We start from the raw sequence: 71,242 nt of genomic DNA, 5'->3' as shown, positions 1-71,242 counted from the left end.
TTTTGAAATATGCAAAGAACCAAAATAGGCAATTCAATACAAGAAAAACAGATGACCAATATACATGTGAATAGATGCTCAGCCTTACAAAATTTTTAAAAATGAAAATCAGTATCATATTGAAATATCATATCAGATCGAAAAATATAAGGAAAACAATTAGCCTCCAGTACTGGTGGCAATTAACTTAGTATAGACATTTTAGAAAGTAATTTGACAGTAGCTATTAAGAACTGTGATGGTTCAAATCTTTTAATCCAACAATTTTATTTTTGGCACCTACCTACTGAAATTACAGCATGAGAACATATAGATGCATATCTATATGGATATTCATTGTTACATTGCTGCAAAAGCAAAATAAATTGTTACAACTTCTATATTCATCAATACAATAATAAATAACTCATGGTACATGCATTACAATGGAATGTTTTATTTTTATTAAAAATTTTAAAAAGCATTGACTATGGCATATAGTTAAGTTTTTAAAAAGCAAGTTGAAGCTTTAAATATATAAGATAATTATTTTTTTCTGCCTGTGTATCAGGACACTTTACATTATAACTAACAGAAAATCCAACTCCATATGGGCTTGAACCCAAAGAATGCTCTTTGCCCTGTAATTGAAAGATATGTTTTTAGTATTAGGTTTATCTAAAGATTCAAGACATTATCAGGAGCTCTATTTCTTTATAACTCTCTCAGCCTTCTAGGTATTGACTCTCCTAAAATCAGAACTAAGGTGAGATGAGTGAGGCACTTACCTTGGGTGCAAAATTTAAGTGGGTGCCAAAAAAACACAATAATCAAGATAAAGAATATTTTAATAAAGTTTTCTTTAAAATAAAAAGTAATGCCAAAAATTCATGATGAACAATATATCAAAATTTTAAATAAAGATAGAATCTGACAGTGGTATACTAAGCCATCATTTGAAGCCTGAGGTAAAGGGGAACAAAAGAGAGGCCCTGTATATGTTTTTATGTATTTTAATAACTAAATTTTTCAAAATTTTATTTTGAAAATATTATTGATGAGTTTCTTCCATTAAATCCAATAAAATTAAAATAAATTCCGATTTTAATACAAGTAAAATATTTAAACTTAATCTAATGTTGTAAATTTTAATATACCTACTCTTCAATATTTTTAAACTACTTTAATATTTAAGAAAAAAATTACCCCTAGTCCTAGCTCTGCATGGCAGAAACGTCTGCAACAGTTCAAAGTATCAAGATGTATACATTAGATTGTTTGTACTTACACTACACTACCCAGAGGACCTGAGAAAATCTTGCCTAAATCAACAGCTTATTGGATATATTCCAGGAAAAATCTAAAAGTTCAGGAACCAAACATTTATTCCCTCGCCCAGAAACTTACCCCAGTTAAAGAAGTTCTTCTCCAACATGAGAAAAAAAGTTGCCAGATGCACACTCTGGAGTGAAATGGGACGGTATTTGTATCTCATCCTCAGGAATCCTTTGGGTAAGGATACAGCTTCTACCCCATTATATCTTAGGAAGTGTCTAGTTTAATTAGACAGAAGCAGACCCACCAGAACTAGTCCCCAGGGACTCCAGGGATCAATGCCTCAAGAACCAGTGCAACTGGGTAATCTGTCCTTCCTGCAACACTCCATACATATTACATCTCCTAGTGACTCCATATCTCTAACATGTGAATACAGATTAGATTAGTTGCTGCTAATTAATACATAGAATATTAAAGCCCAGTTCATACCTGCTAGATCTCAATGTACATAGAAACATGTGGAGAGATAAAAGAAATAGTAGACCAGAAGGAGTCAGGTGATTAGGGAAGGGGTGTGTGTGTGTGTGTGTGTGTGTGTGTGTGTGTGTGTAAGTGATTTTCAGTTATAAAATTTGATAATATTTAATAATAAATGGTCCAAAGGTCAACCACTTCACTAACATTTCAATCCATAAATATACATATGGATACCCTGTGCTAGATATTGGAACTATAATGATAAGTAAGACATATTCTCTGCCCTCACAGAACTCAAGTTCTGGTAGTTTTATAAACATGTTACTATTCAGTTGAGACCATAACTGGCATTGCTGTGGACCCAAAGAATAAGGTGATTACCTCTGACTTGGGAGGATTGTGAAGACTTCAAAGAGGAATTAACATTAGAATTCTACCATTTGCCAGATGTGTGATCTTGACTACTTATTCTCTCTGAGCCTTGGTTATCCCTGTCTGTTAAATAGAGCACTATTCAATGAGGTTGTTTGAGGATTAAATGGGATGTTTCAGCAGAGCAGTTAACACGGTTTCTACAAAGAATAATCTCTTATTAAACATAAGTTGTTATTGTGATTTTTGTTATTATATTATGGTGTGTTTTGAGATAGTGATGGAAAAGTAATTTAGGGTCAGATTATTAAATTAATGCATATTTTTGAATTTACTCTGTAGTCCTTTAATTCCCAAACTTTTTCTAATGGAACACTAGATTATTCTAGAGATGTAAATTGGTATGCTATCAACCAAAATTATAGAGACAGGGATACAGATATCTATAATCACAGAAGTGTAGGAAATGCTGTAAACTCTAACCTTCTCTTGAACAGCCATAGCATGATTCACATGTCGGTATTTTCCACACTTATTTGACCACAGAACTTTTTAATAAAACAGACATTGATATCTGATAGCTACCTCTACAGAATATTCTGTGGAAAACTCTCTATAAGTAATAAAAAATCCTCCAAAGTATTTGACAGAAAGTAGGTTGACCAGTTCTGCCTTTTAGAATGTTTAACTTGGAGTCACTTTATAATTTAGGTGAAAACATAAAAGATTGAAAACATTGAAATCAGCTGAGAAATGAATGCAATATCTGATGTGAAAGATGAAAAAGGTCATATGATTGGTAAAGGCAGTGTCAAAAGGAAGACTAACAGTATTGATAACTCAATAACAATAAAATATTTCTCAAATTCTATTAACTAAGAATTATGTTAAGTGCTCTCTCTGGCACTATATATATATGGTTTATTTCATTTAATCTTCTCAACAACCCTGTGAAGGTAACCGATAAGGTACACATTTTATACATTTAAACGTTGAGCACTAAAAACGTTAAATGAACTGCAAAAGTTCACATGACTAGAAAACGATGGGGATAGGACTTGAATTCTGATATGACTCCAAATCTCATCCACATACCTATTTACAATCAATTTGAATATTAACCAATAACTTGCTAAGGAACAGGACTGAGAGGAAGAAGCTGAGAAAGATCCAGGGTTTCTAGTTCAGTGAAATTGTTGGGATCATCATAATCTAGCTTTCAGGAAAAGGAACACAGAAAGAAAAGTTGACTTGAGTGGGAGTTCTGTATCCTAGGAGGGATAACCTGTTAATAGGTGAGTTTGTGTCTAAAACTCAAAAGACAGTTATAGGAAGATAGATGTGGGACTTAATTAATATAGGTGGTGGGTAAAGAAATGAGCGTACATGACCTTTTCTGGAAAAGCATAGAAGAATGAAGGTCAACACTGTGAACCCCAAGAGCATACTTCAGTTTTGCTAACCTGGTCGTGAACAATGTGCTATAATTCCTAATTCTAGGACTGGTAAAAAGCCGGGTAAAAGAGAGAACTGAGGGTGCTCTGTTTCCTCCTACTTTGTCTATTGCCTGGTCTCTGAGGTACAGCAGTTATGAGATGTAAGAACTGCAGATAAGCAGTTGATTGGCCTCAATGATGCTAAACTGCCTTCATGAAGAGCTTGTTTACTAATCACTGGTTTCATGAACTAACTTAGCAGGTTGTTTCAGTGTATCAGAGGTGCATGCTCTGACTTCAGGGAGGCAATTGTGCTCCCATCCATTTTTAAACATTTACTATGTGCCAGGAGCTTTGTAATGAACTGGGGGGACAAATACAAATGATACACACTCTTAAGATTTAAAGTAGTTTACAGTCAATTTGGGGATACAAATAAATGAACAGCTAACTCATTACATTACAGTTCATCATGTACATTTGGAGATTTGTACAAGATGCACTGGACGTGCAAAGACAGGATCCTTGGCTTGCCTGAAGAAATTAGGAAAGACTTCTCAGGGAAGGTAGTTTTTTAACTGAAATGTGAAGAAGGAGGCGCTTTCCAGATGGTTGACGGACATACATGGCTGTTTTTCAAAAACTTGCTATTGTAGAAATGGGTAGAAAGCCACTCGATTCTGTACAAATAAACAGTGCACATTTGGGTTTTTAAAAAATTGAAACCCCATCAGATGTTGCATATAAAACTATTTGTATTCATTTATAATCTCATGCCATGTGGTGGTCAGCTCCCTATGCTTCTGAAGTACATCTAGTCTACTGAGGATATTAAAGGCTCATATAGGAAGTATGTGCACTTAGTTAACATTTCTGGGATGTAGGGAGGAATGTGCAAAGAGGGTAGAGAAAACAAAGAAACAGAAGAAGGGGGCAAGGAGGAAGAGCTATAAGAGAGGAAAAAAAGAAAAAGGCGGGGAAGCAGATGAAGTAGAAGAGGAAGAGAAAGAAAAGCCCTCTCAGTCCAGGAAAACGTTATTTCACATCTGGCTTCCTTGATGAAACTGGGTATAAAGATTCATGGGGATCCATCAGCCCAGAGGGGAGGCACAGCACCAAGTCTTCATGTCAAAGAACCGGTGGGCTACACCCTCTCGGATCTGCTTAGTCTTCACACCATAGACAATGGGGTTGAGCATTGGTGGCACCACTACATAAAGATTGGCCAGCAGGATGTGGACCTGCCGAGGAATGTTACGCCCAAAGCGGTGGGTCAATAAGGTAAAGAAGGATGGAACATAAAACATGAGGATGACACAGAGGTGGGAGCCACAAGTGCTGAGGGCCTTGTGCCGAGCATCTCGGGAGGGCAAACGAAACACTGCTTGGAGGATCAGCGAGTAAGACACAGCAATGAGGATCACATCCAAGATGACCATAACAATGGGCACCGAGAAGCCATACCAGATGTTAACAGTGATGTCAGCACAGGCTAAGCGAGCCACTCCAATATGCTCACAGTAGGAATGGGGGATGATGTTGGTTCGGCAGAAGGGCAGTCGCTTCAGCAAGAAGATCACTGGAAAGATGATGCAGAAGCTTCGGGTAACAATGGCAAGAGCAATCCTTCCCACAATAGGCCAAGTTAGCACTGCTGTATATCTCAGGGGGGCACAAATGGCCACAAAGCGGTCAAAGGCCATGGCTAACAGGATAGCTGACTCCCCTACAAACATCACATGGACAAAGAAGACTTGAGTGACACATGCATCAAAGGCAATGTCATGGGCATGGAACCAAAAGATGGCTAGGGCCTTGGGCACGGTAGTGGTGGATAGCAGGATGTCTGTGATGGCCAGCATAGAAAGGAAGAAATACATGGGTCCATGAAGGTTATGTTCTGTGACAATAACCACTATCAGGATACTGTTCCCCAGGACTGCAGTAATATACATGAGGCAAAAGGGAATTGACAGCCAAATGTGATAAGCCTCCAACCCAGGGATGCCTAGAAGGACAAAAACTGCAGGGTGGAAGATGGTAAGGTTAGTGTGAGTCATGGTGCACTTTATGGTCCTCTTGATAATGACTTAGAAGCTGGTGAGTCGGCTGAAAGTGATAGAAACAGAAAGCACTCCTGAGTATGTGCAGAGGTCACAAAAGAGCATGGATTGCTAAATTGCTGGACTCTCCAGGGAAAAGTTAACCCAGAAAATGCTCACGTGGGTGCAGGAATGGCTGCTGGCCCTTGGTGCTCCATTTGCATATAGATCTTCTGTGGCAATAATGCTTCAAGAACCAATAGAAGCTGCACCTGCCTCAAATCACCCTGACCCCAGAATTTGGCCCCCCTACCTTTCTGACCATACTCTTCCATTTCCATACAAGCAGCATCTGCCCCCTACTTGTGCTATACTTTTCCCTTCCCCCAAGATCTTGCTCTTTCTGTGTTTACTTGAGTTTCCCTCCCCTTCCATATCTGCTTACCCACATTTTAACCTTAAAATACCTCCTTAAGGGCCAGGTTCACTGGCTCAGCCTGTAATCCCAGCACTTTGGGAGGCCAAGGTGAGTGGATTGCCTGAGGTCGTGGGTTCGAGACCTGCCTGGGCAACTTGGCAAGACCTCATCTCTACAATAAATAAAAAATTAGCCAGGTGTGGTAGTGCACACCTGTAGTTCCAACTACTTGGAAGGCTGAGGTGGAAGGATCGCTGGAGCCCAGCAGGTCGAGGCTGCGGTAGCTGGGAGCATGCCACTGCACTCCAGTCTGGGCAACAGAGTGAGATTCCAATTCAAAAAATAAATAAATACCTCCTTAAGACACATCACTTTGTAATGACCTGTGTTCATAACAATATATCTCCTTCCTGAAAACCTGTTAGCTAAACTATGTTTTAACTTGATTATATGTAATCATATTAAACTTATCTGGCTATTGCCTTGAACATTTCATAGGACACTTGTACTTGTGGCTCTCTTCGCATGAAAGTACAGTGCCAAGTAGAAATCCAGAAGAAGACTAATGGATATATTTCTCCACTCTGATGCAGATTCACATTTTCCCTATAGGCAGTGAACAGTGGGACAGCCAATAAAACTGAGAGGGGCCATTTTCATCACCTGTTCCTCATAAACTTCTCATATCCCTTCCCAAACAGTTCCATATAGGACGTTCTTAACTGTGTCTTCATCTTCTTTATAGAAACTGTTCTGAGTCATGCACATCAATATATCCCACCCCCACGAACTCCAACAATACAGCCCCCCTTCCCACCCCATGGTCCCCTAACCCTCAGAAAATCTAGTTTCCCTGCTGATATAAAGGGTAAAGTATAGAGCACTCCTTGTCTTAGCTTATCACCATTCTGGTGATACTTGTTTCCTTCTGGAGTTCTGAACTATCTTTCAGCTATTAGGAATAAGGAATGAGTGATTAAGAACCCAGAAGAGGACATGAAGAAAAAGGACCTTGGAGACAGTAAGGAGAGAGAATTGAAAGTATAAAGGTACCAAATAAATACTAAACAGATCTTCTGATAATGGTATTCAGAGGCCCCAAAGAAGAAGATGTACAAAGGAGTGAAATTCTCGATTTATGAGAGTATCCCCTGCCTCTATGCAAATACACTTGCTCAAAGCATGATGGGATATGGGAGGGAGAACTGGGACCCCAGGTGAGTACAAAGGAGAGAACAGGGCCAGATTTAGGCAAGTGAAGGCCCCAGGCAAGCTAATAATTTGACATTCTCCAAGCCAGTTGTATACTTCAAATATTTGTTCAACTTCAACTTAGAGGAGAGGCTGAGTTTTGCTGAGATAAGCACAAAGAGGTGGAGGCATTGGTAGTATTGCTCTGCCTCTGTTTTAAAGTGTTGGCCTCAAATTCATATAAACAAAAGCCCCATCAGAAAACAAATTCATTTTCCCTAGAAGAAATTTTATTGGACATTTATTTTCTCACCATTTTCCCAACTCCTCCAGGTTTTAACATATCCCTTCTCAATAAAACAGTAAGACACCTAATATAAGCCCTCATAAAAACAATCCCTTCTCTCTGCTTACAATTCTGATGATGTTTTATCATCCCACGAGTGAAATGCCAAAGCAGCATGTGGAGATGGGCAGTGAGGCCTAATGGTTGTTGATGACATTCTGGAAAAGAGAAAAGAATGACTTTCATTTCATTCAGTGACTTCTGGGGGCTCCATCAAAGCCCTGCAGTTTTTTTGTCAAGCATCTTTGGAGAGGTTTAGACTTGTTCAGGAAGGAGTTAGGGGTGAGCAGAAAGAAAACTCATAGGGGCAATAAGGTACATCCAAAGTCTCACATAAAGTGCAAAAATACCTCCCAGAGGTCTAAGAGAATATCCAGCTGATTGGGGTGGGGGGAGCCAGAATGGTAGAGAAGGAGCAAGGAGCCATGCTTAATGAGAAAAAACAAAATGAAGAAGAGGAAGACATTAAATTCTGGAGCCAAACTTCCTGAGTTCATTTCCCACTTCTTCCCTGACTGACTAGATAATCTAGGCAAGTCACTTTACTTCTGCATGCCTCAGTTTTTCATTTGTAAGATGTGGATAACAACAAACTTCATGAGGTAATTGTGAGGATTAAATAAGTTAATCTATATAAAATGCTCAGATGTAGACTATTATTCTTCTTTTTATTGTCATTACTAATAATAAACCTGTTTGGCTGCCTTGCTATTATATTTTTTCCAACAGACAAAATGCCTTAATGAATATTTAGCAACATTAAAGTCTTATTCTTCATCCAAATAAGACCAAAGGAAACTCCTTTCCCAGAAAGAAAGAAGAAGAAAAGGGATAAATGAAGTGCCCAAAAAGAGGAAAATTCCCTGAGATCAGATATCTCAGATGGTCCTAGTGTCTCAAAACCCAGACCTGAGGGCTTTGATGATGCACTAGGCATGCCCAACAGTGATAGACTTAGCTTGGGTCAGAACTATCTGGTAGACTTCCTTCAAAATGCTCTGAAAAACACCCATGTCTCAACACAAAGAAATTATCTCCATCATTTCCAGAAGCTTCAGGGACAGGACAGAGTAATGAGAGTAAACTTCAGCTCTAGAATCAAGGAATGTTGGGGGAGTGGGAATCTTAGAGAAGATTTGGTCCAGGCTAAGAAGAAATGGAACCACTTCTTCCCTGCAGCATCTGGCCAGACTCTAATAAACTCTAATAACCTCATCCTGGCCACATGCACTTAAAGCCAGCATGCAAAATGTTTTTGTAATCTAAAGCCAGTGTTATCTGTGCTGCAGATGCACTGAGCTTCCCTGAAATCACTGGCAAACCCTTAATGGTGACTCTTTTTTAAAAATTAATTTTAACTGACAAAAAAGTATATATTTATGGTATACAACATGGTATTTGGATATTTGTATACATTGTGGAATGGCTAAATTAATCTAATAAACAAGCTCATTTCCTCACATTCTTACCATTTTTGTAGCTAAAACACTTAAAATCTACTCCCTTAGCAATTTTCAAGTATACAATATACTGTTATTAACTATAGTCACCATGATGTATATTCTCCTCACACTGTACTGTTATGCTGCAATCTCTCTCTCATCTTTTGTCTCATTGACTCCTTGTCTTTCTCCCACATACCTATTTCCACTCTCCCAACTTCAGAATTTGTCCTTTACAGATTCTCCTACAGACACACACACAAACACTCCTGTCAATCCCTCCCTCTGCCATCACGAATGCTCTTAAACTCACCTACTACATCACAACATCAGCTGAAGAACTAAGAAAATGGTAGGGAAGAGCTGAAAAAAAAAAAAACCACTTTGCTTGTTCTGAGAGAAAAGGAATGAGAAGAAAGGAGAAGGCTGGAGGTTGTTCATGTTAACATAAGGAGTTGTCACTATCCCTGCCCTGTATAGAACCCTTATATCTAGAGAGTGAGAAGCCATATGCTTCCTTCTTCTGGAGGGAGGTGTCAGAGTCACCCCTGGGATCATTGAGCATGAGGTCAACAATCCAAAGGAGAAATGAAAATACTTCCCCTAGTGACAAGAGGGAGCACTAGCTTTAGGGATAATTAGTAGCTCCAGGCAAAAAGCACATAAGATTTTTGAAAACATAGCATAGAGCAGCAACAAAAATCTCAGTAATAAACTAGCATAATAACAGCTAAACATTTGTTGAGCCCTTACTACATCCCTGTGGTAAGTTTTTAACATAAATTATCTCACTTAATTAACACAACTCAGTGAGAAATGGCACTATTATGATATCCATTTTGCAGCTGAGATAAGACTAAGTAGCTAATAAGGAGAGAAGACAAATCCCTCAGGTGAACGTGTCAAAGTGTTCAGACTCAGTCTAGAAACACTGGTTAATTCCTCAGAAACTATGAACTAATAATTTTGGAGAGATAATTTTAAAATGACCCTGCAGGGTCAATCACACAAGATAAGCTTAAGGAAAAAAAGGACAGAATAAGTGAATGATTGATTAAAATTTTGCACAATTAAAAGCAAAATTCATAAGCACATGAAAAGATGCTAAACATCACTAATTATCAGAGAAATTATTAAAAATGAAAAAAGGCTGGATATGGTGGCTAAAGCCTATAATCTCAGCACTTTGGAAGGCCGAAGTGAGAGGATTGCCTGAGCTCATGGGTTCAAGACAAGCCTGGGCAACTTGACGAGACCTCATTTCTACAATAAATAAAAAAAATTAACCGGGTGTGGTAGCATGTGCCTGTAGATCTGGCCACTTGAAAGGCTGAGGCAGAAGTATCGCCTGAGCCCAGTGGGTCGACGCTGGTGTGTCCGTGAGCATGCCACTGCACTCTAGCCTGGGTGACAGAGTGAGACTCCAACTCAAAAAAAAAAGAAGAAAGAAAAACAGAATTAACAAATTTTTCTCAAGATATTCAGAAACTGGAGCCCTGTGCATCATTAGTAGAATGTAAAATGATACAATCACTATGGAAAATAGTACGATGGTTCCTCAAAAAAATTAAAAGTAAAATTACCATATAATACAATAAGTCTATTTCTTGGTATATACCTAAAAGAAACGAAAGTCAAGTCTTGAAGAGATATTTGCACAACCATGTTCACAGCAATATTCACAATAGACAAAACATGAAGGCAACCTATGTCCATCAACAGATGAATATGTAAGCAAAATGTGGTGCATACAGAGAAATATTATTCAGTTTTCAAAAAGAAAAGAAATTGACATATGCTACAATATGGATAAAACTTGAGGACATTATGCTTAGTGAAATAAGCTGGTCACAAAAAGACAAATACTATGTGGTTCCATTTATATGAGCTAAGTAGTCAAAATAATTGAGACAGAAAGTAAAATGGTGGTTGCTAGGAGCTGAGGGGAGAGAGAATGGGGAGTTATTGTTTAATAAATATAGAGTTTTAGCTTTAGTTTTGTAAGATGAAAAGAGTTCTGGAGATAGATGTGGTAATAGTTGCACAATATGAATATACTAAGTATCGCTGAACTGTACAATTAAGATGATAAATTTTGTGATATGTATACTTTACCACAATTTTTGAAAACTGGAGGAGAAAGCAGAATTTATCTTATATGAATATCTAATTAAAGTACTCCAACATTGTTTGGAGGAGAATAATTTATCCCAATCACCTTGTAACTTTTGGAGCAAAGAAATTAGCCGGGCTCGGTGGCTCAGTCTGTAATTCGGCGCCTTTGGGAGGCTGAGGTGAGTGGATTGCCTGAACCCGCGGGTTTGAGACCCGCCTGGGCAGTGAGACCTCATCTCTACAAGAAATCAAAAAAATCAGCTGGGTGTGGTAAGCGCATGCCTGTAATTGCGGCTACTCGGAAGGCTGAGGCGGAAGGATCGCCGGAGCCCAGCAGGTCGAGGCTGCGGTGACCGGGAGCGGCCACTGCACTCCAGTCTGGGCGACAGAGTGAGACTCCAACTCAAAAAAAAGAAGAAATTTCTAGGAATCCAATAAGGAGGAAGGGAGTGGAAATACCCAAAAAACAGAACAACATAAGTCCACAAAAAGCCATGTACAAAAATGTTATAGTAGTTTTATTCATAGTAATCCAAAACTGGAAAATAAATATCCATCAACAGGAGAATGGATAAACCAATTATGATACATTCATATCACAGAATACTATTTAGTAATTAAAATGAACATACTATTAAAACATGCAACAAGACAGACTAAGCTCAAGATCCTTATTTCAAGTGAAAGAATTCAGACACAAACTTCAACATACTATACAATTGCACTTATATGAGGTCTGCAACAGACAAAAACTAGTATATGGTATAGAAATCAGAATAGTGATTGCCTCTGGGGGTGGGAGGAAGCATAGGACATTTATTTGATGAAAACATCTACCTATTGAGATAAATGTGAGTTACATGGGTGTCTGCATTTCTCAAAAGAGGATTTTTTGGAGGATTAGTAAGTAATAAACAGTAATGGAAGGCACAGAAATCCTTCTCATGAGTTTTTAAAATTATATGTAACAATTATATGCAATAATTAAATGTAAGTAATTGATTAATTAATCAAATGTAATAATTAAACCATAAATTTTAAAACCATCTGATACCCAAGACAATGATATTTAAAAGTAGGAAGAGTAAAGGAAACTAAATGGACATAAGGCTTCCACTAAAAGTGGTAAATTGGTACCAGCAGACTATGATGAGTCATATGTGTAAATTTTGATACACAAAGCAGCCACTAAGAAACTAGGTTGGGCATGGTGGCTCACTCCTGTAATCCCAGCACTTTGGGAGGCCAAGACAGGAGGATCACTTGAGGTAAGACATTCGAAACCAGCCGCGGCAACATAGCAAGATCCTGTCAATATATGTAAATAAATAAGAAAACTATACAAAGTAATAAACTCAAAGACACAATGAATAAATCAAGATGAAAACCTAAGAATGTTCAACTAACCCACAGAAGGCCAAGAAAATAGAAACAGAAGAATAAAACACAGAAGTAACAAAGAAAAAACAAAGAATAAAAAAGCAAACAAACATATTAATAATCACCCCAATGTGAATGGTCCAAATATACCAATTATAAGCCAGAGATTAATAAAATGGATTTTAAAGAAATATGACCCAACTATATACTATTAACAAGAAATTAACTTCAAATTCAATGGCATAGATTGAAAATAAAAGGATGGAAAAAATATATCATGCAGCCCTATCCCCAAAAAGAAAAGAGTGGCTATATTAATTTCAGATAAAGTGAACTTCAGAACAAAGAAAATTACTGGGGACAAAATGACACATTACAAATTGGTAAAGTAATCAATTCACCAGAAAGGCATACTGATCCCAAGTATAAGGGAAGAATCCCAAAAAACTGAATTATTTTTTGGAGGGTGGTGCCCTTGTAGCACAGGCTTCCTCTGCTAGATAAATGTTCTAGAAACCCATTAGCATCAGTGTAGCAGCTAGCTAGCATTGTTGTGAGAGGCTGCATTTGGCTTCAGTGATTTTATTTTAATTACTTCATTATGTATGCGCATTTCATGATGGATGATTTAGAGCACATCTACCCACACTGCACAGAGTGTTCAGTAGTTTTTAGCCAAAAATGGCAGTGACCCCCCTATACCCCACCCTCCCCATTCACCTGATCTTTCCCCAAGTGATTTTCTTTTGTTTCCCTGGATGAAAAATTATTCAAAGTAATGTTTTACTTATGTGGAAGAAGTGAAATCAAAAAAAACGGAAGAAGCACTAAAAGGCATCAAAATTGATGGTTTTGAAAACTGTTTTGAGCAGTGGAAAAGATGCCTCAAATTGAATTGCATCAAATGGAGAGTACTTTGAAAGTGACTAAAGTTTAAACATGTAAGAATACACAATTTTTTATAAATACATGTTTTTTGGGTCCTCTTCATATTTAAATACCAAACAACAGAACCTCAAAACACATGAAGTAAAAACTGAAAGAACTGAAAAGAAAAATAGGCAAATCAATAATTAAAACATGGGACTTCAACAGCCCCCTGGTGTTGAAGTTCTATCTTGGCAACTGATAGAAATACAAGACAGATTTCAACAAGGATATAGAAAAATTGGTCAACAAGATACAGAACACCCCAAAACAGCAGAATATACCTTTTTTTCCAAGCACACATGGACATTTATTGTGATAGACCTTATCCTGAGTCATGAAATCCTCAAAAAAAATTAAAAATTGAAATTACATGGATTATGTTCATGACCATATGGAATCAAACTGGAAAACAATAACAGAGAGAAAACAGGAAAATTTCTAAACACCTGGAAATTAAATAATACACTTCTAAAGAAATTATTGATCAAACAGAAAGTCATAAAATACATTTTTAAAAGTTGCAGAACTGAATGGAAATGAAAATATAACATAAAAATTTGAAAGATGTGGCTAAAGCAGTGCAGAGCTGCTTTGCAACACAACATGCCTACATTAGAAAAAAATAGAAGTTCTCAAATCAATATCATTCCTACCCCCAAGAAAATAGGGGAGAAAGAGAAAAATAAACTGCAAACAGAAGAAAGAAAATAAAGTTTAGAAATTAAGCAAACTGAAAATAGGAAAGATATTTTTAGAAATCAATGAAAGTTGTCTCTTCAAAAAATCATTAAAATTAATAAATCTCTAGCAACACTGACAAAGAGAAAATACAAATCATTAATATTAGGAATCAAATGGGGGAATCTGACTGTAGATTCTTTTATCATCACAGATAATACGGAAATACTATGAACAACTTTATGCTTATATATTTGACTATTTAGAAGAAATAGACTAATCCCTTGAAAATGTCAAACTTAAAAAAAAAAACTCAAGGAAAATAAAATAGATAATCTGAATAGTACTGTAATCATTTTTAAAATTGATTGTGTAATTTTAAAGCTTCTGAAAAATAAACCTCCAGGCACAAATTTTTTCAATGAACAATTCTACCAATCTTTAAAAAATTAACACCAATTTTTTTACACAATTCCTTCCAGAAAATGAAATACTAGGGGATACTTCCCAACTAATTTTAGAGGAATATATTGCCCTTAATCAAAACCAGATGAAGACCATACAAAAAAAAATCCTCAACAAAATATTAGCAAATTAAATCCAACAACATATCCAAAAATTATACAACACAACCAAATAGGATTTTTTTTCCAGCTATGCAAGTTTGATTCAATCAGTATAATTCACCACATCAATAAGAAGAAAAATTATAAAATCATATCAATTGAATCAGGGGAAAGACCTTTGTTAAAACCCAATATTGATTCATATCTAAAACTCTTAGCAATCTAGAAGTAGCAGGGAACTACCACAAAGAGTATTTACACAAAAGTTTTAAAACCTACAGCTATTAATAACATTATTTTAATGGTGAAAATGGAATGCTTTTTCTGTAAGATTAAGAACACAGCAAAGACATCTACTTTCACTGATCTTATTCAACATCATACTGGTATTTCTAGTCACTACAACAAGACAAGAAAGAGAAATAATAGGCATACAAATGGGAAGTTGTTGGTAAGAATGTAAATGGCATACCCTCTCAGAAAAGAGTTTGGCAGTGTCTTAGCTTGGACTGCTATGACAAAAATACCATAGACTGTGTGGTTTTGTGGTTTTAACAATAAACATTGATTTCTCATAGTTCCAGTGGTTGGGAAGCCCAAGATCAAGGCATCAGCAGATTCAGTGTCTTCGTGTTTCACATATGGCTGTCTTCCATATCTTCACATGGCGTAAGGGGTGAGGTTGCTCTCTGGGGACTCTTTTATAAGGGATCTATCCCCATTCTTGAAGACTCTGCTCTCATGACCTAGTCATCTCCCAAAGGCCCACTGTCAAATACTATCACACTGAAGATTAGGTTTCAACATATGAATTTTGGAGGGACATAAACATTCAGTTAATAGCAAGTAGTTTATTAAAAAACCAAACATCTAAATATGCAACCACCATGCAAATGCCCGGCAACTGTACTCTTAGGCATTTATTAATATTTCAGAGACATAAAAACTTGTGTTCCCACAAAAAATAAAACAGCCATACATAATTGTTCATTGAGGCTTTATTTGTATTAGCCAAAAACTGTAAATATCCCAGATGTTCTTCAACAGATGAATGGTAAAGCAAACTGTAGGAAGGCCCAAACTTTACCTGCATGATAATCACTTGTATACCTAATCCTGAACTGTACCCCATATCTTCAAAATGAAATTTTCAAACAAAAGATTTTTTAAAACTATGATACATTCATACCACCCAGTAGTAAAAATGAATAAACTATTCTCACACACACACACACACACACACACAACTTGGATGAATCTCAGTGGAATTGTGCTAAGTCAAAAAAAAAAATCCCAAAGGTTACATATTATATTATTCCACTTATATAACATCCCTGAGATGACAAAATTATAGAAATGAAAAAGATTAGTGGTTTCTAGAGGTCATCATTGGGGGTGTAGAAGAAAAGGACAGAGGTAGGTATGCAAAAGCACAAAAAGAGGGACCCTTGTGGTGATGAAATCATTCACTATACAGACTGTATCAATGTCAATATCCTGGTTGTGGATACTGTTCTATCGCTTTGCAAGGTGTTACTACGGGAGGAAATTAGACAAGTATTAATATTACACAGGATATCTCTGTATTGTTTATTAAAATTTCAAGTTAATATATAATTATCTCATAATCAGAAGTGTGTGTGTATACACAATTATAGTCATGTACCACATAATGACATTTCAGTCAATGACAGACCACATATATAATCATGGTCCCACAAGATCATAATATTGTATCTTTACTGTACCTTTTCTGTGTTTACATATATTTAGATACACAAATACTTACTATTGTGTTACCATTGCAAGCAGTATTTTGTACAGTAACATGCTGTACAGGTTTGTACCCTAGGAACTATAGGCTGTAGTACTATACAGTTTAGATATGTAGGGTAAGCTATATCATCTAGGTTTGTGTAAGTACATGCTATGTATGATGTTTGCAAAACAATGAAATCACCTTAACTATGCATTTCTCAGAAAATATCCTCATCACTAAGCAACATATGATTGTATTTTAAAAGAATGCATTTGACTATATGTACTGGCCTGAAGAATGTCTGTGATATGTTATTGTTAAGCACCTGGATAAAGTAGTTACTCATTAGGTATTGTTGGATGAGTAAAAGAAAAATTTGGAAAATATATATTATTTTATTCCAAAATTATTTTAAAAACTAAAAATCATTATGTTTATATAAGTGCATACGAGCATGGAGAAAGATGTGAAAAGATGCACAATAAAATGTCAACAAAAACTACCTTAGGAGTAAAGGTGGGGTTGGAAAAAGGACAGGATAAAAAGAGATTCTTAAAATGTTTACATATCTTTATATTTTGATTGCAGTAAATACTTGTAAAATGTGTATTTTTGTAAGAGACAATAATATTTTTAAAATATATTTTGATTATTTGAGAAAGCAAACAGCGTAATAAGGTGAAAGCAAACTGTATTAATAGTGAATATGACTGTAATGCTTTTTAGTACAGTGATGGTCAAACGGTAACACATATCTGCAATATGAGGCAAATGCAGCTCTTATCTTCAAGGACAATGTGAAGAGGGCCCAAAGAGAGAAGAAAGCTGAAAGATTCAGTAACAACAGATAAAACACAAAAAAAGACATCAGAATGAGGAAGAAAACTCTGTGATGACATACTGGCCAGAACTCAAGAGAGAGTCCACACCCAGGCTCCACAGATTACCAAACAACTCTGTGACATTATCCCCTCTACACAAAAATGAAGAAGGATGGGCTAGGAACACATACACAGAGGTGACTGGCCTATGCAGAAAGTGGAAGTAGCACATTGCAGAAGACACAGATTTAAGTAACATGAAAACTGCAATAAACCCTCAGCCCAAGCCAGAGTCATATTTATTGTGTATTACAGGGTGTTTTATATTGCTGTCAGCACAAAAGATAAGGAAGAGAAAGAGACACAGGCCAAGAAATTAAGGAGCATTGAATGTGTCTTTAGGGAAGCTGGAAGTCACAGTTGTAGACGACCTTTGGCAGGGAGGGCTATGTGACATAGAATTCACAATAGTAACTATACAGGGAAACATAAATTCCTAGATGTATCATGGACAAAAGTTATTATGGAAAATATAAAGATGGTAATTATTTGGGCAGATACAAGAGTGCACAACTAAATTCAGAAATCAGGAGAAAAGTCATTTTATTTGATACAGATTTTAGGCAAAGCAATGTGACTGTTCCTTCAACCCTGAATGGTGCATTTGTCTAGAAAAGAGAGGGAAGATGCAGGCTGAGGAGAAATAAAATTACTCATCATAAAAAGATGAAAACCAACTTTATTCAGTTTTATGAAGCCAGGAGAACCCTGATACCATGTCATCATTAAGATAATTTGTTTTGAACTCACACTAGGCTAGATTCAAATAAAGACTCATTAGAAGTTTTGTGAACAGAAGCAAGCTACATATGCCTCAGCTATTTCATCTGTAAAATGACAATAATAATAGTGTCTACCTCACAGGCATGTATTGAATAAGATTAAATGTGTAGAGTGCTTAGCCCAATGCCTGATTCACAGTAAGTGTTCAATAAATCATAACTTGGGAGACAATAATAAATGTTGTCAAGGTCTAAACACTATAAAACATAATGTCTTCACAACTCAAGGTAGAAAAAGACCAATAAATAATATTTTAAAAGCACATGTCCCAGATGAGCTTTTGATTAAAAGTCATATTTTTATAGGACAAATGATACTATAGATAAAACAACAGATTGGAAGTTAATATTTCCAACACAAAACAAAAGTTTAGTCTCTAGAATACAGAGTTTCTCTGTGTAGAAATACAGGGGGAAAAGGCCAACTGATTACAAAAATGGGCAAAGGACATCATCAATCACTCAAAAAATAACAGATGCTGGAGAGTATGTGGCAAAAAGGGAACACTTCTACATTGTTGGTGGGAGTGCAAACTAGTACAGCCCTCTGTGGAAAACAGTGTGGCGATACCTAAAAGTTCTAAAAATCTACCTTCCATATGACCCCGCAATCCCCCTACTGGGAATATACCCAGAAGAACTCAAATCACTCTATAAAAAAGAAACCTGCACACATATGTTTATCGCAGCATTGTTCACAATAGCAAGAACATGGAACCAACCGTGCTGCTCATCAAAAGAGGACTGGATTTTTTTTAAATGTGTTCATATACACGATGGAATATTATACCGCCATAAAGAAGAACAAAATCATTAACTTCGCAGCAACCAAGATGGAATTAGAGTCTATAATACTGAGTGATCTTTCACAGAAACAAAGACCTGAGTATCACATATTCTCACTCCTAAATGGACCTTGAACAACTACTGCAATACTATAAGAAAAGGATTGACTGTAGCAGAAAACTGCAGAGGGGAGGGGGGCAAGGAGGTGGAACTGACAGTAGTGGAAATCTGCCTGGGAAAGGGGGAGCACACCTCATCAACAAGGGTACCTGCACAGTGAATATTTGTATACCTAACCCTGAAATGTACCCCACAATTTCAAAATAAAAAAAAATCTTAAAGTTAGAAAAAAAGGAATAAAAATGGGCAAAGGAAATAAATGGAAAATTTACAGGAGAGGAATCTAAATGACCAATAAGTATATGAAAAACAAATTAAAACAACATAATATTTCTTATTAACCAGATTTACAAAAATATAAGAGTCTGATAATAGAGTGTTTTCAAGGATGTTCAAAACCAGGATCTTTCATAAGACTGCTAGTGGAAATACAAGATAAAACAATTATTTTGAAGAGCAATTTGACATCTGCAATGAAAATGTGCATACTTTATGACCTAGTCTTTCCAAGTCTAGATATATGCTCAAGAGAAACTTTCACACATGTGAAAATTGAGACATGTATAAAGATATCAATAACAGTACACATAGCAAAATAACTAGAAACAACTTTAAGTCTATCAATAATAACTGTTTGACATAATCAAATGCTATCAAACTATGTGTGATTTAAAAGGATAATAAAGAGCTGTCTATCCACATAAACAGAACTCAACAACATAAGTCGCTACATACAATAGCAAATCTATGTAAATATTTAAAAGCACCAACTAGCAAAAGCATTAAAAACTGCAGTAGAAAAATATATTCTAAATTTGCGATAATTATTGTCTCAAAGGTGAGAGAATAGGACATCATAGAAGATAAAAGAGATTTAACTTATCTGTAATTTTTATTACCTTCATTAATAGAGAACTAAAAACAAGTAGGACAAAGTGTTAATAATTGCCAATTCTGGCTGTGTTGATACATGTGCATGTTCTTATTCTTTGTACTTTCATATCTATTAGCCACTTCTCAAATAAAATTTGACAAAAAATAAAATACAGAGAAGCACACTGGGGACAAGGGGATCAGTCATAAGGCTGCAGTAATATTCCAGAATAAGGTTGTGAGGCATCAAATAGGACACAGGAGTATAAGCTATAGCAGGGCTCCCCAACTCCTGGGCCATGGACTTGTACGGTCCATGGCCTGTTAGGAACCAAGTTGTACAGCAAGAGGTGAGGGGCAGGTGAGCAAGCAAAGCTTCATTTGTATTTACAGTCACTCCCCATCATTAGCATTACCTTCTGCGCTCCATCTGCTGTCAGATCGGTGGCAGCATTAGATTCTCAAGGAGTGCAAACCCTGTGCTGAACTATGCATGGGAGGGGCTCCTTATGAAAATCTAATGCCTGATGATCTGAGGTGGAACTGAGGCAGTGATGCTAGCACTCAAGAGTGACTGCAAATACAGATTAACATTAGCAATGAGGTTTGACTGCACACCCCTCTTCCCACCCTCCCCAAGCCCAGTGTCAGTGGAAAAGTTGTCTTCCACATAAACCAGTTCCTGGTGCCAAAAAGATGGGGGACTGCTCAGCTAGAGAATGCCTACAGGAACTACTTACCTTGTATTTATTTATTTATTTATTTATTTATTTATTTATTTATTTTATTTTTAAGTCAGGGTCTCACACTTCCACCCAGGCTGGAGTGCAGTAGCACAATCACAGCTTACCACAGCCTCAACCTCCTGGGCTCAGGTAATCCTCCCACCTCAGTCTCTCAAATAGCTGGGACTACAGGCACATGCCACCTTGCCCAGCTAATTGTTTTAATTTTTGAAGAAACAAGGTCTTATCACAATTAATAGCCTAAAAAACCACCTAAGAAAGTTGGAAAAGGAAGATCACTAAAACCCTAATTTCAGCAGAAGAATCCAGATCACCAAAAAAAAGCCCAAATCCAGGACATAGAAGACAAAAAGATAATACAAAAAATCAATGAAACAAAAAGCTGGTTCTTTGAAAGGATAAACAAGATCGATGGTCCCCTAGCTAGACTGACCAAGAAAAAGCCCAAATAAACACAGTCAGAAACACAAAAGATGAAATCACATCTGATCCTGAAGAAATACAAAAGATCATTAGAGACTACTATGTACACTTGTATGAAAACAAACTTGAAAACCTTAAGGAAATGGAGGACTTTCTGACATCACACAACCTGCCCAGGTTGAAGCAAGAAGAAATTGAGACCCTAAAAAGACCAATAACAATCAAGGAAATTGACTACATGATAAGAAAACTACCTACAAAAAAAAGCCCGGGTCCAGATGGCTTTCCAGCCGAATTCTACAAGACATTTAAGGAGGAGCTGATACCAATCCTACTAAAGGTATTCCAGGCAATTGAGAAAGATGGAATTCTTCACAAATCATTTTACGAAGCTAACATCACATTGACACCCAAGCCAGGTAAAGACCCAACAAAGAAAGAGAACTACAGGCCAATATCTTTGATGAACATAGATGCTAAAATCCTAAACAAGATCCTAGAAACCAGATTCAACAACACATCTCAAAAATCATCCATCATGACCAAGTAGGCTTCATACCTGGGATGCAAGGCTGGTTCAACATTCGTAAAACCATAAATGTAATTACATACATGAACAGATGTCAAAACAAAAACCACACGATTATATCATTAGATGCAGAAAAAGCTTTTGATAAAATCCAGCACCCCTTCTTGATAAAAACCCTCGAACATCTAGGCATACAGGGAACATACCTCAAAATAGTAAAAGCCATCTATGAGAAACCCACAGCCAGCATACTCCTAAATGGACAAAAACTGGAACCATTTCCCCTGAAAACTGGAACAAGACAAGGATGACCACTCTCACCCCTCCTGTTCAGTATAGTATTGGAAGTCCTGGCTAAGCAATCAGACAAGAGAAGGTAATCAAGGGTATCCAAATAGGAAAAGAGGAAGTCAAGTTATCTCTCTTTGCAGATGACATGATCGTGTACCTTGAAAACCCAAGAGAATCTGTCAAAAACCTCCTTACACTGATAAAGGACTTTGGCAAAGTCTCAGGATATAAAACAAATGCACAAAAGACAATCACATTCCTTTACACCAATAATAAACAAACAGAAACCCAAATAAAAAGCACAATTCCATTCACAATAGCCACAAAAAAAATGAAATACCTTGGCATCTTCCTAACCAGAGACGTGAAAGACCTTTACAATGAAAACTACAAAACACTGCTCAAAGAAATCAAAGATGACACAAACAAGTGGAAAAATATCCCATGCTCATGGATTGAAAGAATCAACATTGTGAAGATGTCCATCCTACCTAAGGCAATCTACAGATTTAATGCAATATCCATCAAATTACCAGCAACATTCTTCTCAGACCTAGAAAAAATAATACAGGAATTCATATGGAAACACAAACGACCAAGAATAGCCAGAACAATCCTCAGCAAAAAAAAAAAGAAAGCAGGCGATATCACATTACCAGACTTCAAACTTTACTATAAAGCTACAATCATCAAAACAGCTTGGTATTGGTACAAAAACAGGCATACAGACCAATGGAATAGAATTGAGATTCCAGAAGCAAAACCTCAATTTCTCAACCAACTCGTCTTCGACAAAGCCTCCACCACCTACCACTGGGGAGAGGAGAACCTATTCAGTAAATGGTGCTGGGAAAACTGGCTGACCACATGCAGAAGACTCAAACAAGGCCGCTATCTATCCCGATACACAAAAATTAACTCTAAATGGAACAGAGACCTAAATGTAAAACCTTAAACCATAAGAACCATAGAAAATGTAGGACACACCCTTATGGAAATTGGAACTGGCATCCAATTCCTGAACAAAACCCGAAACCCACAGGCCATAAGAGATAAGATAGACAAGTGGGACCTCATTAAACTGACAAGCTTCTGCAAAGCCAAAGAAACCATCAAGAGAGCAGGAAGACAGCCCAGAGACTGGGAAAAAGTATTTGCTAACTCCAGGTCCAACAAAGGCTTAACATCATCAATCTACAAGGAACTCAAATGTGCTGAAAAGAAAAAAACAAACAACCCCATCATAAAGTGGGCAAAAGATATGAACAGACACTTCTCAAAGGAAGATATACGAGCAGCCAACAGACACATGAAGAAATGTTCAACCTCACTAATCATCAGGGAGATGCAAATCCAAACCACACTGAGATACCACCTAATTCCAGTCAGAATGGCAATTATCAATAACTCAAAAAATAACAGTTGCTGGAGAGGGTGTAGTGAAAAGGGAACACTCCTACACTGTTGGTGGGAGTGCAAACTGGTGCAACCTCTGTGGAAAACAGTGTGACAATTCCTAAAAGCTCTAAATATCAACCTCCCATATGACCCCACAATCCCCCTACTGGGAATATACCCTGAAGAACTCAAATCACTCAATCAAAAAGATACCTGCACACATATGTTTATCGCAGCATTGTTCACAATAGCAAGAACCTGGAAGCAACCATGCTGTCCATCAGAAGAGGACTGGATTTTAAAAATGTGGTATATATACATGATGGAATACTACGCAGCCATAAAAAAGAACAAAATCATGAATCTTGCAGCAACCTGGATGGAACTAGAGTCAATAATACTGAATGACCTCTCACAGAAACAAAGATCTGAGTATCACATGTTCTCACTCATACAGCAGACCTTGAACATCCATCGTAATACTACAGAAAAAGGACTGACAGTGGTGGGAAACTATGGGGGGGAGAGGGGAAGGGAGGTGGGATTAACGGTAGTCAATATCTGTCTGGGGACAGGGAGACACCCCCTTATCAACAAGGGTGCCTGAATGAAGCATATTTGTATACTTAACCCTTAACTGTACCCCACAATATCAAAATAAAAAATATTGATATATATAAATAAATATATAAATAAATAAATAAATAAAAAATAGTGCAGAAAAATAAAAGAAACAAGGTCTTGTTGCATTGCTCAGGCTGGTCTCAAACTCCTGGGTTCAAGCAATCCTCCTGCTTCGGTCTCCCAAAGTGCTGGAATTGCATGTATGAGCCATCATGCCCGGCCGCCTTCTAGTTTAAAAAGTTTTTGGAAGACCCTCTCAGCACTGTTCTAACCCACCACTACTTTTCAGAGAGGCTTAGAAAAAAAATACCCCTTCCATGCTTCACAATAAAGAAAAATGAATGATTGGATAAGTTAAAGTTATTTCAGAGTCCTAAACTAATCTTACTGGTATAGTGTTACTTTGGAAACAAAGATAGCAACTGTTACCTCAGCATGCAGGAGAACAATAGAGTTACTGCTATGTATGGTTAAAGATGGTGTCAGTCCCAGAGTCTCTAGACTATGACTTTTGCAGAGGGGGGGGAAACAGATAAGGAGAGCAGAAAATATTATAGGAGGGTTAATAAAAACTAGATGTGAGCTATTCTATACCTTTATCTACAACCTCTGTGCAAGCACATTATGTTAGGAATTGGGGATGTCCAATACCCCAGAGCTTTATGGAATGTTAAGTCTTTCTCATGGAAGGACTGGGAAGCCCAAGGTGGAGAGGAAAAAGCAAAGCCAGAAGACAGAATGGCCTTGGTGGTTTCATGAGTCCTTCCACATCTTCATAGGGTAGGGAAACCTGATTTTTCAGGGTCCCACTACTGCTCCTGAAACTGAGGGAAGGTGAGGCCTGGGCTATTATAGTGCTACTAGTCACAGAGGGGTCTGGTCTCATACTGACCTGGGAACTGAGATTTAACAATTGAGAGTTTGCTTTAGTGGGTTTCTAAAAGAGGATTCAGTGTTATATGACACCACTAGGAAGCAAGACTTTCTGATCTGTAACCTATTGTGTAAATGAATAATCTATTCTTACGTGGCATTACTCATGGGTCATTTTAAGTGGAAAACCATAGAGCAAGCCTATATGGATACAAGCTGATATCTGAGAACCCTATTCTATAGATGTTGTTGGTAGCTGTATTAGCCAAAAGTGTGAGAAAATCAGGGTCAGCTCCAGATAGAATCCTCCTATCCTATCTTCCGTGCCAGTCTAGAAACAACTGAAAGATCCAGTAAGCCTAAACTCCTTCCTCCACCCCCACTCCACTCCTTGCAGAGAGCAGGCACCCTCCTCTGGGGAGCAGGCTCTAGCACATAGCCCAACAAGGTCACAGGTATATTGCCAAATCCCCTCCTCTAATGACCAGTATCATAGGAAAAGACTAGCCAGTTGGTGCCCAACATGTGCTCAGAGAGCTTCTATAAGTGTGAACTGGGGCCTGGGAGACCAACCAAGGAATTTTCTAAAGACAGAGTCAGTGATATCTCCCAATGTATCTTGGGTTATTGGAGAGTGAGAAATGCAGAATTCAGCAGATTGTTGGCCTTAAGGGCTCTGTAATTTATCTTATTAACAATCTTTTCACAAAGAAGAAGTATCCAAGACAGCCAAAATCCCATTAGTGTTCTCTTGAGGTCAAGAGTACTTTTCCCCAACCCTCTCTTTCATGGCTCTCAACCCACTGCTCCTAAGTGCTCTTTTCCTCTCTCAAAGGATAAAAGATCAACAGTTACAACCAAATAATTGCAGCTCTTTCTACATCTCTCCATTCAGCAATCCTAGGACCACCTATCAATCCCAGAGTCTCTCGAACTCCTTCTCCTGGGAATAGTTGCATTTTACCCCAACAGGTACTACAAATTCCTGCTCATGTGCTAGATCTCAGATGAAATGTTTGAAGTAGTGACTAAGAGCAAGTATGCTAGAGCCACACAGGCTGAATTAGTATCCCAACTCTATTTTCTAGCTGTGTCACCTTGGCCAAGTTAATTAATCTGTTCCTTAGTTTCTTTTGTAAAATTGGGGAAAGAATTGTAACCACTTCAAATAACTGTTGTGAGGTAAGGGCTTAGAGCAGTGCATGCACACAGGAAACTCCATGGGACTTTTGACCATTACTGTGATTCAGTGATTTCCCTCACTCCCCTAGGATGAGTGAAAGTCTTCTTTCTCTACACTGCCATCATATATGGTATTGACCTGAGCTAATGCAATTGTCTTAATAGCTCTTCAACAATTGTTTACATTCAATAACTGTGTTTACTAGACTGTGAACTCCTTGAGAGCAGCAGGATTTTGTTATTGTCACTGTATTCTCACCACATGACACAGGGCTAGGCACAAAAGAGATTCAATCCATTCTGCTATAAACCTGATTTTAATGCAAATTTGTTCAAACACAACTGATATGTGCATTATGAAACTGAGCATAATGTAAATTTCATGTTTGCTTATATGTGAATTCACTTTTGAGAAACCAGGTAAACTCAGAAAACTCCACCCAATTGAACCGAACTGAGTAGGAAAGCCCAACATGCACACACTTCAAACATCTATCAGCTGCTTCAGTTCACCACTTGTGTCATGAGGTATATCCACTCACATTTAGTGTTACAACTTTCAACCAATTTCTGATAAGCCTCCTTTACTGCTTCAAAATAATTCACCAACTGCTCCCAACATTCACTTTTCACAAGGGAAATTCTATGTCTTTTTCAAGGTAAAGTGTCATATTTATTATAGTATTTATGTACTTTCTAACCATTTAACATGTGAAATATGGTGCTATTTTATTAGGCTCCTATCGTTTTTTTCAAATTTGTTTTTCAGAGAAACAAGGTTTCACTCTTTTGTCCAGGCTGGAATGCAATGGTGTAATCATGGCTCACTGTAACTTTGAGCTTCTGAGACCAAGCTATCACCCCACTTCAACCTCCCAAGTAGCTGGAACTATAGGCACATGCCACATGCTCAGCTAACTTTTAAGATCTTTTTGTAGAGACAGAATCTTGCTATGTTGCCCAGACTGGTCTCGAACTCCTGACCTGAAGTAATCCTCCAGCCTCAGGCCTCCCAAAGTGCTGGGATTGCAGGTGTGAGCCACTGTGGCCAGCCCCTATCTTTTAAAAAATTGTATCACTTATGAAGTTTTTGAGTGTTGTATTCCTACCCCATTTTTCCAATAAGCCCTGTGGTCTTTATTGCATGATTTTTCATAGTGTGGTGATTTTAAGTTACATCTCTTTATAGTAGAAAGAATTGGACTCAGTAGACTTGTAATTGATGATAAATAACTCTTTCTCTTCTCCATGGATCTGTCCCATGGGTACCTAAGGCTACTGAAACCATAGGAGCCCCTGTTAGTCAACAAAGACTGTTTGGGGTAGCAGTTCTGTTCTACAATCAAAGGCAATAAATATTGATTCATAGCCAACTACATGCCAGGCATTGCAATGAGCAGCAGCAACTCTCATGGTTAATAAAAAGCATTGCCTGTAACTCTTTTGGTCTAATGGGAAAGAAAGTGACAGGTAATTAAAAGACAGTGGGACAGATACTATAGAAGTATAAGGCAAGGTCTTCTCTTCCAGACTTCAGCAAGTAAACAAAGACCTCCCATAGGAAGTGTTCCTCTTTCCCAGATCTTTCTACCCCATAGTCTCTTTCCTTGCTTGTCCCCATCTCTACCGCCTTACTCTACTTCCTGAGCACCATGCAAAGAGGCAAGGGCAGGGAAGAGTTAATTGGCACAGGTGACAAGGAGAAGGGCCCTAAGGGAAGCAGGTAGAACAGCCACATAAAATGCCTCACAGACACTGGCCAAGGCAGAGAAGCTGCCAACAGTGTTCAGGATCTTTCCCTAGTAGAGCTTTCTGCTGGTGATTTCTTCCTCATTCAACTATCCATTCAACGTTTATTAAGCTTCGGTTGTGGACTAGATTCTGGAAGGAGTCATTCTGCTTGTTCTGCCTCCTCCAACACCAGAGATGCTCCTTCCTCAGATGGCTGCTCCTCTGGGTTGAATGCCATTTTCTATCCCCATGTCAACTCTACTCCTTCTGACACCCCAGGAATGAGACTCTAGTGGGACCCCCCTTCTGAATCGTGAAGGAGAAAAGGAAGCAGAGAAGGAAAGTTTCTTTTCTTACAGTCATCTCTCTCCATTGTTCTTCAGCCTCAGCTGCTTCTCTCCAGCTGGTATTTAAGTTCACTCCTTCAGCATCAAGTTCAGAATAACATAAGCACCCCACATCCCAAAAACTCACCGAATTTTCCCCTGCCACACCAAGCTCCCAGCTTCATTCCAGATCCCATCTTCCCCCTACTGTTTCTCCTTTTCTTTCAACTCTGCCTCCTTTCTTCTTGAATAGTTGGTGCCGAGAATGTTAGAGGACTTAAGACTGCTGTGCCCACCTCCACTGTAGAGCTGAGGAAGCTGAGGCCCAGAGGTCCCGCCTAAGGACACACAGTCGGGGCAGGACAGTCTGAGACCTGATCCCTACCCAACATTGGCTTTATCCCCATATACAAAGACTGAGACTGAGTACTTGAACTCTGAGGAAGAAAAGCATTCATCTCAGCTCCACCCTCAGCTGACCTTCAATTAAACGTCTCTGGCTGTACCAGCCACTGCAGCAGTCACCCTTTTCCGCACTACCCCTTCCTACAACACTCATGGGAGCAAAGTATTCTTCCATCCTAGTTAGAATTGTGACCTTAACTATCCATCCCAAACCTACCATGGATGGCTTTGTGCAACTATGACACCCCCAGCATCTCTCCCCTTTTCCTTCCTATCAGAAGTCATGCCCCCCTGAGCCCTAAAATTTCGCCCACCACAGAATGGCAGTGACTCCACAGCCCAACTCCACCTTCCTACATCCAACCTTTGTCATACTGACTGGCATTCCAGGGCTAGCAGGTGCCCAGAGCTGGCTGACAATGGTTTTTGGGCCCATGTTTCTGCTGGCCCTGCTGGGCAATGGAGCACTGTTGGCAGTTTTGCAGATAGACCCTATGCTGCACCAGCCCATGTTTCTACTTCTGGCCACACTGGCAGTCACAGACCTGGGTTTAAGCACATCAAAAGCTCCAGGTTTGCTGGCTGTGCTGTGGCTTGGACCCCAGCCCGTGTCCCATGCTGTCTTAGTCCAGATGTTCATTGTACATGCACTGACTGCCATGGAATCGGGTGTGCTTCTGGCCATGGCCTGTGAACGAGCTGTGGCAGTGGGGCGTCCACTGCACTACCCTATCCTAATCACCAAAGCCCGCGTGGGTTATGCAGCCCTGGCATTGGCACTGAAAGCTGTGGCTATTGTTGTGCCCTTCCCTCTGCTGGTGGCACGATTTGAGCACTTCCGAGCCAGGACCACAGGCCATGCCTACTGTGCACACATGGCGGTGGTAAAATTGGGGGTGGGTAACACAAGGGCTAACAACTTATATGGGCTGGTGCTTTCACTGGCCGTGTCAGGTATTGATAAACTAGGTATGACTGGCTCCTATGGGCTCATTGCCCATGCTGTGCTCCGGCGGCCTACCTGGGAAGCCCATGCCAAGGCCTTTGGTACGTGTAGCTCTCACATCTGTGTCATTTTGGCCTTCTATGTGCCTGGTCTTTTCTCCTACCTCACACACCGCTTTGGTCACCACCCTATCCCAAAACCTGTGCACATCCTTCTCTCCAACATCTACTTGCTGCTGCCACCAGCCCTCAACCCCCTCATCTATGGGGCCCGCACCAAGCAGATTAGGGACCGACTCCTGGAAACCTTAACATTCAAAAAAATCCAGTTTTAATGGACGATGGTAACAATGGAGCCTGGGGTGGAAGTGTGGAGGCACTCAGAGGAGAGTCTGGGTCTGGGGGTGTGGATCATGTCATCTTTGTCCCGTTTTCTGCATATGATTATGATAATCCCTCAACAGATGTTGGCTATCAAGCCTCTACTATGTGCAACACCGGGGTCTCTAGACTTTGGCCTAACCATGTGTTCTGCTTGAGGGAAGGCAGAGGTCAGGAGTTACACATTACCATGCAGGGAAAATAAAAAAGGAGATCGGGGAACTAGTGTGGGATCATAATTTTTCAAAACCTAGCTTAAATTCCCTTTCCTGTCCCCCATACCCATAATCTCAACCTAAGTCTGTCCATGTTCCCACACAAAAGCTCCTCTATAGATCCCAAACATGGAGGAAGTGCTTGGCACGAGCACAGAGGGGCGGCACTGCCTTTGGAGGCAAGTATTTGGGTACGTGTCTGGGATCATGGTCCTCTATTCCTGGAGCTAGATTCTGTTTTCAAGCTGCTCTCAGGATATAAGTTATACAGGCTTATCTCCCATTTTCTGACAATCTGGATAATGTGCTTCATGGTGCTAGTTTGGCCAGAACACCAGTTTTAAGACACTTCCAATTCAGAGAATCCTCTTGGTCTCATGTGAAATCACTATATCCCTTTCCCCTACTCCTACAAAGCTACAAGAATTAACATCTAGAACTTCTCTCTGGGCCTGCAGCTTCAGAGGTCAGGATCCAACTGAAAGAAATTTTGATCTCCCTGAAAATCACTGCAACCACATCCCCTGCTTGCCAGAGGTTGAGTTACTATGATCTCTTGCCAATCTGCCCTTTTGTGCACCTTCAGTCAAGGTATTAGCCCCAAATAATATCCTCATTGGCACCCCTATTTGTCCTGGCAAACATTATTAGAAGGACACAATATTAGTATACTATGACAAAATAAGAATATTTTACATGCTGTACTTCAGAGCATAGAGATATTAAATAGGAAGTGTCATTGTGTTATCCAACAAGGGATTCGCTCTCAGCTAAGGCTCTACACTGGAAGGGACATTATGTAACAAAAGGTCTTTCATACCAGCATGGAGTTCAGAATGAGTATAATCACAGACAGAAGGCAGGGAGTCACTGACAGGGGGTCAGAGAAAGCTGCAGGCTGCAAAGGCAAAACCACTACCAAGTATAACACAGGTATTCAAGTTAGTCATGAAGACCTGCAGCCTGGAGAAACCCAGTCCACTCGGCACAGATAGGTGGGCCAAGCACTACGGGCCACCACACAGAAGAGGAGGCTTCAGAAAAAAGCAAATGATGCCATCTCCAGTACCACATGGGGTCTCACCAGGTCATCATTAACAAGGAACTAAAGAGCTAGCCCAGAAGCACTGTGCGATTTTCAGAGACATCACCACACTGAATCCAAGTGGATGAGGAGAAAATGTACAGTCAACCCAAGTGTAGGATAAGTCATCCACAAGACTAATTTTTTTCATGAGGTTCTGAGTTTAAATGCCCTCCAAGCAATAATTTTGTGGATAATTGTAACAAAATTCTAATCCTAATGGGTCACAAGTCTTCAAAATATCCATATCTTTCTTAGTAATTCCCCTTTTAAAGATCTACCCTGAGAAAATAATTGAGATGTGAACAAAGATATACAGTAAGATATTTATTACATTATTATAAAGAAATATGTTATAAAGAAATGTGTGATAATGCTGTATCTCATATACATACACATATACCATTTTTTGCCTTTCTCCTTTGCCACATGAAAAGGGAAATCAAACGCAGTCAATGTTCTTAAGCAATGAATTCAGTCACCCTCCCATCACAGGAGACTTCTAAGGCACCTTCATCCCCTGGCTGTGTACATCTTCCCAAGGAAGCTGGTTCAAAAGCTGCACATTCTCTACTACAGAAATTTGTTTCCTTCAAGCAAAAAATCCACTCCCCTGGACATTTGTATCTTGTTCCAAATTGAAACTGCATACATACCTACCATGTGATGTGTTTAGAAAGCTTTACCCTCTCATTCCTCATGACAACCTGAGAATTAATTATAAGCCAAAAATTCCTCATCTCTGAAGAAACAATAGCTTTGTTTTGTTTTTCATGTCTTTGGCCGGAAACTTGACACCAACCATCATGAGCCTATTAATCTTTATTTATCTCACTGAGTGTTGAGTATTCATACATTTAATTGCAGAAATGTTGATGTGTTTGATTATACAGCAATGTCCTAAATCCCACTGAAGTATTACTTAATGTGTTATTATGTACTATACTCCCTTTCTGTAATATGAAAAATTCTAAATTCCAAACATGTCTGTCCCCAAAAATTTCAAATAAGGTATTAGGAACTTGTACAATTATCCCAGCAGTCTGAGAGAAGTGCGGAGACTTATTAGGACTCTTTATTACTCTGAAGTCTGCTGTCAACACTATTCTATACTGCCCTAGAGGTTCATGCAGAGAACCTTATGTTCTATGGAAAAACAGATCCATCTGTTTGTCCCCCTCATGCTCTCCACTCAGGTCACCCTCAGATATCCTACAGATAATCTATGCCTCTTTCCCAGGGAGACCCTAGAACATGCCACATAAGAGGTAAACCCAAACAGGGTATGCCCCAAACAGCCCAGTCCTCAGGCTCATCAACTCCATCCAGGACTCAGTTGTCATCTATTTTCCTTCAGTAACGTTTAGTCTCCAACTTCTGAGTCAAAAGGAAAGACAGACTTACTTAGTATCAGGGTAGAGCAGGATAGAATTTAAGAATCCTGGAGAATCCTGGTAATCAGACAACAAGAGAAAAAAGACAGGAGGTATGAACTTCTGACTGAGAAGTTCATCACTACACAATTTCCCCTCTGAGCCCTTCTCCATGAACAAATCCTGAAGGAATCCTCCTCATCCTTTTTTTTCCTATTTTATCAGTTTACAAGGTGCAAGTGCAATATTGTTACATGCATAGACTGCATAAGGGTAAAGTCACCAACTGCCCACCATCCCTGCATCTATCTCATCCACCTCCTTCTCATTCTGGAATCTGCTCAGGATCTGGATATGCATCCTTTTCCATCAGTCACTCTCAGTCTCCGAACTGCTGCATCTTCGTCTCCTTGCACCATTTGTCAGTTTTGCCCCATATCCATGTTTCTTGCCCTTGAGTATGTCTCTCTCTCACTCTATCTCTATCTGCCTCACTAAGAACTCCTTCCTGGAGAGAACAGAGATGCCAACTATACTATACCAGCTGACTGCTCCTTGTCAATCTTCATTAAAATGTGTTGAAGAGGCATTATGAGGACAGAACTTGGTTTCACTTGTCTTAATAAGAAACTTGGGTTTCTGATTTGGTTCACTGTGGCTCCTCTCTCATCCTGCCCATTTCATTTTCATTAAACCGCTCTGTATTTCCCATCCAGGAGGCACCCCTCCCACCACACACTAAAGTGAACAGAAGGAATATGTTGGTTTCTCCCTTGAACCAAAAGGAACACTGTTTAACACTTAAAACTGGAGTCAAGCAGACTTCTATCTGAATCCTAGATCCTCTATAAACTCGCTGCATGGCTTGGGCTAATTATTTAACCTATCTGCTTCTTCACTTGTAAAATATGATAATAGTAACTACTCCAAGAGGTTACTAAAAGGATTAGCTAATATAATGAATTCAAAGTATTTGGCACAGTTCCTAGCACAAAAGAGCTTAAGAAATATTTGATATTAATTGCTTTCCTGGAAAACAGGACCACACCCACTGTCAAACTTTTGCTCAGAGTTTAGCTCTGTTTAAAGAGACCTACCCTTCCCTGAGGCCAGTTACATCTTCTTCAGGAAAATTTTTCTAACAACACTCTTTCCCATCACTTAAGAACTCTTCCTATGCCCCACCCCAGGCAGCTCAGATGACAGCCAATTTTGTAGATTGGCTAGATCTACACACTGGACTGAGCTAGGGAAGGATACTCTCTACACACAAGAGTTCTTTCTGGGCACAAAAGAGACTCTCCAGAGGGACTCAGAGAGAAGCCTCCTTGAATAGATACTGCAGAGTGGGAAAGTAGCTACTGGAAAGGCTTTCACCACTCCTTAAGCAAAAAACTAGAGTGAGGTCTCAAAGACAGAGATGCAAGGAGATAACACACAACTAACATTCCAGCTCTTATCTAGCTACTAGGCACACACCAGATAAGGACAGGGAATGGAGCATAAGAAAATTTTCCTCAAATTTACCTAGATAATTCTGGTTTCTTGATTACTCTTTCCAGTTACTAAGGCAACATTACCCCAATTACATTCTTTTCTTCCATACTGTCACTGCTTAGTATGGCAACCTCCTACACACACCTGGTTTTCACTGCGTTTGTAACCCATTCATTAATAATGAGTTTTCAACCCATTTAAGCTATGCATTAAAACTGTGTGAGAAGCTTTTAGAAATCATGATGCCCAGGCACATCCAGACCAATTAAATCAAAATCTCTGGGGGTAGGATCCAGGTATCAGTAATTTTTAAAGCTTCCAGGTAATTCCAAGATGCAGCCATAGTTGAGAACCACTGCTTGGTTCTCAGTAAAATCCTGATCTAATTGTTAGTCATGTGCTACCTAACAATGGGAATAGGCTAAGAAACGCATCCTTAGGCAATTTCATTGTTGTGTAAACAGCATAGAGTGTATGTACACAAACCTAGATCGTATAGCCTACTCCCCACCCAGGCTCTATGATACTAGGCTACAAAACTGTACAGCATGTTACTGTACTAAATACTGTAAGCAACACAATGGTAAATATTTGTGTATCACATAGAAAAGGTACAGCAAAAATACAGTATTATAATCTTATAGTATGGAAGACTACAAATTACTTAAGAGATGCTGCTAAAGGGAGCAGAGGCCTGATCCTGTTTCCCTCAGGAGAACTCAGATCTAAGTTTGTATTCTTCATGAGCAAAAAACAAACACAAAAACCACAGACTCAGAAGAACTAAACACACATATATAAACACACCTCAACAGATACCTGCATTTTCCTCCCATAAAGCAGGATGGTTTGGTGACTCAAGAATATGAATTACAAGCTGTAAGGTGAGGCCAGGAAAATCACTGTCTTCTCCTTACCCAAGGCACCATTACCTAACAGGACCTTTATGACCTCATGTTGCAGTACTCAAAGCCCAAGGCTTGGGGTTTCACCTTCCTGGGCAGTTTGGGGTTCCTGCAGCAGCCACTGCCCTGTCCAACCTCTCCCACACCCCACCATGTTGGTTGGTACCCCTCACCTGCTGACATTGGATGAAGCTGATGCCACCTGGACCCTCATCAAGGATAAGGTGGGTAAAGTAAGGAGGCTAAAGAGATAGTAACAAAGCATGACCTGGATGAGTCTAAGCAGCTTGTGAGTAGGAAGGAGATGTGAAGCCTGAAGACAGTAATAACTAACATATAGTCAGTGTTTGCTTATGTACCAGGCACCACAGGAAAGTGATGTGCACAAACTGTCCCATTTAATCACAACTACAAAAACAGTAAAAAAGATTCCTTGAAAAGCAATGTATAGGGAACTAGGAGAGCAAAAAGGATATGTACTAAGTCAGAGGTAGGACTTAGGGGATATCAGGAAGGCTTCCTGGACAAAGTGACATTCTAGCTGGCAAGTAGGACACATAAAGAGGGAGAGGAGAACCAGAGAACCCGGCAAATAAAATGTGCTTAATAAACACCTGAATGAATTAATAAGCAGGTGGGTGAGTATGTGTAGAGTGTACTGATTAAATGTAGAGCATATGCAAAAGAGAGAAAAAATGAAAATGGGTACTTGTGAACTCCAAATAGTCTTCTAGAGCAGAGCTCAAAAGAACAGTGGGGAAAACGAGGCCAAATAGGTATAGGAGCTGATCATGAAAGGCCCTTCATGCTTCCTATCGAACCTGGACTTCATCTTCAATCCTTCACAGATATTCCCTCCAGCTTAACTTCCATAGAATGAGAACTCTGGGTTTTGAGCCAAATATGTATATTTTAGATCTCAGCTGTATCTGGGTTGCAGGTGTCCAACAAATCCCTCCCAATCATTTGTCAGCTGCAGGTTAGATGGCAGCAAATTTCTCAGATTGGAAAATTTAGGAATTAGACTCTGGCTATGTGATTTGATGTGAATTTAAGACATTCATAAAAGGTAGCCTAGTGAGCTTTAAAAAAAATCTTAAAGCAGTGCCTATCACACTCAAAACAGCTTTAATCCTGATGGGATAGATGTTTAATCCTGATGGGACAGCTTTAATCCTGATGGGACAGATGTTCACCACAAAGGCCCAGGTAAGCAAAAACAGGAGAACCCAAGGTCTTCCCAAGTATTAGAGTAATAGATTATTGCAAGGAAGGTTGGTTCTGGATTAGGTCAGTCAGAATTAGGGTAAAAACAAGTAGTCTTAGACCATCAGAAAGTTACACCATCAGAATATCAGAAAAACTCATTATCCTTTTTAAATGAAAAATTGTCCAGGCTGGGCTCAGTAGCTCAGCCCGTAATCCCAGTGCTTTGGGAGGCCGAGATGAGTGGATTGTCTGAGCCCACTGGTTCGAGACCCACCTGGGCATCTTGGCGAGATCTCATCTCTACAATAAATCAAAGATTAGCTGGGCGTGGTAGCACGTGCCTGTAGTTCCAGCTACTTGGAAGGCTGAGGTAGAAGGATCGCTGGAGCCCAGCAGGCCGAGGCTGCAGTGGCCGGGAGCGGCCACTGCACTCCAGTCTGGGTGACACAGTGAGACTTCAACTCAAAAAAAAAGAAAAGAAAAATTGTCCGGAAAACCAGAGTAGAGATGTGCAGGATAAATCACTGGTGGTATGGGACAAATTCAAAGGATTAGGGCACCTTTGAATGACTTAGTTTCCTGTCTCCAGAACCACTAAGTTTATTGAGCACTTGGTTAGACACATGGCTAAACAGAGTGACTCAAGAGCTCCACATTCTGAATTCAAAGTAATTAAGATACGTCTAGGAAGACAATATTCCACCATCCGGGATGGGATACTCTTGGGAAACCTAAACCTGTTGGTCTAAGGTCCATATAATTTCAACCCACAAGCAGAAGTTTAGTAAGAGCATGTAGTCATCTCCAATGGTGTCTCCTGCAAGAACACAATCACCCTAACAAAGAACTGAGCTACTGAGTTCCTTATTTTTCCTATTTTAGAGTAGCCACTAAGGCTCTAAAGGATAAGAAGGGTTTAGGGTTAAGCAAATTCATGCCTATATGCTGAGAAGGGCCTCCAGTTAACCAGAGATTCACCCTTTTAGTAGAATTGGACAATGAACACCAGGTATTTTGAATGTCACACTCCTATCAGAGGGACCTCTTATAGGGACCTCTCCCATCTGTCTTATTTGTGCTGGATTCTAGACGCCAAAGGAGCAGCTAGGGTGAGATTCTGAAGTTATGCTTGGTGCTTATGATTTCATGGTCCTGTGGCAAAGCATTCCATTCAAAAATGCTGACACACCAGTGTTCCGCTCTTACCCCTGGAAACACAACTGGCCCTTCTCAGAGCCCTGTTCTTCAGCCTGACAGCCTCACCCAAAAGAAAGTGTTCCATATCTCAGAGAAGCAAAAAAGAATAAATAATGGGAAATTCTTCCATGCAGACCAAGAAAGAGCACCCAATTATTTGTTTGGCCCGGTGACAAAAGACAGTAGTCTATAAGCTAACTCAGGTTATCCAAAGTAAATACAACTGCATAATTAGCTACCTTCCTCTGATGCTAGGGGCCAGTACTTCCAAAGCAGCTTTACGCGTCAAAATGTAGATCAGCCGTAAAGGACCATTGGTGAATTCTACCAGAAGGCCATTAAAATGGGCAATGTCATCAGTAGGGGCACAGATATGTGGGATTTGCAATGGGGGTAGGCTCAAATATAAAAAGGCTCAAAGAGGAAATTTTGTGTGCCCTTTCTCCCTAGCAGAATGGAGAGCCAGCAAAATCCTCGGTGAGTCAAGACCATAATAGCTAAGTACAGTTACTAGAGAGGGTATCACAGGACTTCCCCAGCTAGTCATGAAGTGAACTTTCCAGACTCAGATTACCAACTCCAAAAAGGTCATGACAAAAAAACAAAACCATGATGAACTAAAATCCCTAAACGTATATTGGAACTACCATCACAAAGACGAGGACTCAACATCCCTAAAGGAACTACCTTCTGTAGCTAGGGGAGAAAAGTATAGGTTAATAAGTAACAGACATAGTATAAGGATGGATATTCCAAACCCATTTCTGTGTACCCATTCTTGGTTAATGACATTACCCATATAATCAACCACTAAGGAAGGATCCCTGAGAATTCTTTTTACAACACCCATTAAGTGATCAAATTCTACTAATTCTATAACCTAAATATCTCTAGTATCTTCCCCTACCATTTTCATTCAGGGTCTCATTGTATCTTGCTTGGAGTATTTCAATACTCTTAACTGATCTATCTTCCTTTATTTTATTATGTCTATTAAAATTCTTTATAAAATGCCTACTTGAGGATGTCCTGTCCCTCCTACCCAGAGCCCTTCAAGTGGCTTCCCACTGCCCTCAAGACAAAATTCACTTAGCCTATACACAGGCCTTTCATAATCCAGTTCCTATTTGCCTTTCCTTTTTCGTATCCTACAAGTAAATAATAATGAAATTACATGTTCCTAAATGTGCCCCTCTTGGTTTTTAAATTCACATTTTTTTCACTGGTTGTCCTCTCTGCTGGACTGACCATTCGCCTGCTCGGATAATTCCTTCAAAGCTGAAGTATTAGCACTTAAAAACTTTCTCTGATCCTCTATCGAATAAAAAGACTGTTCATTCACTTCTTGTCTCCTTCACACCTTGCTATTATTTTACTTAACTGATTACTGTTTACATTTTTATCTCCTCCATTAGACTGAGCTATAATATTAGGATAAGGACAAAGTCTCATTATTTTATCTTTTCCAAGTATCTAGCATAATCTGGCACATAGAAATTCAAGGTTTTGTTACAGAAGACAAGCAGGAAGTCTAGTCTGAGCATACTATAGAGATGTAATTGAACAGTGAATGGTGGGAGAATCAATCTAGAGTAGTTAGAGTCAATTAACTCCTGATTCTAAATCAGTCCTTGACCTATAAACTGGCCATCTGCAGGTCATCGAGGAACACTTTGGGTCCAATGTAGTGGCAGTACCTTTCCTGTCGGCTGCAGCCTGCTATGACCTACTGGGCGTGCTAGTGAAACAGTCCCGCCCAGCCCACACCCGCCTGGCTCTGCCAGGTCGGCAAAGCCGGAGAGCGCTAAAACCAGTGGGGCCATTAACAAACCTGCTGGAGCAGGCAGGGTCTGAGGGTGCCTTTGCCCACTGCACTCGGGAATACTCACCAAATGGCCCAGAAGAGATAGCCTATGAAGAGATGCGTCTGTTGGATGGACAGCCCTGCCGAATTCACCTATATATGGGTGGCCTACGCAAGAAGGTAGCCTTCCTGTTGCTGCCCCCAGGGCAGGTGAGCCTACAGCAGACTCTTCCCTGGGTCCGAAGCACCCACAGCATCTATGTCATCTATCAAGTCTTCTCCTGCTCCTGGCTTCAGCTGGGGCTGTTGCCTACAGGCCGTGAGGCCCAACTGCTCCGGTTACAGCGGTCATTACCTGTTGCCTTCTCCTGTCTCAAGTTTTCACTGCAGCCCAAGGGTGTGCTGGGACCACAGAAGCCTCTGAACAAAGACCCACTGCCCCGTGGGGCCAACTGGGTCAGACCCAACCTCAGTATCACGCCACCTTTGGTCCCAACATCAGCTCCTGCTGATACACCCGAAGCTGCTGAGCTGTTCCCAGCTGTCCCAGCCCCACCTACGCCACCTCCTCAGGAAGGGCTGGAGGGCAGACCCACCAGATTCTCCTACAAAAGTCGAAACCCCTTCCGGAGGGGGCCTCAGATGCTGTCAGGTACTGCTAGGGGAAATGAAGATGAGAGGGATGGGAGGGACAAAGTGGAGGAGGGAAAAGGCATGAGGAGTATAGCCCAGGAAAGTTTGGTGAACCCATAGCTTAGCACTGGGCCCTGGTGAAGGAGATGAAATGAGGGAGCCTGGGGCGGGTGAAATGGAATGAGTGGGCTCCAGTAGGGGGTAGGAATAGACCAGAGGGAAAAAATAGGGATAAAAAACCAGGGCATGAGTCAAGTTGTAACAATCCCAACTCTGGCAGAGAACTGGCTCTTCAGCCCCTGCATCCTCCCACCAGGAGCCCAGGGTGGGGGCCCCGGGGACCCCGATCGGCACTCCATGTCCCTGCCCCTGCTGCAGGGTCTGTCCTCGGAGTTCGACAGCGACGACTAAAGCTGAAGCAAGAAATTCAGGGGCTGAGACCCCCTAAATCTGGCATAGGGATACTGGTCCCCAATAAACATCAGCTGCTGCTTCCCCAAACCACCCTGGGCTTATGCTGCTTATTCCTTCTGGGGTCCAGAAAAGGAGTATCCCCTCACTCCTTAAGGGCATACGGGGTGCCCTGAAACCCTGGCATCAATGTCCTCACTAAAAGGAAAATACTCCTGACCACCTCCCCACCTATGTACAACCTTTTTGGGGGCCCCAGCCCCAGAGAAAAAGGGTGGAAAAGAAAAATAAGCACAGAATAGAGATTTCCCTTTTATACATATTGCAACAAGTTCTCCATAAAACATTCATCTGAAATAAATTAAAAAGTCTTTTTGCCACTGCCTCCAAACATAAAAAGGAGCCCTAGCCCCAGCCCAGGCCACCCATGGCCCTGATTGTCCATGGAAGAAAGTTAAGGATTGAGGGGCCCAAAGCCTGAGATGGGAAGGCCAGATCCCTCCTCTGAAGTATCCAACAAGAAAGGCGAGGTGACAGCATGGGCCTGGGAGATGGCAGCCAACTCCTTGAGAAACTCAGGGAAAATGACTGCACAGTAGACAGCATTCTTGACTCGAAGAGCCTCACCTTGGCGCTCAGCGGCCCCGCCCCGGGGGGGCAGAACTGGAGTTGAAGCCCCAGGGGAGCCCCCACTTAGGCCAAGTCCTGCTCCGTCTCGCCCAGGCTGAAGGACCAATTGTGCCGCCTGCCGGGCCCTGGTTGGACTGTGTGCATGCCGCAGGAGTAACTCCCCCAAGGACGGCCTCCGGCTCTTCACTGGGAATAAACAGGGGTATCATGAAGGTGCTGGGATCAGGGAACCTCCCTTGGTCTGGGAGAGGAGATTCCCCCACCCCCAGGTTCTTAGACTTCTCCACTAGGATTCTGAGGAAATGGAAAAAAGGACAAAATGGACCAGAAATGAACCTTGGGTACCATTTCCTGTCCCATCCCTGAAAATGACTCTGAGGACTAGAATGGGGACTAGAATGGGGTTCTTTCTCACTCTAACACCAAAATACTGCCTGCCCAGACGTTTTCCTTCTATCAGACCTCCCCACCCAACAGACCATCTCCTGTCTTACCAGTCAATACTTCAGCCACTTCATTCCCAGTCAAGATCCCTTCCTTCTCCATGCCCTCTCCCTCTGACAAATTCTCTCTCTTCCAATAACAATTCTACCACCACCAAGCTCCTACTCCTCAATCCACAGCATGCCCTCACTTCGTGCTTTCCATCACCCTCCTGAACTTGAGTCAACCACTTCCATCTTCCCCTGCCTATCTATAACACTTGACCTACAGCCTCTGCTCCTTCAATACCCATAGGTACTATATATGCAATCATAGTTCAGTGACTATTTCATTTCTGTCATACTCCACTGTCCCTCCAAGATCCGTTCTCCTATACCATCACTTTATCATTCACCAGTCCCTGTCCTATGCACAACAAAGCCTCTCTCCTGCTGGTTGTCACCAATCTCGTGTCAGCATAGACTCAAACATGCCATCTAAAACACTGTCCTTTTTCCTGCCTAGATTCCTGGGTCAGGATCCATATCTACTATCAAGGCCTAGATCCTGATAATGGTTCTCACTCCCTACCTCTAATATTGGCTACAGAGATGCCATACAGATCTGCTAAACTTGGCATTCAGAGTCCTTCAGGCTCATACTTCTTCTCTAACCTCTTTTCAAATTCTCTACACACCACCTTGCTTTTGCATCTATACCTATCTTCTTGGAACTCTCAAGGCACTTTTCAAGCTTTTGTACTTCCCTCTGCCTAAATTTTGCTCTCCTTACTTTTTTCATCCTTCCTGGCTTAATTTTACTGCTCAGCTTTCTGGGAAACCTCCTCTTATTTGCCTTCCACTGACTCCATATTTTAACTACCCTATCTCAACATACTTTAAAAATTTCTTTCTATGTCTTCTACCTCATGTACTATCTGTTAGCTTACAGGCTTAGACTGTGTCTTGTCTACCTTTGTATCCCTGGCTTCTCCACTGTGACTCCAGTGGCAGAACTGCAGAAAAAATATTCTCAGTTCTAGACCTTAAGAAAATCATGCTAAGGACCTTCAGTTGGGTCTTCACAGCTATGCAATAACTCTCTCCTCAACCTATACAATTTTATCCTGAAGCCCCATTTCATCTCTGCTCTCAACTATGTTCTCAGCATATCATTTTGCCTCCTACTCTGATTAGTAAATAAAGAATGACATGAAATTCCCAACTTTCCCCTCTACACTTCACAACTCCACTGGCACACATCATTTCTTCCTTGCTACTCTCCTCATTTGCCTCAAAGGGAGAAAAAATACAAAAGCCTTTTCCTGTCCAAAGTTAATTCTTTTCTGCTGTTCTAGCTCTCATTACTTTCACCACCTTCAGGACCTTGCTCCCTGTTACTACATTCCTCTAGTCACTCTCCAGATTATATGTTCTTTGAAGGCAGAAACCACAACCTGTACCTTCCCTGAATCTCCTGCACCAAAACAATGCCCAGTACACATGGCAAGTGCTCAGATGGTTGTTAAGTGAAAGATCTAGCACTTGAGCCTCAGAGTCATGATTGCACCACTATGCTCCAGACTGGACAACAGAGCAAGACTCTGTCTCTAAACAAATAAACCAAAAATAAAATTAAAATTTTTAAAAAGTGAAAAATCAAGATTTAAAACTTCATAACCAAACTTAATTCTTCTCCTTCCTTATACCCCAACCACTCACCAAATTCTGCTAGCACTTCCTTCCTATTTCCACCTCCTCAAATGCTTCCCTTCTGTTTCTACTATTCTAATTCAGTCCTCCCTGGTAACATCTGCATACCAGAAGCCTCCTTACTGCTCTTTTTGATTCGCTTTTCTCCTTAGCTTCAATTCATCTGAGCTCTAAAATACTCCTCTCTACACTTCCAGATTTAAGAAACTCCAGTGTTTCCTACTTGCCTAAAAGATCACAATTTCTAACCTGTACAACTTCCACTCAGAAATTCTGCTCTGGCCAATTCTCTCCAGCCCCACCACCAACTTTTAAATTCCCTGCTACAACCAAATAGTTCAGGACCTCACCTGAAAGAAGAATAAAGATCTCCCACTCCTTTGCCTACAACCTAAGTCCTACTCATTTTTAAAGGCCCACATCAAATGTCTTGTCCTTTACTAAGTTATAATAATATTTCAACCTAGAGACTATTCTGTCCCCTTGCCTGTTCCCAAATCCTAAAGCAGTTTTTGCTGGTACTGCTGATTTGCCTCGTAACAGATACAACTATGATCTATCCTCTAACCAGAAGCCTGAGAACATCAAGACTCCATTTTCTACAACTCTCCAGTTCCTGGCACAAGGTTTTACCCTTAATAACGTGAAACAGGCTATCTAGGGGGGGTGGGGGGGTGGTGAAATAAGCCTCACCTAAGGGATCAGAGCGGCGGGGGGCAGGTCCTGCAGCAGGGCCCTCAGCCCAGTCCAGCTTGCCACGGGCAATGAGGTACTTCTTGGCTTTGGATAGCAATGCTGGAAAGTCCTCCTGGGAGGCTGCAAAGCTCTCAATCTTATTCTTCACAGAGCCCAGCACCTATGAAGCACAACTTAATGACATTCTGGGTGGCTCTTGACCAACACAATCCTTCCTAGTCCCACTGGGCCTGTTCCCAGCCCACCCAGGGTCACTCCAGCTGTGGGCCTGGCCCACCTTGGAGCCTGGACGCACCCATGCATGCATGCATCGCACACCTGCAGCAGGGACTTGACACTGGGCTGGAAGACCATGTTGGTGTTGAGCAGGAAAGAGCGGAGCAGGGGCTGGGGGTGACAGGCCAGCTGGGCCACCAGCCCCGTCAGCAGGAAGTTGACATAGACGGAGTTCTGCAGCATGTTCTCAAGTTTGGCAAAGAGCACAGCCATGAAGGGGCCTGGGGGGGGGGAGGTGGGCACAAGGATACAAGGCCTGAACACAATACACAGTGCAAGCATTCTTCCCCAAAACAAGAGACCCCCAGTAAATGATAATTATTTGTATGTCAGTCTCTGGGTATGTTTAAATATCCCGTGGCCACCTATTCTGGAGGAAACAGGATGACAGACACCATATAGACCCTTAAGAGTCCAGATGCCAGCTTCATACACATTTGAGCTGAAAAGCCGTATCTTAGGCTCTGGAGTCACAGAGATATGGTTTCAAATTTCAGCTTAGCCCTTTACTAGTTATGTTACTGGATAAATCAAAACTCTCCAAGCTTTACTTCCCTCTGTGACAAAATAAGAAAATATACCTACCTCATATGGTGATGAAGAGGATCAAAGAAAGATCAATATAAAGCATTTAGCCTACGATCTAGCAAATTTTAAGTGTTCGATTAAAACCATAAGCTACATAATATTTCTCAGTTTAAAAAAAAAAGCTTCACTCAAAAGGCACAACAGAAGAACAAATAGTCAGAGTAAGTGATGAGAACCAAAAAGAAGAATTAGGATCCACACAAAACAGTGGATAAAACTAAACCTGGCCAGAAAGAAAGCAAGAAGTGCTGCAAAGACAAAGTGATTATGTGGGCCAATTTAAAGTGACTGGAGAAATCTTTCAGGGGTCAGAGAAGATATCAACTGTCTTTCAGAAGCTGGAAACCAAGAAGGTAAAATAGAGTATTTAATAAAAGAATAGCTTAGTTCAGGAGCAGATAAAACATTCAGGACAGACTCTTTGGTAGGAGAAAAGAGAAGGAATTAGTATTACCTACTAGGAGAAAAAATTGGTCTCAACTAGCCCAGACCACCAGCACTAGTACTCTAGCTAGAACCAACACAGTCCTTCTGAGCAGGGATATTAGGGAGAAAGAGAGTGTATCTAAGAACTGCAGTATGAACTAAGGGCACTGAATCATGAAAATGATCCTAAAACATCTTCCACTCCAGGTGCACATGACTAGCATTAAAATAACTCTAGTTTAACAGGGCCCAAAGATACCCTATAACTTTGTCCTTCTCGTCCTCTCATTTCCTGGAAGTTTCTTGCAAGAAACAATTCAAAAAGTTGAGATGAGTTTACTAAGAAAAAGGACAGAAGTGTCAATTAATAAATACTTCAAGACTGAGGTAAAACCTACACATGAGCTCCTAGTGGTCCTGAGCAGGAAGGAGCACAGCAGAAGCTAAATAAATGGAAAGATACATTTTCTGCAGTAGGCAAGAAAAGGGAGTTAGCATGACTCCAGAGCAGAAGCCCTGGTGCTGTGCAAACAGGATGGCCAGCATATCCCAGGCCACGTCAGGACATAAACAGGCATAATTTGACTACAGCAACTGGAAGATGAGTAGTTTCCTTGTTCAAGTAAAATCTGCCATGCACCCAGAGATAATAATCCTAGAGAAAAGCTACTACTTGCTGAGTTCTCACAATGTGCCAGAATTGTAGTAAATAATTTACATGAATCGATAGCAGAGATGTGTTACTAATGTAAAATATGCCTAATCCAAGGTTTGTGATCTTAGCCTTTGCCACTACACTGCTTACCAGAGGTGTTTTTTTGTTTTTCTTGGTATGGGGTGTGAAATGAAGATTAAAGTAAGATAAGGGCCAGGCTGGCTCTCATATAAAAACAAAGAGGAGTTAGCCCAACCACTCAGATCAGGTTCTAGGTCCTGAGGCAACCTGAGAAAAAAATATAAAAGAATTCAAGGAGAGAGAGGTCCAGGAGGAAAAAAAGACATCTAGGGAGAATAAAAGAGAAGGCAATAGGGAGGCAAAAACATGGAACGTATTCAGACAGCTGACTATCCAATCTCCAGATTAACCTTATTCTCATCCAACAACCCCTCTCACCACCACCAAAGAAAAAGAAGCAAAGGAAACAGGAAGAGTACAAGGCTGGAAACAGGAAGGGCTTTGCCCAGAGATCCCACCCTAAATTTCTTTGGTGATGCTAAAGATCCTCCCCATAAGATCCCCTCATCAACCTCCTTAAAGATGGAATGCAACTCATGGCCACCTTCCTCCCAAAGAGACCAAACGAATTCAGCTGGGGAGCTCGAGGCCACACTTTGGCATTTGCCCTTAAAGAAGGTATCGGCTTTAGTTCTTACTACTGACTACAAATCTTTAAGATACTCTTACTTGGCAGTCATGGCAACCAAGAAGGCACAAGGACAGTGAATAGAAAAAAACCTGAAATTGGGTCCTTCTTGAAGAGGTAGGAAGGAATGAGCTGAGTAGGAGGAAGACACCAGAAAAGATGACCCTGGGCTGACAGGAGACCCAACACCTACACAGATAAGCTGGTGAGAATGGCATGTAACAGAGGGTTTACAGGTGCCTCTCATAAAGGACAGCACATATATCTTCCATATGGTTCAGAAATAATATTGTGATTCCAGGAAACATCAACACAGAATATTCTAATCATAAATCTTAGGAAATGGCCAAACTAGAGAAAGAGGAGAAACATGCATATAGGGACAGACATACAAGGCTCAGATATAATACTCAAACCAGCACAAGCATGGAAGACATACAGACAGACATAAGGACACAAGTATGACATGACATGTATCTGGAAGTGACCCAAGCAGAATGGTGAGGCACTAGGCAAGTACACACAGATATGACATAGCCAAGAAGTCTCAGAAACCGGCACAAACATGTTGAGAACATGCAAAGAGTACACAAAAGAGAAGGCCTAGGCTAAGTAGCTTACCAGTGAAGGGCTGGCTTGGCAGCTGGTTGAGAGTCCGCAAAGGGCTGCTGAGGAAGGGACCAGGGGGCTCAGGGGGACAGGTGAAGCTCTCATAGGCCTCCTCCTCTTCAAGAGGTAGTAGAGGCTCTAGGGGAGGCTCTGAGCCAGCTCCCCCATTGCTCAATGCCACCTCCAGCTCCCGGAGCTCCTGCCCAAAGCCCTCTAGTCCTGTCATGCCCTCGGAGGTGCACTCTAAAAGTTCCCCAGTTCCCTCTTGTGGTACCAGACGAACTTTCTTGGCCCCCTCAGGCCATGGTCCTGGCACCCCATTGAGCTGGGGAGGGGGCAGATGGCCAGGGCCCTCCCCTGAACCCCCAACCAGCCCCCTACTCCCCAGCTCTTCCTCCTCCCCTTCCCCCACATTGTTCCTGTCTTCCTCAGGCAGTAGGCTGCGTTTCTTAGTCCGGGAGCCAAAAGGACTGGGCTCAGGAGGGGGCCGCTCGCCATCATAGGGGGCAGACCAGGTACGGCAGGCTCGGACACAGCGGTCCACACCACGGCGTGCCTCACGCAGATACTCCAGGTAATTGTCTTCCAGCTCACCAGGCTCCTCTGTAGGGCTAGGCCGTCGGCCAGGGCTGGAGGCTGGGGATGCAGCAAGCCCTGGTGAGCGAGGGACTGGGCCTGGGGACTCAGAGCCACCTAGGCTCTGCTGTCGCAGGAAGAAAGCCAGACGAGACGGTGTAGAGGGCCGAGGTACTGTCACCACAGAAGAAGAGTCAACACTTGGGCTTCCAGGGCCTGTAGAAGGGAAAAATATATCAAAGGAATCAAGGAGACAGAGGTCCAGGAGGAAAGATAAGACATCTAGGGAGACTAAGAAGGCAATAGGGAGGCAGAAACATGGAACCCCTATTCAAACAGTTGACTGTCCAACCTCCAGATTAACCTTATCCTCATCTGCCAACCTCTCTCACCACCACCAAAGAAACAATGGAAACAGGAAGAGTACAAGGCTGGAGAACAAGAAGAGCTTTGCCCAGAAATCTCACCCTAAATTTCTGTGGTGAGGCTAAGGATCCTCCCCATGAGATCTCCTCATTGGCCTCCCCAAAGATGTAATGCAACTCATGGCCACCTTCCTCCCCTCACCCTAGCCCCGCCTTCTTGCTAGGCTCCTCCAGAACCCAGGCCATACCCGTGATGTCCTCCCTTCTCCCTGTCTCTCTGCTAGGCCCACCTCGTGCCCATGAGGCATGCTCTGGACGAGGTGGGCTGGGGGCATGATGCCGACAACAACGTGGGATTAGGGAGAGGAACTTGTCAGCTGCTCGTCCATATAGGTCCACATCACGCACAGCTGGCTTCTGGCTCAGCATAACGTGGTTACATGGAACAAGGTACCTAGTAAAGACAGTAGAAAGGGGACACAGGGTAAATAGGGAAGGAAGGACAGAACCTGGGAGAACATCAGGCCAATGGAACTATGTGGCTAAGCCAGGCTACAAGTGGAAACTCATGAGCAAACCCCAATACAGCCAATCACCCCAGCAATACACAAGGCCCTGAGGGTTCAGGGTCAGCCATCCCTCAGCCCTTCCCCCACAGATACCTGAGAACCAGCTGCAGCAGGACATCCTCACAGCTGAGGTTCAGAAGGGTCCTGAAGAGACTCAGAGAGACCATGCAGAGCTGGGAGGGTGGGGGAGGAGGGAGGGAGTCACCATAAGAGCACTCTACCCCCCAAGCTGTTCACCAAATGAGAACACCCGCAGCCCCGGGACCATGCCCAGCCAACCCTAAGAGAACAAATGTGCACTGGGCCTGACACAAAAGTCATTCAAGTATTAACTAGATGATCAGATGATCTTTGTGGGCAAGATTTCACTGTTCACAGATAGGAATAAATCACGTTGTCAGACCCAATGGACTTCTATAGACTGTACACATGTCAGTAGATTCTTTGGCTGTATATACTTGTCAGCAGAGACTCCAAGGATATTTGAATGAAAACCCATGAAAAGAGATGCTAAGAAATACTGTGACTGAGTGAATGACTAACAGGAGACAACAGAAACATGATAATTAAGTGAATGTCTGCCAGAAGGGACTGTAGCAACACAGTAACGGAATGCCTACCAACAAGAAACCAGAGAAAACCTGGAAGAATCCCAACTGGGAAGTGGGTGGGGCTGTGAACATGGAGTCTGAGTCACCTCTCTAATACCAGTGTATCTCTCATAAGGTAGAATAAAGAAAAGCTCAAGGGCAGCTGACAGGAAAAGGAAAAAGTAGGTGGGTCCAGAAAAGGAACTCTTTTGTTTTAGAAAAGGGAGAATGTTGGTTCATCTCTGACTGGGCAAAGAGAACAGACACTTGTAAGCTCTCTCACTGAATCCCCACAACATTTTCTCTATTCTTCCCTAAGGCAAGTATGTCAGACACTTTGAGCTCCCTGAAGACAACTAATAGGTCTTAGTCTAGGGTACTACCTGCATAGTCTAGATGTTCATTATTCACTAAATGACTAGGGGAGAAGTAAAAGTCAATCACATAATAGGAAAAAGGTAAGATACCAATTCAAATTTTGGACAGAATGAACATTCAAGAAGTCATCCTAAACGACTACTATAGCAATTAAAACATTCAAACTCAATGAAAAGTAGTATGATAGGTAGAAGAGTGATTCCCCAAAGATATTCATATGATAATCTCCAGAACCTATAAGTATTTTATCTTACATGGAAGAAAAGGACTTTGCAAATGTAATTAAGATTATACAATTTGAGATTGGGTGATTATCCTAGATAATCTAGTTGGATCCAATCAAATCACATGAGTCCTTAGAAGCAGAGAATCGCCGGGCTCGGTGGCTCAGCCTGTAATCCCGTGCCTTTGGGAGGCTGAGGTAAGTGGACTGCCTGAGCCCGCGGGTTCAAGAACCGCCTGGGTAGCGAGACCTCATCTCTACAATAAATCAGAAAAATCAGCCGGGCGTGGTAGCGCATGCCTGTAATTCCGGTTACTTGGAAGGCTGAGGTGGAAGGATCACCAGAGCCCAGCAGGTCGAGGCTGCGGTAGCCGGGAACGGCCACTGCACTCCAGTCTGGACGACAGAGTGAGACTCCAACTCAAAAAAAATAAAAATAAAAAAAGCAGAGAATCTTTTCCAGCTGGTTCAAAAAGAAGGAAGAGAAATCTGAAGCATAAGAAGGACTCAATTCATTGTTGGCTGTGAAGATGGAAGAGGGGGCAATGAGACAAGGAATTCAGTTGCTCTAGAAGCTGGAAATGTTCAGCTGACAGGCAGCAAGAAAAGAGATCTTAGTCCTACAGCTGCTAGGAAATTCTGCAACAAAAACAACAAAATAAGCAAGGAAAAGGGTTATCCCCTAGAGTTTCCAGAAAGGAACACAGGACCCCTGAAATCCCAAAACACCTTGATTTTAGCCTGGTGATACCCATGTTAGCCATATGACCTACATAACTGTAAGACAATAAATCTTTTTAAGTCACTAAATTTTATAATTTGTTATGTCAGCAATAGGAAACTAAAACAAATAGTCAGGCATACAAACTGGCTAAACACCTCAAGGTACAAAAGACAGGCTACCAAAGTTATAAAGTCAAGCCAAAAAATCAATTTTGAAAGGACCAGACAGTGGAAAGGAAGTCATGTACATTTAACATGGGCATCATGATTAGAAGAAATCTGGTTCCTCCAAGAACCAAGAAGAAACAACCCCAAAACAAGAAAGTTTCTTATGGGAGATCAACAAAAATAACCACCAATAACAAAGGATAATGAGAGTGAATAAAAGTAGTTAGGACAAGATTAAGATAAAAGGAAGATGGATACAGTCAACACAGGAAAAAGAAAAAAAACCTCAAGAAGAAAATCAACTGTCTCTAAATATGAACAGGACAATATAAGGCCAAACAGATGTAAGACCATGGCCTAACTTCAACATAAACAGAAGTAAAATTTTTTTTTATATCTTTGTAAAAGTGAAGTTTTGACACCTATTCCCTATTGGTTTATACAATAAATCACTCTCCGAGGCATGTATCATGATTACTTTTTGGAACATTTTAAAAATACACATGTCCTGAGCCTACTTCCAAAGATTATAATTCAAGAGAGCTGAGGTAGAGCTTAGAATCTGTTGTTATAGTTGCTGGCATCTTCAGACTTCACAGATGATTCCAAAGTGTACAGACTGGTTCAATCAGAGTCAGTCTGGAATATCTCTTATATGCCCTAAGTTAGCTATTCAGAAACTGCACCTATCTTAACTATTCAGAAACTGCATGCATATATCCATGCATATATCCATGCTATCCAGGAACCTCACTGACCTGAAACCCTACTACCAGGTAGCTCAATTATCTCGAAGTTTTCCAGAACCCTTAGTAATCAAAGAACTTCTACTTTAGGTACAAGAATCCAGGGAACTTCAATTATTTGTAATAAATGCAGGAAACAAAAACAGTCCCAGAGCCAAAATAAATACTATGAAGTGCATAGCTAAACTAATGCTTTATTCCTCTACAAAGCCTGAGGTCTTGATTACTTAGAAACGAGTCACTCCCATTTTATATATATTTCTAATGCTTAGTATCCAAATTTCTTAACCATGGTCTGCAAGGCCATGCATAATCTGAATCTTACCTACCTCTCAACTTTCATTTCATTCTCTTCTCCCATTTGCTCACTACATCTCCAGTCTTTCATTTCCTCAAATTCATTAAGCTCTTTCCCCAATCGCTATCCTTTGTATGCTGCTCTCTCTGCCTAGTCTCTTCTTCCATTTGATCAATAGGCTAACTACACAAACTTTATGTCTCAGCTCAATACCATCATCTCAGAGGTCTTCCTTGACCACACTAGTATTTTCTAAACACTCTAGTTTTTTCATAATACTGACCACAATTTATTAATGTGTTTGCTTATCTGTCTTCTCCATAAAGTAAGCTTAATGAAGTCAAAAACAATATCTACCTTGTTTATCAATATATCCCCAGCACCAGCGAACATCATGGCACATAGTGAACATTCAATAAAAATGTTTAGGAGGAAGGAACATAAATAGGTAGATAGGGAATGTGTGTTTCAAGTTATAGTTCAAATGCAGCAAATCCCAAGGGGAAAGAAGGTAAGCATATCAGTAGCAGATGGATCATCTATCAAAGCAGACAAACAACTTAAAGTGATCTTGTCACCCATAGCAGGCCACAGAGCAATAAACCGCTGAAGAGAACCTCAGGCCATTGCTACATTAGAAACACTGCACGATAGCAAAACCTATAGTAAAGATAAACAGCCAGAAAAGGTAGCAGTACCCAAGATTCATGTACTATAAAAGCTGGGGAGATTAAAATCTGTACCCAAAATGGTTAAAAGTTTAATGCTAGAAAGTAAATGCCACCTAATAATGAAATGATTGCTGAAGACAAAGGCCAGAGAAGGGCAGGAACCCCTTCCCAGAACAAAGGTCAAAGAGAGAAGAGATGGCTCACCCAGGTAAGCCAGGACAGAGGTAAGAGCCATACCCGGGAGTTGCTGCCAATACGGGCAACAAGGGTGTCTAGGATGGTGTGGGTATCATGCCGATGTAACAACAGGAATCGCAGGAAGGTACGAAGCAAGGCAGGCTCTGAGATACTCCGTAGAAAAAGTTCCAGATACGCGGTACTGGCGATCATCTCCTCCACAGAAGTCTAAACAAAGGGAAGGGAAAGTTTGAAGATTTAGGGTCTCCTTGCACATATACAGTATCATTTTGTCTGGGTTCTAAGAAGGAATCAGGACCAGACAGAGAAAAACGAAGGAATACCTCACTCACTGACACCCCACACTAGTTGCTAATCTGCCTTGCCACTCACAACTCTCACCTTGTGCAGAGCAGGGCCCATGACAGGCACCAGGAACCCATTATGGATATAATCAACCAACTGCTTCTGCACCAGGGGGTGAGCCACCTGTAGGAGTACAAGAGAGAAGGGGAAGGGTTATGAAGAGACTACTGTGTGGAAGGGAGTAGAATGATACAATACAGGTAGGCATCCTATTCCAAAGATGTCAAAATAGCAGCACTCCAGGAAATGCACCCCCTTCCACTCCATCTCCCAGAATGACTAAAGAAGGGTCAGACCCTCAGGAAACAGTCCTACCTGAATGACTGCATTGCAGAACTCTAGAGAACTCATGAAAAGTGCAAGAGCAGGCACACCCAGCCAGTCTTCCCGTCGCAGGCAGTGCCAGTCATCCCCTGGAACCTCAATCTTTCGGGGCAGTGAGGAGTAGAGGGCACTAAGCCCTGTGGCCAGCACCTAGGGGAGGTTATCAAAGGTTCAGATGATATAAAAAGTGGGACAGTGTCAGGGGAGCTATTAATCCAGAGTTTTGATGGGAGTTGGGGTACAAGCTATTACCAAAGCAGGATTTAGTTACCCAATGTGCCAGAACCCTACATAGGAACACTGGTCCACAAAAAACCTTAGTACATGCCCTTACCATCTAGGCTCATGTTTCATCCCCACTCCAACTCCCAGGGACTGCTTTCAAATCTAGGGACTACATCTGGAGAAGGCCTTAGCACATAGCCTCTCCTTATCTCCTAGATAGGAAGGTGCTGTCCAGTGTCTAAAGTCATACCCTACCCCTCATCCCAGGGGGTGCTAACCGGGCAGAAGTAAGAGTGATCCGTGATGTAGCGACCCACAGTGGGGCTCCCAGCTGACAATGCCATAAGCAGAAGTAGGGCATCACGGGCCTGCTGACCCAGAGTGCCTTCTCGATGAACAAATGGGACAAGACGAGAAAACAGAAGAAGACGGGGAGCAGCTCCAGGCTCAGGAGGTGGCTGCAGGAAGAACTCAAGCAATGAAGGCTCCCGGGCCACACACACACACAGCTGGCTGAGAAGTAGCACCAGGCCTTCATCCAGTGCTGGGCTACTGGGCACGGGGCGACCACAGGCATCCAGCAGGGTGAGCAGAGCCTCACGAACTGGACCATGTCTCAAAAGTGGCTGACGAGCTTCGCTCACTAGCATCTCAAATAGTTTCAGTTGCTCAGCCCGCCGTTCCTCGACCCCATCCCCAAGCTCATCCCATTGCAGCTGCCACATCAACACACGGGTCAGCAGATCCTCACGCAGAGCAAACTCCAGCAGGGGACCAGGACCTGTGGGAATTGAGGGGACTGCACGATCCTCTGCCAGCAGTGTCAACATCTGATAAGTGTGGTTACGCACAGCACTGAGATCATCTGTACCCCCAGGAGCTGCCCGAGAGCCTTGCCGCTCCAGGATTCGCACCACCTGAGGAAAAAGGATAGAAGATGAAAGGAATCTAACTTGATAAGGTGACTAAAAGTGATGGTGAGAAAACAGGTAGGAGAACTCGGGCAGTGAGCAGATGAGGTCCTCTGACACACAGCCTCCTACCTACCTGGGACCAGTGATTCTTGAAGACCATAAGGCAGGTCTCAGGGTCAGCCATGACATGGGTCTGTGGACTGGCCCCTTGAGGTACACGGTGTCCTGGGCCCCGGGAGGCCAGTCTGCTCAGCCAATTCATCCTCTCCATGAGGCAGGCTGGGCAGGGCCAGCAGCCAGAGGGCTACCCTTTGAGGATTTGCCAGCTGGAGGCTTTCTCCACTTGTATCTCCAGTCTGCTTCATCCGGTCTGTAGGAGCCAGTAGCTAGCCATGGAGCCAGAGGTCTAAAATGGCAAATTGAGAGGTCATTGCCTAGTCCAGACTTGGAAATCTAATTCAAAGAGAAAGAATGGAAGGGATAAATAGAAGCCTGCTACTCTGTATTCCCCAGCAGGAAGAACTCAGAACCACCACTTCACTGAAAGCTACACACACACACACACACACACACACACACACACACACACACACACACAGCACTTGACATGTCTAAATGTCTAGACATATTTAACACATTTAAAACAGAACTCATGATTTCTACCACCAAACCTGTTACTCCTCCAATCTTTTCCATCTCAATAAATTATACCAACATTCATCTGCGTGCTCAGGCCAAAAATCTGGGCATCATCCTTGTTTCTTTTTTTCCTTACTTCAGATATCCAGTTTATCAGCAGACCATATCATGTCTATCTTCAAAACATTTCTCACTACTGCAACAGCTTCCAATCTGGTCTCCATGATTCCACTCTTGCACCCCTGACAGTTTATTCTGCATATAACAATCAGAGTGATATTTTTTAAAACCTAGATTACGTATCTACTCTGTTGAATGCCCTCCAATAACTTTCTATTATATTAATAATCCAAATTCCTTACCTTAGCCTACAGGAGCCTAAATAATCTAATCTGTATAACCTCCTACCATTCTCTTCCTCATTCACTTTAGTCACACCACACAGGCCTTCTTGAGTGTTTTCTGTTCCATCTGCCTAGACTGTTCTGCTCTTCACATTGTTTTCATTGCCCAGGTTTGTCAAAAGCCACCTTCTCAGAGAGGCCTTGTTAACAATTCTATCTAAATAGCACATCTTCCTGCCTGCACTCTCTAACTTCCTAATTCTTTCTTTTTAGCAGTTTTCACTATTTGAAATAATTTACTTGTTTATTTGTCTAACTTCCCCACTTTGTAAACTCTTTGAGAGGGATTTATCTGTCTATTTATTGTTATATCTCCAGAATCTAGGGACTCAATAAATATTTGCAAATGTATGAAAGCTGGAATGAATGAATGAATCAAAAAAACAGCAAATGAACACACAATCAAGAATTCCAGCCCTGATCTGACTCCAGCACTCTGGGACCATTGAGGAAAAAATGTCTTTCTGCCTATCACAGGTCCCTCCCTCCCAGTAGCCTCTGAGAGATGGACAAATAGACCCTTAACTGACTGAATACTCTTAAGAGGCAGAATACAGAGCCAACCAAAAGAGTAGAGCTATTTTCATTCTAGTAAGAAACACACAGACATACTTCCATCTACACACATATTCCTCACTCTTATCAGACACATCCAAAACTCACTCCCAGGAAAATAGTAAGACACCCTCACAAAAGAAAGGATAAAAGTACCAAATCAGCTGTTGGCACAGGCCATAGCCCATACTTCCTTCTCCCTCACACCCACCACCCCCTCATCAGTATTGTCTCTCAAAAGTATAAAACCTTCAGAGGAAAGGTGTGGTTCAGTTGTTCTTCCTCTTTACACTCAATAAAGGCTGAAGAAACCCAGAGACCTGGCACTAGCCCCACATTTTGCCCTAAAGTTATAGTAACCAACATTTCCTTTCACCCAGATACTCTCTCACACAATTACCAGCACAATGAAAGAAAGGTAGTAACTATACTTAAGGAAGCCTGCTGAAGAATAGGTGACTGTCTTACAAAAGGAGGGGCCATTTCTAAAGGACTTAATCATTGATCTAACTCAATGCACATTCATACAAAGTACTGGGCACTGCGCTAAGTTAGCATTAAAAATACAAAAATGGATAAAATAGTTGAGGGGGCATAAACATAAACTCCAACAAATACTGCAAACTTAAGTATGTACAAAAGTGTCATGAAGACATGAAAGAAAGCAACTAAACCTACCTGAGGTACTATTAGAGGGTTCCACAGAGGAAAAATCAGATTTAGATCTTCAATAATGGCATACCAGTATGTTACATAAAGAACAGAGAGAAAAACATTCTTCATATTAAAAAGAGTGTATTTCAACCTGATGGGTAGTTTAAAAAAATTTAAAATAAACTTTTTGAAAAAACAATATGAACAAAAATATGGCACTGTAAAAGAACATGACAAATTTAAAGAACAATTACAAATTCAGTGTGGCTTTATCACAGACTATTGAAAGAGAGACACAACATAAGCTGAAGGGCAAAAGGTAAATATAGGTGAAGGTTATAAACTTTACTAAATATCATGCTAAGGAGTTTGGGTTTTACCCACTGACATTTTGAAGACAAAGGAGGTGTTTTTATTTATTTGTTTGAGTCAGAGTCTCACTCTGTAGCCTGGGCTGGAGTGCAGTGGCACACTCTTAGCTACTGCGACCTCAATCTGCTGAACTCAAGCAATCCTTCCACCTCAGTCTTCCAAGTAGCTGGAACTACAGGCACACATCACCACACCCAGCTAAGTTTTTTATTTATTGTAGAGATGAAATCTCGCCAAGGTGCACAGGCTGGTCTTGAACCTCTGGATTCAGGCAATCCTCTTGTCTGTGCCTCCCAAAATTCTGGGATAACAGGCATGAGCCACTGCACCTGGTTCAAAAGAGGTTTTTAAATAAGGAAATGACAAGATCAGATTTCCCTTTTAAAATAACTCAGATAGCGGTATGGTGGAGCAGAGATGGATGGCAGTGGACAATTTATAAGAAGTTATTTCAATAGTCCGTTTTTTTAAAAAGTAATGGTATTAACTAAGGTAGTAAGAGCAATATTAGGAAAGATAAATCTGAGATTACTTCTGTCTTAACATGTTCCATGCACACCAAAATGATCTATACCTGCAATGTCTCTGCCACTAAATGCAAGTTTCTTGACAAAAGAAAACACATCATTCATTCATTCTTTGAAATTCCAGGGCCAACATTCAGCCTGCACTCAAATATCCTTGTGGAACTGAAGGCAAAATTAATCAATATAATAGCAAATATATATCGAGTGCTTACTACATGCCAGGCTCCATTCTAAGCACTACATGAAGTAGCTCACTTAAACCTAATAAAAACCCTCTAAGTACTATCATCCACATTTTACACATGAGGAAATCAAAGCCTAGAGAAGCTAAATAAACTGCTCAACGTCAACCAGCTAGTAAGTGACAGGGCTAGGACACAAATGCAGAAAATTTGTCTCTAGATTTAAATTAATCACAAAGTAAAAGCAACAAGACCTGGCAGATAAATGGGGGATGAGAGAGGACCCTAATAGGAAGTATAGGGGACTCAGTGAAAGATAAAGCCATCAACAGACTAGAAACACATAACAAAGGGAACTGTGTTTTAGAAAAAAGGATAAGTACAATTTTGAACATGTTAAGTTTTGAGGCACCTACAGGATATTCATGATGTCCAAAAGGCAAGTAGAAATATCATACTTGAGCTCAAGAATGAAATCAAAACTAGAGATATAAATTCAAAAGTTACCAGCTCACAGGTAACTGCAAAGCCATGGAAGTAGATGGAATTATCCAAGGAGATCAGAGATTATGAAAGGAGTTAAGGGTCAAATCCTTAGGGAAACCAGAAAGTAGGAAAGTTAAAAAGAAGTATTTAAAGAAGACTTGAAGGTAGTCAGAATGGAAGGGGAAATCTAAGCAATAATGATGCTCTAGATAGCAAAGAAAAAGTTTCAAGAAGGCCGGGCCTGGAGGCTAAAACCTGTAATCCCAGCACTTTGAGAGGCCAAGGCAAGAGGATTGCCTAAGCCCAGGGGTTCGAGACCAGCCTGGGCAACTTAGCGAGACCTCATCTCTTAAAAAAAAAAGAAAAAAAGTTTCGAGAAATTGGAGGTTGCCTAGTATATAGTGTAGAAAGATCAAGTAGAATGAAGACTGAAAATAATCCAGTGGTTTTAGCAATCAAGTATTTTATGAATTTAGCAAAGCATCTGGTTAAAGAATAACTAGGAGCCAAAGAAGTGTAAGATGCACTTTCATGAAATTCAGTGATGAAAATAGGGCAATAGCTTAAAGAAGCTATGGTGGGGGCAGAGAGTCAAGGATAAGAGTGGCTCAGCCTGTAATCCCAGCACTTTGGGAGGCTGAGGTGAGTGGACTGCCTGAACCCCTGGGTTCGAGACCCGCCTGGGCAACTTGGTGAGACCTCATCTCTACAATAAATCAAAAAATTAGCTGGGCGTGGTAGCACGCACCTGTACTTCCAGCTACTTGGAAGGCTGAGGTGGAAGGATCACCGGAGCCCAGCAGGTCGAGGCTGCAGTGGCCGGGAGTGGCCACTACACTCCAGTCTGGGTGACAGAGTGAGACTCCAACTCAAAAAATAATAATAATAATAATAAGAGTTTTTATTGTTTGTTTTGTTTTGCTTTAAGCTGGGAGCCTCTAGGGTGTTTGTCAGGTGAGAATTTAAGTCTGAAGAAAGTGACAAGTTATAAGTAAATAAAATAGGGATAACTGACAGAAAAATCAAGTACAGTCTGAAAAAAGAGGTACACTAGTTTCTCTGATAAAGAAAGAAAACAGGAATATACAAAGGATGAATGCCAGTTCAGGCAAAACTGAAAGTGAAGAGAGAAGCTGACACCTAGCACCAATTTCACCCTACCTTCCCTCCCTCCCTCACCTAGGAGAATGGGGGTGAAGGACAATAAAAGGGGTGAGAAGGTGTTAGAGCCACAGAATACGTAAACACTCAGTTTTTCATACATGGTTTCCTATAAACCATCAAACACAGTCACACAGACTAGTAACCATCAGTAGCAGAGATGCAGTGGAAAAAGTACTTACCCATCTGCCCAAGTTGGCATGGACTGGGAAAGACAAAGACAACAGTTGAGAAAAGTGGTAAGAACACTCCCCTGTTACTAGTCCCTCTTACTGTTATTAGCCCTGGGATTCTGCACTATACCTTGTTGGTTTCCTCAAACCCTGTCCACACCTTTGTAAACACAGTCCCTTTATTAAATTCTTCTCAAACCCAGCTTGAGCCATCTACCACCTGCAAGGAGCCTGGCCAATACAAGAGTATTATTGTTTACAGAGCACTTTTCTCAATCATATTTCATTTGAAGACTAAAAACAAATACAGGCCCTACAGTCAAACAAGAATAATACAAAGCAGTAGACAAAGCTTGAACTCTGGAGTCCCTCAAAGGTTTGAATCTCGGTCCATCATTTTCCAGCTGTGTGACCTTAAATAAGTCACCTCACAAATCTAAGACTCAGTTTGCTCATCCATAAATTCCTGATGAAATAAGTATTATTAGCTTTAAGAATTAAATAAGATAACAATCCAGGCAGCACTCCAGATGTAAAACAGGGGCTCTGTAAATTACATGTTACCTTCCTCCTTCCCTCTCCTGATCCTATTTGACCCAACGCCCAAATTTCTGACTGAGAGAAAAGATATAACCTGCTCTGATTTGTCTATCCTCACCACTTCAAAAGCATACCCCAATGAGCTAAAGAAAGGTCAAGCATTCAATCTCAGCAAAGTAAGGCCTTAACATGTCCAAACTAAACTACCTCCAACTTCTGGAATTCAACTCTAAGCATTAACAAACTGTTCCTACATTGTGATATAGTTGGGGTACCCCCATTACTGCTCCACTGCTTGACCAACAAGGAGTGCTACTCACAGACCCAAGGAAGACTGGTCTCCAGCACCTTTCTTCACTTCCCCTATCCCAATCCCTTTTCAAAGACCTCAAAGAAAAGAGCAACAGTGGAATCAGTATCTCAGAAGCCAAAAGCCAACACTTGATCTGTGCCATATTCACATACCACAAAAACATAAAAGAAGGCCATAGTTTGCTCTTTCTGTCAGCTACTTAAATTCTCTGCAAAGTTCAGAATAAGAGGATAGAATCACCATTCTCTTATAGTGTCCTTTCTTCTCATACCAAGTCCAAAAAAGCAGAAGCCCCCTGCTCCCAGATTCAGCTTCAGGCTTAGCCACAGGGTAAAAAGGGGAAGAAGGAGCTGATCTCTCAGACTCACAAATACCCCAGGTCAGGCACTCACCTTAAGGTCCAAAATACAGCCTTACAGGCTCACACAGCAAGGGTGTCCACCAACTCAGAACAGTAGACACAGGGCAGGAAGTGGCTCAGCCCCACTTATGAACCTTTGCCCTGGGAGAGGCAAAGAGGAGGAGGGAGTTGGGGGCAGGGATAGACTGCAACACCTACATCAGACAGGGAGAGACCAAAAGACCTTCTAAGAATAGGGCAGTAAAGTCCTGAGGTTTCCCTCTCCTTACACTGGCTCTTCCTAGGCAAGAAGACTGATTACTGACCTAAGAGGCATGAATGAGCTTTACCCTAAATACTGAAAGCAGAAAGACTCGCTTAACATCTTTTAAGAATACAAAAGGAAAAACAAAAAACACCCACGACCTAAGAGGAGCCTACCAGTTCAGAGCTTAACTTTTTCACACCGCAGACAAAAAGGATATCAGGGTATGATCCCAACTCATTCCCTCTCCTCCTCCAATACCACCTCTACTTCTTGCAGGGATCTCCTCACCTGACTCCAGCAGAGCCCTTCTAATTCACAAATTATCTCTATCACACAGTGGCTCCCCTTGATAACAATAAATTCTCATGTCACACATAGATATCTCTACCACTACTGTGTAAAGGGGACAAAAATGTCAAAGAGGAGGTGAAACAGAACTAGATCCTAAAGGATAAGGAAAGTTCATTGGGTAGAGAAGAAAAGGCATTTCTGGTAGAGGAAGCAGCTATTGCAAAGATTTCCAGGCTCAAAAGGATACTATATTTTTAGGGAACTGTGAACAATTTATTCAAGCTAGAACACAGAGTAGGGAGTGGCAGGAGATGAAGCTAAAGAGGTGAGATGAGATCAAATGATGCCATATTAGGGAATTTGGACATTGTCCTACAGATTCAAAAGTCTTTGGTTTTTTGTTTGTTTGAGTTAAAATCTCACTCCGTCACACAGGCTGGAGTGCAGTGGCATGCTCACGGCCACCCCAGCATCGATGTGCTGGGCTCCAGGGATCTTGTCACCTCAGCCTTCCAAGTAGTAGGAACTACGGGCGTGTGCTTCCATGCCCAGCTAATTTCCTGATTTATTATAGAGGCGAGGTTTCACCATGTTGACCAGAATGGTCTGAGCCAAAAGTTTTCAAGCAGAAGAGTTCTATGATCAGATTTGTATTTTTAGAAAGAGCATTCTAGGGATGGATGAAAAAGAACAAGTTTTTAAGACAAAGACTTTAAAATAATCAGATGAGATGGGGAGGAACTAAACTAAAGTTTTCAAAGTGAAGATGTAGCAATGAAGATAAAAAGAGAGATAACAGAAAGGAAAATGTAGTTTAGCAACTGACTGAATGCAGGGGGTGAAAGAGCAGAAAGAATGAAAGATGACACTGAAGTCCTTGCCTGGACTGAAATAGGGCATAAGAGTTCAAATACAGGCTTTCCAGGCAAAAACTATGAGTTCTGTGTTGGACATGTTAATTTTGAGATACTTGTGAAGATATAAGCAATAGATATATATGTTTGCAACATAGGAAAAGACTGAGACTAGATACAGAGAAGTAATCACCTCATTATATTTTTGTACTTCATATCCTCTCTCTAAATTGAAATTATCTTTTCATGTGTCTATCTCTCCCATTCAGGCTGAAAATTCCTTGACACCTCAGAGGACCATGTTTTACTTATCTTGTCATCCCATAAAATGTGAGCATCACTAAAACAGGCTATATGCTGAAGGAGTATATGCTGAAGGAGTATTTGCTGAATGAATACATGAATAAATGAATTCCTTCTCCCAGCACTTATCAGAATCCCTGGGAGATATGGAACGGCTAACACAGCACCCTAAACATGTTTCTATCTCTACATCACCATCCTCATCTATGTTTCATCCTGTCAGACCTACCACTCAGCTATATGACATAAATTAAAATCTACTATACTTAATGCATTACTATTTCAACAAAGAATTCAGTATAGCAAACAATAAGCTTACCAAATCCAGTGCTTTCTTCAATATAGCCAACAGTTTGGATAGTCCCTAAGAAATCCCTGATATTTGACTTGATTCATCCTATCACAATCACGATGGGATCCATTATCAAGATGTGATCCAGGTATTTAACTCCTCATCTAGAAAATGAGAATTACTGTCTTTGTCTTCAATGTTATTTATAGAAATCCAGTAAGATTTTAATGGCTTTGTAAAGGACAAATGCTGTTCAGATATCAGAAGTTATACAGAATTATGACATAAATGCATGCTTCATCCTAATACAACAGCCATACCATCACCACTCTAAACTTCTTGAGTTCATAAACCCGTAGAAATCAATTTTTTAAATTAAAATTAGATTGTCACTTTTTATTTTGGCCAACAAAACCTTTTTTAAAAAACCCCATCTACTGTCACTGTTATTTCATCAGTGAAAGGGCACCTCAACACCAAAAGAATAGAAATAATCATCTCAGAATAAATTTATCTTCATGAAAAACTTACTATATTGTCTTTATCTCTCCCCTTCCACCTCAGATGGATGAAAACTTTATCAGGAACTAAGTCCTTGGCCCAGTGTTTAGGAACTACTGCTCTAAACCCTGAATTATACAATGTAGGTCCTACAGGGTTCTGAAGGTATGGGCAGGCTGCCAAGGGTTCCACCAGTCTGGAGGAGAAGCAATAAAAATATACCACAGGATAGAATAGTGGCTCTGAGGCTGAAACTATGAAATAGGATGGAGACTGAGGCTGCCGTATTCTCAGGGAATGGTCTAGACAGGAAAGGCCTAACTCTTCCTAAGTTTGGGGGGAGTTCGAATGTCTCTACTCCATGGAAGACAAGCAGCAGAAAGGAAAATTTGGTAGTGTAAAACTGGTCATTATCACTGAGTACCAACCCAACTTTCCAGAATCTTCAAAATTTTCATGTGAGTTTGGGATAACAAGAAGAAGGGGACCTGTAGAACGCTAATAAAAATGAACCCAATTACAGGATGTGAAGGGAAGGATGAACTGCAAAAAGAAAGAAGAAAACTTTTGAGGATGTTAGACATGTTCAGTATCTTCAGAGTGATGATAGTTTCACAGACGTGTACACATGGCAAAACTCATCATATGCGTACATCTTAAATATGAGCAGCTTTTTGTACATAAATATACCTCAGTAAAGTAGTTCTTAAAAACATTCAACTGTAGAGAGCAAGGCCATCCTGTTTGGGAGCCTAAATATACCGCTGTATGTGACAAACCATATGGACCTCCATGAAAGCAGTATGAACAAATTAGCAACAGAATTACTAAATGAAAGCAGTCAATCCAATCAAAGACCATAGGTCAGAAGCAGAAAGCACAGGAGTAAGGTTGTCCAGAAACAGGTGGAGAGAAAACACAAGCAGTCATAGCCCAAAAAAATCTTCATGAGAGGGTCCACCTTCAAGTATGCAGTCCGAAGAACTTAAGGGAACGGGGATTCCAGCGACTACTCTGTTGAAGACTGAGCCTCAGATGTGAGTTTCATTATCACAGTAACTATTGCCCATGACACCTTCATTTTTTTGTCCTCCAAAATATGTAGAGTCCATGAGGGCAGGGGAGCCAAATGCACAACACTTCCACCCAAGCTGTCCTACCTTGTCTAAAATTATTGCATTCACTGGGCAGGACAGTCCATCAAAAGAGGCCTCAGGACCAACCTATCACCCTTATCCAAGTCTCACAGCCTACTCGTTCCCTCTCGTCCTCTGCCTTCAACTCCCTCACCAAGTCACAGCCACCCCGCAGGCTCCCGCCTTCGCCTTTTACTCTCCCCCTCCTCGCATAGGCTTTACCCCTTCACTGTGGTCCCGGGACTGTCCCTCACCCCTGCCCTCAGTAGCCCCAGCCCCTTATAAACTGTTTTCAGGAATACCTTCAGCTTGGCCCCTCAGAAAACACCCCAGTCTTTCATACAGCCAGCCCTTACTTGTCCATTCGGCTCTAGACTCTCGCCCCGCTCTCCGACCTTAGACACACACCCGGCCCCTCACCACCTGCCAGCCCCTCGTCCTGTCCCCTCACAACCCGTAGTCACAAAACCCCGTGCTGTTATCTCCCAGGTCCTCATTCCCCACAAGAGCCTCTCCGGGCCCTCTAGCCTGTGCGTACCGTTTACTCTCTGAACGCCACTCTGGCCAGGCCCGGTCGTCTCGGCTGTGCTAGGTGAGTTCAGGCCGCCGCCATCGCTCCTCAGGCGCACCAGTCGCGCCCCGCCCCGCGCCACACGCAGCCCGCGCCTCCGCGCACCACACGTAACCGCCCAGCGGCGCACGACTGGGCAATAGCGTGCCAGCTCATTGGCTGGGCCCAGCCAAAGCCGGAGCGACGACGCCTGTTTCCTGGCAACGGCAGAGCGCCGGGGCGGGGTCGCCGACGGCATTCCGAGGGACTAGTACCGCCTCTCCCTCGGGGTCCGCCTCTTCGTACTGTACACCCCGCCCCTCAGAAGAACTCCGTTGTGTCATAGGGGAAGACCTCTAGGAAGGCGGAGGCCCGGGGGGCGAAGGCGGAGCCTGTGGAGGAAAGGTCGAACCAGAGGGCAGAAGGCAGGACTTAGCGAAAAGATGGGGCTGGAAGAGAGGGACGATAGGGGCGGGGCCACGGGTTCTGGGCGATGCTTAGAGTGGAAGAGGGGGCGTGGAGGGGGCGTGGCCACAGGAAGGATTAGGGCGCAGGGGAGGAGTCAGTAGGTGGGCTGCGCCTGTGGAAAGGCGGAGCCCTGGGGAGAGCACACTGCGAACAATCTAGTTCATTTTTGCGGCAACTTTCGTGCACGGCTTGGACTCTACCTTAGTACCCCGATGGTGACTGCCCCTTTTTCTCCAACACCAACCTATGCCTGTGCTGCTCCATGACTCCTTGGGCATCGTCTTAGTCAAGGAACACCGAATAAGTGCTTACATGTCAGCCTGGATTCCAGATCAGTTAGAACCGGTCTCTGCCCTTTCATCAGATGCAGAGAATTGCAATGTGGTGTATGTAATAAATGCAATAGTACGGGGGCCACCTAGGAGCAGCACTTAGCACGATTTGCGTGTATAGAGGATGATGGGAAGGAAGAGCGGAAGGGGCATAGGAGAGACTTCCAGGAAGAGATCCTATCTAAGCTGAGTATTGAGAAACAAGCAAAAGTAACATAAACGAGACCGAAAAATGGAAGTTACAGATAAGATCTGTATTAGCTAAAGTATTGCATCACTGTTAAATACTTGGTTTTTATCATTGTGCATGGTTATATAAGTTAGAGGTACATTGATAAGGAATTTACAAGAATTTACATTGATAAGGAATTTACAAGAACTCTTTCCATTGTTTATGCAACTTTTACGTAAGCCTAAAATTATTTCAAATAAAAAGCATTTTAAAAGACACAGAAGTTTATGACCAAAGGATCAGCATATACCAAGGCAAGGAAGAATGGACAACACGTGGGGGGTGTTCTAGGAACTACAGTCATTATCTGGAACCAAGAGAATATACATAGAAAATACCGTGAGATCTGGCTGGAGACACGGACAGATATCAGGAACTGGAGATCTTTGTAAGACATGTTAAGGAATTTGGATTTTATTGATAAAGAGCTATACAGAATTTTATACATTATCATATTGATAGTAAGGGAGCCTTTGTAAAAAAAAAAAACAGACGAGCTGATAAGGCCCCAAACTAGAGTAGTAAAAATGCACAGATGTGGACATTAGAAGGTAGATTACCAGGGCTTGACAACTAGGTGAATATGAAAGGAAAGTAAGAAGATTACAAACTAATGCTTAGCTTATATAAATTCAACAACAGGCAAAACTAAACTATGGTATTAAAGGTCAGGATAGTGATTATTCTTGGAAAAGCATTGACTAAAAGGGGCAGAATGGGCTCCTGAGACACTAGCAATATTCTGTTTCTTGATATGAATGCTGGTTATGTGGGTGTGTTCACTCTGATAATTTATCAATATTTTCTACTTAGGAAATGTTTACTTTCTATATATTTGTTCTGGTAACAAACCCACCAAACTTAGTGTCATGAAACAATAGCAATTTTATTATGTTCACAGATTCTGGGAATTCAGACAAGATACAGAAAGAATAGCTTGTCTCCACCCATGATATCTGGGCCTCATCTAGGAAGCTTGAACATCTAGGCTTGTCTTGAGGCTGGTGCCCGGAACTCTCTGGAGACTTCTTCAGTCACAAATCGAATGCCTGGGCTGGAACAACTCAAAGGCTGAACTCAGTAGGGAACTGTCAAACAGCGCGTCTCACAATGTGGTGGCTAGGTTCCAAGAAGGAGCATTCTGAGAGGGAAGTACCAGACAACAAGCATTCTAAGAGAACCAGAAGGAAGCCACATGGCCTTTTATGATCTATCCTCAGAAGTCACACATCACTCCTACTATACTCAATTGGTTGAAACTGTCACATGGGAGCAGTTTCAGAGAATCTGTAACCATTTCTAAAAACTGGAACAATGTTATTCAATAACAATAATAAACACTGGCCCTAGGTTTTTTACTAAAAGGACAGAGATAGGAATTACAGGAGAAAAAGTAGCTGGGGAAAGATAATAAGCTCAGTTGTAGACCCTATGGGTTGAAGGTGACTGTGAGGTATCCAAATGGGAAATCCAGTAAGCAGTTACTCATGTAGATAACTACAGTTCAGGGAGAGTTCTTAGAGCCATTAGATGGAAAGGAAATCCTGTGGGTGACTAAAGTCAACCAGAAAGAGTAAGGAAGATGGCAAAAGAGGAAGCCCTAAAACATAGACAGAATAAGCAGAGGAGCTTATGAAAGAGACTAAAGAAATAAACAGAAAACCAGGAAATTATGCATCGCAAAGGATATTATTCATTTTGTTGCATTATTTTGAATATTGTCTTCATTTTAGTAAAATTATAATACTTTTTGAAAAAGAAATGATGGCATCATAGAAGCCATGGGAAAAGACAGTTTCAAAAAAATTAACTGGAGACTATAGTGTTTCTTCCAAAAAACTCCCCCAAAACACAAATCTGACTCTATCGCTTAACTGTGCAAAACACTTAACAGGTTATCCCTTGCCTTTGGGTAAAATTTAAGCTTTATAACGTGGCTGACAAAACTCTTCCTGAACTGGGCTTGTCTATCATACAGCCTCATTTCTCACCACTACAACCTCTAGGTCCTCTAAAAAAAAAAATTGATGTTTCTCCAGTCACCCATGCTTTTTGATGTCTCTGTACTTTGCATACTCTGTGTACTCTGACTCTAGTGCTCTTCACCTTCCTATCTCAATACCTCACTCCTCTTCATCCTGTGAACCCAGGCTCAGTCAAAACCCTTCCTATGTACTGTAACAGCCCTCTGTGTATCTATCTAACAGACTATCCATCAGTACCCTGGCCTTGACTGCCACTGTGTAAATACTAAACCCTGGCTGTGACTGCCACTGTGTAAATACATTATGTGTAATCGCCTGTCTACCTGACTATATCTCCTACCAGACAGTAAGCTTCTAGAGGACAGGGAGTAAGTCTCATTCATTTTTAATCCTCTGTACTTAGCACAGTATATTAGCCTGGCACATAGTGAGTGTACTGATTGTGACTTGTTGACTAAGAAAGATGGTAGTAATAAAAGGAATATGATGAGGATGAGGGAGAAAATTATAGGGTTTTTGTTTGTTTTGGAATGTCAGAGAGTTAAGCCTGTTCACAGAAAGAGAAAAACTGAAAGAGATTGAGGATTCATAAAACACACAGACTAGCCCATAAGATTACGCACAAGAGGTAATGAGAAGCGAATGAGGACAAAAGCACCATAGACGGCCAACATCACACCATCCAGCAGGAAGGAGGGAAGGTGGATATCAATGTAAATAATGAAAACAGAGTTCACTTCTGATGTGAGAGGTACCTCTTTATCCCTGGAGACTAGTTTAGCACCTGACACAGATGAACCATTCAGTAAATAGTTGTCAAATAAATCAATAATGAGGCTCAAGCAGAAAACTTGCACCAAATAAAACAGAGTGAGTGTCAGAACCTACACTAAAATTCAATTTCCTGTGCTAGAGGGCCCTTATGTAGCTCATGTTGGGGTGGAGGAAGGGGAAGAGGGAGATAGAAACAAGGCCCAGACTTCCTTCTCCAGGGACCTCATTAGAAGTGTTTAGCTGGGCAGGTGTAAGCCTAGGCCCTGAGAGACAGGACGGAATGCTGGAGCTACACTGTCTCCGCCCTGTAGCACTAGCCCTGGTCCTGTTGCTAAGAGCTTCAAAGACAGAGAAGTCACAGCCAGTGCCCAAGAGCAGCCTCTTCCAGGTTCTCAGACTGTCAGGCACTAGTCCCCACCTACTGAATCCGCCTACAGGCAAAAGGCCCTGAATATCTCACACCCCAGCATCCGGCCACAGAACCATGAGTCAGGAAAGTAAAGTGAAGACTGCGGAGTCCAGCCCCCCTGCCCTGTCTAAGACCAGGTGAGACTAGTTTGTGTCGGATCTATCCACCTCACTTGATGGAGCCTCATTTCCCACAGTCACAACCAGTTGAATGTCTGGTGAATAAATGAAGCAAGACCCCTCCTTCTTATTCTAGGAAGTCGCTGCCTGTGCTGGACCCATCAGGGGATTACTACTACTGGTGGCTGAACACGATGGTCTTCCCAGTAATGTATAACCTCATCATCATCGTGTGCAGGTTTGAAAGGGGCACTAAGGGAGAGAGGCCTTAAGCCGAGGAGAGGGCTACAGAGTGAGGCTGAGGAGAGGGCCAGGCCTTTGGTCAGAGCCCAGCAGAGGAACACAGCCCATGGGAGGGCCCAAAGCAGAGTACTGAAGGCCTGGGGAGAAGTCTCACACGCAGTGGGTGCCCTTAAGCCATCATTGTTATCCTCTCCCTGCAGAGCTTGCTTTCCCGACTTGCAGCATGGTTATCTGGTAGCCTGGTTGGTGCTAGACTACACGAGTGACCTGCTCTACCTACTGGACATCGTGGTGCGCTTCCACACAGGTCAGTGAGCTCCTTGGACTGACCCTTTTGTCCCATGCTCCCCTCCTAAACCACCTCTTCTTAACAAGAAAGCCCCCAGCCATGACTCTATACTTGGCAACATCCCCATGCTCACCCCCAGAAGCCCTGGAGCAGTGTGACACCTGTCTCCACCATGTCCTGGCAACCATCTCCCTGTCCTACCTCGGCCTGCCCATACTCACTGGCAGTTAACAACAGAATGTCCACCTCCTCCTAGTCCCTCCCTACACCCCCTCCTAAACCACCTCTTCTTAACAAGAAAGCCCCCGGTCATGACTCTATACTTGACAACATCCCCATGCTCCCCCCTTGACACCTGCCGCCACCATGTCCTGGCAACCATCTCCCTGTCCTACCTCGGCCTGCCCATACTCACTGGCAGTTAACACCAGAATGTCCACCTCCTCCTAGTCCCTCCCCACACCCCCTCCCCTACCCGCCATCTCCCTAACCGCCCGCTCCACCTCTCCCCACCTCCCGCTCCCAGGATTCTTAGAACAGGGCATCCTGGTGGTAGACAAGGGTAGGATCTCGAGTCGCTACGCTCGCACCTGGAGCTTCCTGTTGGACCTGGCTTCCCTGATGCCCACCGACGTGGCCTACGTGCGGCTGGGCCTGCACACGCCCACGCTGAGGCTGAACCGCTTCCTCCGCTTGCCCCGCCTCTTCGAGGCCTTCGATCGCACCGAGACCCGCACAGCCTACCCAAACGCCTTCCGCATCGCCAAGCTGATGCTCTACATTTTTGTCGTCATCCATTGGAACAGCTGCCTGTACTTTGCCCTGTCCCGGTACCTAGGCTTCGGGCGCGACGCCTGGGTGTATCCGGACCCCGCGCAGCCGGGCTTCGCGCGCCTGCGGCGCCAGTACCTCTACAGCTTTTACTTCTCCACACTGATCCTGACCACGGTGGGCGACACGCCGGCGCCCGCCCGGGAGGAGGAGTTCCTGTTCATGGTGGGAGACTTCCTGCTGGCGGTCATGGGTTTCGCCACCATCATGGGTAGCATGAGCTCTGTCATCTACAACATGAACACCGCGGATGCGGCTTTCTACCCCGACCACGCTCTGGTGAAGAAGTACATGAAGCTGCAGCACGTCGGCCGCAAGCTGGAGCGCCGGGTGATTGACTGGTGAGGATGCCCAGGTCCAGACTAGGACGGGCTGACGCGTATGCGGTAGAACTTGGGGGAGGTGACTGGATTCCCGTTCCCTGGTGGGCCAGGCAAGGCAGTCAAAATCAGCATTCGTTGATGGTGCTGGGTGGGACTTGGAAAGGGATGTCCTCAACTAAGGGAATCAGGACTTGGGGGAGGAAGGGTAAGAGACTGGTAGGGAGAGAGAGGAACTCATGCACAAGGAAGGATATCATGGAGACCAGGGAGTGGGAACTGCCACTGACTGGTGGGGCTCAAAAGGCTCTGGAAGCAGTGGGTGGAGACGGACGATACTCCCGGGAGATAACCATCAGTATGGTTGACTATGTCATGATAATCCATGCTATGGACTGAACAAAAGGAAGTGGCACAAAGCTGGGGAGCCAAAGCAGAGGGTCGCTAGAGAAGATGGAGGCTTGGTGACTGAACTAGCTATGGGTGGGGGTGGTACAAGACATCACTGATTGGTGGGTAGGGTAGAGCCCGACAGAAGGTAAAGGGTATCATATTTGGTGTCAAGCTGTGGAGGCTTCTATGGCCTGGGTGAGGTAGAAGATGTCAAAACATATGTGTGATTTGGAGAG

The 71,242-nt window shown here is 41.9% G+C and overlaps 5 protein-coding genes across 6 annotated transcripts in view; 3 read left to right on the top strand and 2 right to left on the bottom strand.

Moving 5' to 3' along the window:
• Positions 1-4,601: 4,601 nt before the first annotated feature.
• LOC103267037 (olfactory receptor 52B2) lies at positions 4,602-5,677 on the bottom strand. The gene has a single exon (XM_008064645.1). It carries the CDS (start codon positions 5,600-5,602, stop codon positions 4,634-4,636), a length of 969 nt encoding a protein of 322 aa, XP_008062836.1. The 5' UTR covers positions 5,603-5,677; the 3' UTR covers positions 4,602-4,633.
• A 22,951-nt stretch (positions 5,678-28,628) lies between these two features.
• Positions 28,629-29,731, top strand: LOC103267036 (olfactory receptor 52W1). The gene has a single exon (XM_008064644.1). The coding sequence runs from the start codon at positions 28,700-28,702 to the stop codon at positions 29,657-29,659; it is 960 nt and encodes a 319-aa protein (XP_008062835.1). The 5' UTR covers positions 28,629-28,699; the 3' UTR covers positions 29,660-29,731.
• A 5,133-nt stretch (positions 29,732-34,864) lies between these two features.
• On the top strand, positions 34,865-40,123 carry CUNH11orf42 (chromosome unknown C11orf42 homolog). The gene is made up of 3 exons (XM_008064643.2): positions 34,865-35,003; positions 38,843-39,641; positions 39,903-40,123. Exons 1-3 carry the CDS (start codon positions 34,932-34,934, stop codon positions 40,031-40,033), a joined length of 1,002 nt encoding a protein of 333 aa, XP_008062834.1. The 5' UTR covers positions 34,865-34,931; the 3' UTR covers positions 40,034-40,123.
• A 208-nt stretch (positions 40,124-40,331) lies between these two features.
• Positions 40,332-64,766, bottom strand: FAM160A2 (family with sequence similarity 160 member A2). Of its 2 annotated transcripts, none has more exons than XM_008064642.1 (12): positions 64,600-64,766; positions 54,204-54,523; positions 53,435-54,073; positions 52,923-53,081; positions 52,644-52,730; positions 52,302-52,469; positions 48,361-48,440; positions 47,989-48,152; positions 46,770-47,549; positions 43,813-43,991; positions 43,492-43,654; positions 40,332-40,849 (listed from the first exon to the last, which is right to left on the bottom strand). In XM_008064642.1, exons 2-12 carry the CDS (start codon positions 54,339-54,341, stop codon positions 40,488-40,490), a joined length of 2,919 nt encoding a protein of 972 aa, XP_008062833.1. In that variant the 5' UTR covers positions 54,342-54,523; positions 64,600-64,766; the 3' UTR covers positions 40,332-40,487. The 2 variants fall into 2 exon arrangements, with proteins under 2 accessions (XP_008062833.1, XP_008062832.1); XM_008064641.1 differs by having other exon boundaries at positions 40,333-40,849; positions 47,947-48,152.
• Positions 64,767-68,768: 4,002 nt separating this feature from the next.
• The window catches only part of CNGA4 (cyclic nucleotide gated channel alpha 4), a 5,155-nt gene continuing 2,681 nt past the window's right edge, over positions 68,769-71,242 (top strand). Inside the window, 4 exon segments of the mRNA XM_008064640.2 lie at positions 68,769-68,948; positions 69,067-69,168; positions 69,374-69,480; positions 69,989-70,634. Coding sequence (XP_008062831.1) covers positions 68,887-68,948; positions 69,067-69,168; positions 69,374-69,480; positions 69,989-70,634 — 917 coding nt within the window. The 5' untranslated portion in view covers positions 68,769-68,886.

Source organism: Carlito syrichta, unplaced genomic scaffold (assembly GCF_000164805.1).
Source record: "Carlito syrichta isolate Samal-C Ts95f unplaced genomic scaffold, Tarsius_syrichta-2.0.1 Scaffold307833, whole genome shotgun sequence".
Lineage (NCBI taxonomy): Eukaryota > Metazoa > Chordata > Mammalia > Primates > Tarsiidae > Carlito > Carlito syrichta.
The sequence above is the reverse complement of the archived record's forward strand: the minus strand, read 5'-3'. Positions and strand labels throughout refer to the sequence as shown.

Coding starts and splice junctions, on each gene's coding strand:
- CUNH11orf42 (XM_008064643.2), top strand. CDS start 34,932: ATGTTGGTTGGTACCCCTCACCTGCTGACATTGGATGAAGCTGATGCC. Junction 35,004..38,842: donor GGACCCTCATCAAGGATAAG/GTGGGTAAAGTA, acceptor GGCCATCTGCAG/GTCATCGAGGAACACTTTGG. Junction 39,642..39,902: donor GGGGCCTCAGATGCTGTCAG/GTACTGCTAGGG, acceptor CAACTCTGGCAG/AGAACTGGCTCTTCAGCCCC.
- LOC103267036 (XM_008064644.1), top strand. CDS start 28,700: ATGGCAGTGACTCCACAGCCCAACTCCACCTTCCTACATCCAACCTTT.
- LOC103267037 (XM_008064645.1), bottom strand. CDS start 5,602: ATGACTCACACTAACCTTACCATCTTCCACCCTGCAGTTTTTGTCCTT.
- FAM160A2 (XM_008064641.1), bottom strand. CDS start 54,341: ATGGAGAGGATGAATTGGCTGAGCAGACTGGCCTCCCGGGGCCCAGGA. Junction 53,082..53,434: donor ATCACTCTTACTTCTGCCCG/GTTAGCACCCCC, acceptor AACCTCCCCTAG/GTGCTGGCCACAGGGCTTAG. Junction 48,153..48,360: donor CTGCTGCAGCTGGTTCTCAG/GTATCTGTGGGG, acceptor TGTCTTTACTAG/GTACCTTGTTCCATGTAACC.